We start from the raw sequence: 61,453 nt of genomic DNA on the forward strand, positions 1-61,453 counted from the left end.
ATAATGGTTTGAGTATCATCTCCGAGTGGTACAAGAAAACCCTGGAATATTCAAACTCACAATCGGTAGTGCGTTGGAAACAGATTCGGTAGAAATAGTGCTCAATAAAGTTGCGTATTATAATATATTTGGAAAACGTTTGGCACTTAAGCGTTAATCCTGAGTTGATAGATTATTAAAGGTCATATATATTGCCCGGACAACGTCATATCAATGGCAAGCTAATATTATGAGGCAATGAAAATGACTCCTTATTTGACAAAATAAGTCGTTTAAAATTTATATTCCTCAAAAACCAACTGTAAGCGGTGAGTTCCTTCAAACGAGACAGATTTGACCTTGTCATCAGTTTGCTGCATTGGAAATCAATTTCGCTTCGAACGCTGAAAAGGGCCGTACGAGCCAGCATTTTACCAACACATTTGGTCTTTTTTCAGGAGAAATACAAATAAAACTAGTGGCAAATGGTGGTCATAGACCACAAACCTAGCTGGGGCATGTTGGTGTTGTGGAGGTATCTGACCCCTGCAAAATGTTCCAAAAATGTTCCCCTGGTCATGAGGTTTGTTGTCACCGAATTTAGTGCCATACTCTTTACAGATGTCCAGAAAATGCAATTTTAAGATTTGACCCCAGATGACCTTTGACCTGACCCCTGCAAAATGTTCCCTTGGTTATCAAGTTTGTTGTCACAGAGTTTGAGCCCCGTACCCCTTACAGAAGTCCAGAAAATACATTTCGAAGATTTGACCTCTGCATGACCTTTGACCTGACCCCTGCAAAATGTTCCCCTGGTCATGAGATTTGTTGTCACTGAGTTTGAGTCCCATACCCTTTACAGATATCCAGAAAATAAAATTATAAGATTTGACCCCAGATGCCCTTTGACCTGACCCCTGCAAAGTGTTCCAAAATATTCCCTGATCATTTAGTTTGTTGTCACCTAGTTTGAGCCCTGTACCCCTTACATATGTCCAGGAAATGTATTTTAAAATTTGACCTCTGTATGACCTTTGACCTGACCCTGACAAAATGTTCCCTTGGTCATGAGATTTGTTGTCACCGAGTTTGAGCCCCATACCACTTACAGATGTCCAGATAATGCAATTGTAAGATTTACCCCTTTAATGACCTTTGACCCCAATTCTGTATGCAAGTTATAGGCGTATGGTATAGCCGATGCATATATGCAAATGACATCATTGTACTATATAATATGTGGCAGAAGAAGCATTATGAAGGTATTTGGTTAAATACCAGAAATGCCCCCTTAATGACCTTTGACCCCATTTCTGTTTACAACCTGTGGTCACTGGATATAGCCGATACACGTGTGCAAGTTGCGTAACTGTAGGGTGTAACATGTAGGAGGAGAAGCATTTTGAAGTTATTGCCAGAAAGAAGAAGCAGAAAGATCCGATAGCAAAACAGTACCTAGCTCGGGGGTTGTAAACCCCCAGCTAGGTAAAAATTGCAACGAGTGTCAACTTGTAATGTAATAATTAGTCTCTTCGAAGGGAATTAAAGTTGTTCTGTCACTAACATACGAGTTGACAGGGAGTTTTTCTTTACAAGTAAAGAAGCAACCAAACTCATAATTCTGTTTCATGTTGCACACATAGGTAATTTTCGATTGGATCGGCATTTGTTAGAGACAAAAGACAAGCATAAGTTGAGTCGATCACGTATTAAGAAGATATTAAATTGCATATTAGAGACCAGCGTAATTGTTTGACAGGTTTGTACACACATCTTTACCAAACCACTTCGAAATGTGGTCGTTGAAATCTCTGTAGCTAGTCAGAGATTTTTACAAAAATAACACTGTTTCATAGGTTCAATATAGCTCATATCATATCTAGATTCCTGTCATCTGATTGGTTAAAAGTGCGGTCATTGAATTAGCTATGCCTCTCCCCCTCCCTTGTTTTTTAAGAATTGCGTAAAAAAGACTATTGCCCGGGCAATGGGTTTTTTTTACTATTGACCGGGCAATAGTCATTTTCACATCTCAACTTCTCGATTGAATAATATCGCTGTTTACAATGCGTCATGGCAAGTATAACAGTACGATTTTTGAAGAGACTGGTTTTTGTTTCGGTGACGTCACCACGTCAACACCGATCGAGTCGACACTGCACCGAGCCTGTTATAACAAAACAAGCAAGCTAAGAAATTATGGACAAAAGTACTGAATCAGTAGAGAAGCGCACTTCCAATGTATTGATGATTCGGGTGAATATACATGTACCTTACAACAATGAGTATTATGCAGTGTAATGAAAACACGAATGCAAGCTTAAACTCACTAAAACTAGGACTAGCTTAGGCCTAACATCAAAAGCATCGACACAGTCTTTGTAAAAATCCTGCCCGTGATATTGATAATACATTAATGTGATGAAAAGAGTTAGTAAGACTAATCATCCCAGTGACAAGAATCTATTTTTTTCGGTGTATAAAACAAAACCATGACTATTCCCCGCCTCTTCGCCTGGGGGGGCATAGTCATGGTTTTGAGATCACCTTGGGCCTATGATTTTAACCATGCCCCTCATAGCGGTCAATATTTGTATACTATCTATGACCAGGTTTGCGTAAGAATAAGAATATTTTGTCTCCCAAGCTGTGGCCAAAAAAACAACAGCACCACTATAGGATCATACAGGGGAAAACTAAACATGTTCAAAATTCACTAAGGGGCTGTGCAATAAGTACGAGCCCGGGGAATGTTCAAATTGCTCGCCAAAAATCGCCCCCGCCCCTCAAAAAAATCTTTGCCCCCCCCCCCATGGATATACATTTTTTTTTAAATCCTGGTGTTAAAATTCAAGCATCATATTTTGTCTTTTAGTGTGATATTTTTGATTTTTATAGGCCTTTAGTTCGCCCGCGAGCTTTTTACGGAATTCATTTTTAGCGTCTCAAACTAATATAGTTTGCTAAAGAAAGATATTTCCCACCTCTGTAAAGCACATCGTGTGGGTCTATATATTATAGTTTTGTCAGAATTTCCGTTTTATTTCACCCTTTTCCCTTCATGCTCCGAAAATGTCAAACTCAGTACTTTATCTCCAGAGCAACCAGCAGAAATAATCGATATTTCAATTGTTGTCAACCAGGTCCCTTTTCCATTGAAAACCAGGATTGCCTGACCAGCGATTTGGTAGCCCAAATCCCCAATTCTGGTAAATGAGGTGAATTTTGGAAATTTGCTCCCGTGATAGCCTGCAATTTCAATTTATAGGGCTATGGATTCCATGATTATGAAAACCATTTTGTCTGTTTGTTTGTTTGTTTATTTACCTAGGATGAGGTCCATGGGAAAATCCACTGTCCAAACCTAGAAAAATTCGCGTGTTATTATAGGGGATTTTAATTTTCTGTCCCTCCTATCTCCAGGTGAATTTTGAATGACCCCCCCCCCCCATCGCGGGTTGGCATTTTCATTACACCCTTCAGACTTGCGTTCGGGTTTGTGTAGGCCTATTTGTCATAATTTAGCGCTATAGGACCTACTTTCTAAATGTATAGCTATAGCAGTGCTATATAAATATTATTAGGTACCGGTATGTAATATTATCTAGGCCTATGGGGGTGGGGTGGGTACTCAACACATTTTAACCATGACTTACAATGCAAGGCTCATTGTAAATGATTTTTCCTTTAGGTCATTATAATAGGTTGTTATAAACTTCCATGTTTAACCTTGTATTGTTTTGGTTGCTTCATTATGACTTTCGGTGGGTTTAAGCAATATCAAACAAACACAAACAAAAGGCACTATACCCAGTCACCTTCATGACAATTGAATATTGAAGTTCTGGCAACACTGTAGCCAGGCCGGGCACCCAGAGGTATCGATCCACAATGCTAGTATTAGCCTAGATTTCACGCGTGGATTTGAAAAATTTTCAGCTGGTAGTCAAAAATTATGGAATCAAAACGGACATTCTGACAAAACTATGATATATCGCTCACGGTGATGTGCGTTAGAAAGTTGGGAAAAATCCTTCTTTAGCGAACTATATTACTTTGAAAAGCTAAAAAAAAAAAAAAAAAAAAGGCTCGCGGGCAGAGTTGAAGCCTATCAAAATCGAAAATCTTACACTAAATGACTGAATTTCACGCCTAAGTTTAACACTAGGATTTGGAAAAAAATACAGTATCAAGCATTAGAGTTTTTCCTGACATTTACTGAAAAAATTACAATTATTGCTTTTCATTTGGCCGAGAAAATTAATTTTACATTGAAAAGGTGTAACTCAAACTTTTGCTCATTTCAACACCAAATTCGATCGTTTGTATTGCCTCATTAACTGACTGAGTGAGCTTTGCATAACAAAAGAATTGGTTGTCCTGCGTAGAGACTGTGAGCTGCCATTTTGGAGAGCCACTATTATTCGTGTTGGCGGTTCATTAGCACATTGATAATGCATCACTGAGTATAGATAGTAGAAATCCATAACCTTAATTGCAACACCCGGCTCATAATTATTGCACATCCCCTAAAATCATATCAAATTATTTGCTGGGCCTTGGGATTACGAAAATGTAAGGTATAATGTGTTTTTACTATCTGTGACGTAAAATTCAGATGATAAATATATACAGAGGCCATTGAATCCTTCAGGTATTTTAACTTTTTGCTGTGTAACATATCAACCAGACATCATAGTGCAAACTATTCCTTTTCTGAAATCTCTAAGCTAGACTAACAATTTGCATCAATTTTTACGAAAATTTGAGAAACTTTGACTTTTGACCCTTGAACAATAAGGGGCTGTGCAAGCCAAGAGGGGGGCAAGCGATTTTTGGCGGGCCGAGAGGGGGGGGGCAAGCGATTTTTGGCGAGCCGTTTGGAAATTTTACCCCCCCCGGGGGGGAAAATAATTATTGCACAGCCCCTAAGCAAATCGGTCTAACATCGTCAGCCAGGCCAACCCAGGTTTGTGCAGTAACTAAATACCAGCAAAAATTTTGCTAATTGTTTATACTAGGATTTGGGCAGATAACTTGACCTGACATATTATCTCATATAACAATGTTCTTTTATACTGGTCATGACATTAACGAGTTATACACTTTTATTATCATGGATTATGTTTTGCCAATTACATAAAGCTCACATCTGGCATCCAGGGAGATGGTTTGTGTCAAGAGGAGGCTAGTACTGTAGGAACTCAGGAATGGCCCTCTACTGTTGGTACGGAAGGACAAATCAAAAGAAAACGAGGGTATCTGAAGTGCGACCCGCAGGCCGGAAGATACGTCAATGGCTATTGGGGAAGAGAGAGATGCTGCTCAGAGTACACCTGTTGGTGATGACAGATCAGGATTAAAGCCTGCTACAAGTAGTAAGTATGCCTTTAGGGACGTCTACTTCCGGGTCATGGGTCAAAGGTCAACCGAAAGTGCCGCCATTTTGAAATGATCCTCACGGGGGTGTTTTTGTTCTAGAAACACCGAATTTTTAAAATAAAATTTTTTTTGCCTAATTTGAAACGTCGTATCGGCCGTTCTATGTTTCGTATCGGCGTCAAGGGTTCATACCACTAAATCCGCCTGTGAAGCGGTTTCCGGTAAAAGTTTATCACGACTATAGTCCCAACTTTGCATAAAAAATGTGCAAAATCGGTACAATATTAACAATTTTAGTGTTGCAAATCGTGTTTTGCTAGAACTTGTGAATGTGATCTCTACTACTTTGAACAGAAAACGCAAAAATTTGAGTGATGTTTACGATGATGAGCGCATGAACACACGGGGTCAAAACGCGGTTAGCAGTCGGACGTAAACACGGAAAAATCGGGTCTTTTTATATAGCGCTATTTTTCTCAAAAAGTAGACCTAAAATATGGTGTCATTTTCAGATATGTTATGCAGAATTTTTTTCTGATTAAGATGATATCAAATATATATTTCAAAGTAAGACATAACTCGACTTATAGCCTAAAACGTGACCCCTATTTTGCACGTAAAGTCTATGGAAAGCTATTTTGTGGCATGTACCCTCAAATTCGGTATACAGCCGCCATTTTGAAAGGTCAACCGGAAATGCCGCCATTTTGAAAGGTCAACCGGAAATGCCGCCATTTTGAAAGGTCAACCGGAAGCGATCAAAGGTCAACCGGAAATACCGCCATTTTGAAAAATTATAAAAAATTCCAAAAAATTTCCCAAAAAAATTTTTTTTCAAAGAGACCTTTGACCCGAAATGATCCTCATGGGGGTGTTTTTGTTCTAGAAACACCGAATTTTTAAAATAAGATAATTTTTTTTTTTTGCCTTATTGACCTTTTCGGTAAATCCCATAACCCATTGCGAGTACACCTGAGAACTCGTCATTTTACGTCACGCCGACTTGCAATGCGCAGTAACGATGTTCGATAAACGATGTGCGCATCGGCGCAGATCGGCGTGACGCAAAATGACGAGTTCTTAGGTGTACTCGCAAAGGGTTATGGGATTTACCGAAAAGGTCAATTTGAAACGTCGTATCGGTCGTTCTATGGAACGTTTCGGCGTCAAATTCGGTATACAGGGTGAGGGTCGAATTACAAACTACCCGCAGGGGCCGAGAGGTCGAAAGATCGATGGGCTTAAAAAAATATTTTGTCTAGGGAAATATCATATTTTTCGTTCTATACCCCGTATGAAAAATGCTAAGTCACCTGGCATTGATAATGTATCTTCTGAGTTGTGGAAGGCAACTGGGGAAAAAGGGACAGACCTAATGTGGCGTCTATGTGGTATCATCTGCAAAAAGAAGAAATGGCCGAGAGACTGGTGCAGAGCAGTATTTATTCCACTGTCAAAGAAAGGGAAATTTGAAAGAGTGTGCCAATCACCGGACCATCAGCCTGATTTGTCATGCAAGTAAAGTGCTTCTGAAGGTCATCATCAAGAGTATGAAGAACAAAATCGAGCAAGAAAGCAGTTTCTTGGGTATGATATTTTGTCTTTTTGGTTTCCCAGTTTCAACAGGATATACTGACCCACAAATTTATATAGAACTTTGGGTGTCATAGTAGTGATTATTGGTTTTGGCCATTAAAATCTGACCACCGATACCACGTCTGTCGCATAATTCATTGAAAATCAATCAATAGTGTGAAATTTACACGAACGCGAGCAGAAGATGACACCACCCTGAGTCAAAATCTTTCCCCTGTACCCCAAGTGATTCGGTATATTCTGCAAAGAGAGTCCAGCTCTCACCCCTACCCAACCCGGATACACTTTAGCCCGGACCACCTGCTCTATCGAAGTCCGGTAACGTCATAAAATTTGCAGCTTCCCACACATCATGTACTGTCAATGGTATCAATTTAGCAACTAACGACGTCACATGTTAATCCAGTGCAACATCTGTAATCCTTGTAAAGGTAAGTGGTACAATGATCTTCGGTATCCCCACACCAACCACCTATAGAACAACAATTTCCTGGGCATTTTGCCACTTGTCCATTCTCAGCAGGAAAGGAAGGTCCACACCGACCGCCTGGTAGACACCAGTCACCTATGGATTATTAATTCAACATAATTAACTATTTATAGTCATCCACTGTGCTCTTTCTACGCAGAAAGCTACAACATTTGGACATGAAGACGGGCACTCTCGGTTCAATGATATTGGTTTCAAAGTTTACTGTTTTTTAAACAAACTTTAATGTTCTTTAAAATGTTAAACGTTTTCAAATGAAGAATAATTATTGCTTTTGTATAGCAAAGAGGCGTGATCGCTTATCAAAATTACATGAATTACAGTCTGTCAAATTATGAAGCTCCTGTAGACAAATGGGTGAGACACAGCCTTGCAAACCTGAGGTCCTGGGTTCGATTCCATATTTTCCTGTTTCCTCTTTTAATAATGTTAATATGATATGCTACGCGCAACCATTGAAATCTCTTCTCCTATATGTTGATTTCAACTGAAAATTTTGTTCATTTTGAACAATTCCTATAAAAAACGAAGTTTTTAACTCACGTTTCAGTGACGTTACACAACTAGTGGCTTCTCCAGACTAGCAGCTCATCACATCTGACTGTTTCCTTTTACGGGTAACAGGAGACACCGTAGAGGGCGTGATGAGTTGGTCAAAGATGATGTTGAGTGCGTAGGCACCCTTTTCTGCGGATCCAAATGGCTTTGAGCCACCTGGTATTCTTATCAGCTTTACGATCAATGACTTTGGATTCCTCCCAATTGATCGAGTGATTTGTAGAGGCAACATGATCAGTGGTGAAACGTCACTAAAACGTGAGTTAATTGTTCAAAATGAACAAAATTTACACTCTTCTCCTATATTTCGTTTTGTCTAAAACTTAAATTGATACACCATATTGAACTCATCTCCCGTTTTATAATTTATTTGCAAAAGAAAACGTTATTTTATGAATTACTTGGCATGTGTTATGATTCACTATGTTTCACTTACGTTTGATGCAGGTCGAACTTTCGGTGGCATTTCCAGAACACGAATCAGAAAGACAAATTCTCGATCGAGTCTTACTTCCTGTTCCACATTTTTTATTACATGTACTCCATGCATTCCATTCAGCCCATTCCCCTGGACATAAGAAACGGAAGGTGTATTAGTTGTGGTAGATAAAGAGTCTTTAAGCAATTGACAACTTTTTATCTGTTTAAATGTGCGTCAACAAATCCCATCTTACTTTATAGATGCTTGGCTAGAGGAGCTTATGTATAACTGATAGCAAGTTTTTAAAAAGTGGGATCATGTGGGTGCAGTAATTCAATCGAGGTCAAAGTTCATACTGCGATACAACAGTTGAACAGTGGAACTTTGACCCACAATAAAAAAAAATGTGCGCCAACAAGTATTTTGGATGATTGGCTAAAGGGCGCATGTATAACTGATAGCAAGTAAAAAGGTGGGATCATGTGAGCGCACTAATCCAATAGAGGTCAAAGTTTATACTTTCTGAAATATTCTAATTATTTTGCCCATCATGTGCAGTCTATATTTAAGTGAGACCTATTGGATTTGTGCACCCACATGATTCCACTTTTCTTTTTACTTGCTATCAGTTATACATAAGCCCCTTTAACTAATCATCAAAAATGTAAGATGGGATTGTTGGCGCATATTTTTATTGCCGGTCAAAGTTCCACTTTTGTGCTACACACAGGCAAAATATGAATTTTGACCTCTATTGAATTAGTGCGGCCACGTGGTCCCATTTTTTGGACTTGCTATCAGTTATACATAATTATTTTAGCCAATCTTCCAAAATACAAGATGGGATCTTGTTGGCGCACATTTTTATTGTGGGTCAAAGTTCCACTTTGTGCTGCACAAGGCAAAATAATGCCAATTTGGCACAAAGTATTGATTTAGTACGCCCACACATGTTCTCACTTTGTTTTTACTTGATATCGGTTATACATAAGCCACTCTAGCTAATTATCCAAAAAGTAAGATGGGATCATTTTGCGCACATTGTTATTGCCGGTCAAACTTTTGTGCTGCACATAGGCAAAATATGAATTCGGCACAAAGTATGAACTTTGGTCTCTATTATATTGTTACATATGAGTTACTGGTGTTAAATATTGAACCAATATATTTTTTGGAGAAATTTAAAGGTTTTTTTGTATCGCAGTTGGGTACACAATAAGGAAGACTGGTTCTTAAGGTTGGTCTGAACCCTGGAATTATGAAAACTTTCGGGCCTCATAACTGCTAAATTATTAGTCTAAAGAATATAAAAGTATACATTTTTAGAATGGAAATGACTTGATGAATTCATCTGTGAGGTCAATTTGGGCCAAAATGCTCATTTTGGAGAAAATCCCAAAAACAGGTTTTTGGCCCAAATTTTTCGTGCAATGTAACAAAAAAAATTGTTTGGCCAAAAAAAATTTTTTATTAATTTTTAAAAACTAGATAAAAATATCTAGGGACCGTTTTTCATTTTTTTTTTAAATTTTGACCAACTTCACCAAAAATATTTGAAATTTGGGCGAAAATCAGGCTTTTTATGATTTTTTTGAAAATTTTGCATTTTTGACCATTTTGGTGCAAATTTCTCAAAGTTGGTCAAAATTCAAAAAATTAAAAAACGGTCCCTAGATATTTTTATCTAGTTTTTAAAATTAATAAAAAAATTTTTTGGCCAAACAATTTTTTTTGTTACGTTGCACGAAAAATTTGGGCCAAAAAACCAGTTTTTAGGATTTTCTCCAAAATGAGCATTTTGGCCCAAATTGACCTCACAGATGAATTCAGCAAGTCATTTCCAGTCTAAAATGTATACTTTTATATTCTTTAGACTAATAATTTAGCAGTTATGAAGCCCGAAAGTTTCTATAATTCCAGGGTTAAGACCACCCTTAACACAGTGATGGGCTTACAGTGATATAGATTCATATCTTTTGGACTTTTGGTAGACATACGTAATTTAGAATTTTAACCTGTAATCACTACACGACCATGATGGTGCCAACGCTGTCACTTTGTGGACAGTCATTTAACGCGAAATTAACATAATTCAAATTTGAATTCATAATTAAAAACCTGAACAATATAACAAGCTTTTGGAAGAAAATATTACAAAGTCATATAAGAAATCAAATGCAGTTACCAAACATAACATCATCATGAAGGACAAAAAGATCGCTACTGAATTAGACCTTGACAACCGCATCGATGTTACGGCACAAAACCAAGCTTTTATATCTTTAAAAGACCATAAGCCAAACTTCTCTAATAAACCAACATGCAGACTTATCAATCCCACTAAATCGGAACTTGGAAAGATAAGTAAACAAATCCTGGAAGGAATCAACCAGAAAGTTCTAAGTAAGTGCCCACTAAACCAATGGAAGAATACCAACGAGGTGACTGAATGGTTCAATAACATAGATGATAAGAACAACAAATCATTTATATGCTTTGACATTTGCGAATTCTACCCTTCCATCACCAAAGACTTATTATTGAAAGCCATCGAATTTGCCTCTACCTACGTTAGCATTACACAACAGGATAAGAATATCATCCTTCATGCTAAAGAATCACTACTGTATGACGACAAAATCCCTTGGTGCAAACGAAGTAACACTAAATTCGATGTTACAATGGGTAGCTTTGATGGGGCAGAAACATGTGAGCTAGTAGGATTATACATTTTATCCAAACTTCAACATCTAGATATCGAAGTCGGACTATATAGAGACGATGGCCTAGCAACCTGCTCAAAAACATCCCGACAGGTTGAACTTATCAAGAAAAAGATATGCAAAATCTTTGCAAACAATGGCCTTAAAATCACCATCGAAGCCAACAAGAAATCCGTTGACTTTTAGATATCACAATGGACCTAAGAACAAGTACCTACAAACCTTATATGAAACCTAACAACACCATCTTATACGTCCACAAAGAAAGTAATCATCCACCTTCTGTAATAAGGAATATCCCCGAAAGCATCAGCAAAAGATTGTCAAATATATCGTCCACCGAAGATATCTTTAACGCCGCAACTCCACCATACCAGGAAGCCTTAAAGAAGAGTGGATACAATTACGAACTGAAATACAACCCTGCTGGCCAAAATAGCAATCAGCAAACAAATAAACGCAGACGTAAACGGAACATTACATGGTTCAATCCGCCGTACAGCGATACCGTTTCTACCAATGTTGGAAAGAAATTTCTCAGCCTACTAGATAAATGTTTCCTCCAGATCACCAGCTCAGCAAGATTCTAAATAGAAACACCGTAAAGATAAGTTATAGTTGCATGCCCAACATGCAGCAACTTATATCAGGACACAACAAATATGTGATGCAATCTGCGAAAACATCTTTGGCTCCGACACAAAACACCACTAATTGCAACTGCAAAAACAAATTGTGCCCTCTTGATGGAAATTGCCTGATATCGGGAGTAATATATCAAGCGACGGTTACAAGGGCAGACAACCGCAAGGAAGAGACATATGTTGGACTTACAGAAGGCCCATTTAAAACAAGATTCAATGTCCATAACAGTACCTTCAAAATGTAAATCAAAGATACGCCACCGCTCTGAGCAACTACATCTGGAACCTTAATGATAAGAAAGTAGCATATTCCATCAAATGGAGAATTATTGCTCGAAGTAAATCGTACTCTACCAGCAGCAAAAAATGCAATCTATGCATTACTGAGAAATACTTTATTATAACTAAACCACAAATGTCAACCTTGAACCACAGAAACGAACTAGCAAGTGGCTGCAGGCATAGAAAAAAACATTTACTGTGTAACTATAAATAAGTCGCTCTTCTTTTTAGCATGTTTAGCAATAAGTAGGCCCAGACATGGATACGCACTTAAGACGCGTATTGTGTTGCGCAACTTTAAGATACGCGGTTGCGTTAATTCCTCTTGCGCGCGCATCAAAACTCAAGACATATTCTTTGTCATTTTACACATTGCAACTGACGAGTGTGGATGGGTGAAACCATCCATACGAAACAAATTTGTATTACGATGTGGTAATTTCACTAATAATAATATAATTCAAATCTATATAAGTTAGCGGTAATGGAAATTGGATATTTCAAACTTAAAAACCAATAATAACTAATTAGCTTAGTTTAGGCGAGGTTGTCAAGGGGTCTAAAGCGCTGTAAGCTATCACTGTTCGGTCGAAGGCATCAGTTTTAACAAAAGGTTTGTGTGTTTGAGCCCAACTTTCACAAAAGTTGTTCTTCGGATTCCTTCGCAATGTTCCCACCAGGTCAGGAAAATCAAAATATTCAAAAATCAAGAGAACATTGTGCACCTTTTGTTGTAGTAATAATAGTACTGTCCATTTCAGGTGATGTCTTAATTGATGATGTGGTACCAACACTATCACTTCGTGGACGGTCAGTTGACACTAAATAAAAATAATTCAAATCCACATCAGTTTACGGTAATGAAACTTGGATATTTCAAACTTAAAAAGCAATATAATATAACAGGATTTCAACTGGATTTGAACCTTAGGCGAGGTGGCCAAAAAGTCTATATAATATCACTGGTCGCTCGAATTTGTGGATTTGAGCCCAACCTGATGCATGGTAAGCTTTCCCAAAAATGGTTCTTGAGATTCCTGCAAAATGTACCAATCAGGATCGAAAACCAAAATATTCAAAGCATCAATAGAACATTATGTATCTTTTGTTGTAGTAATACTAACCGCTGTAGTCGATGTCGTAATTGAAGATGTGGTACCAACGCTGTCACTTTGTGGACGGTCAGTTGACGCTAAAGGAACATAATTCAAATCCACATCAGCTGGCGGTAATAAAACTTGGAAATTTCAAACTTTAAAAACCAATGTAACTAATGAGCTTAGCTTGGTCGAGGGGTCTAAAGCGCTGTAATCTATCACCGCTCGGTCGAAGTCATTAGTTTTAAGGGATTGGGCTGGAATGGCAGGTGGGTCAGGTGTCAATAAAAAGATTGTTACCTTTTTGACCACAACACATGTGTATCAAGCATCAGGCACAATACGCATAATTACTTCTTCCAAAAAAAAATTAAATATGGCAGATTCCTTTCATTTTTCCTTATATTTCTTCAAAATGACCAAAATGACCAGACCCCCTTACACAGTGTCATCGCCCCGATATCTTCATGGCAGAAATCGCCACGGTAGGTTGAATCCACCGCCACCCATGGCTATTTTGTTCCGACCTGTTTAATAGTTTTGAGACGCATAATGGGCCGAAGGACATCTGACTAAGGCTACTGACAATAGCCCGGTGACTGACCTCGCTGTGTGTTGGTGAGCATGGTACGCCATAGGTCACTGCTTTTTGACTACCTCCACGATTGGCCTATACACTGCGCTATATAGTTCGGCACATATAAAATCAGAATTATTTTCAGTTTTCGAGTTCAAGACGCAAGCTTCTTTCTCAAGACGCAAGCTAACTACTATCATATCTGTTCAACACTTATATTCAACTGATATGAACCACATCTGGCTTCTTTAGACGAAATCATTTACGGAGATATTCATCATTTTCTACCCCGGTATCCAAAGATTTTCGTCTGAATATCAAAATCGTGCATAGCACATACTCGTGTATCGATCCCGGTATTTATTTTAGTATCTCTGCTGTTATTATTAGCCAGGCGATGTCGGTGTGCCTTAACAACAAAGAATCAAGAGAACATTGTGTACCTTTTGTTGTAGTAATAATAGTACTGGCTACTTTAGTCGTTGTCTTAATTGATGATGTGGTACCGACGCTGTCACTTTGTGGACGATCAGTTGGTGCTAAATAAAAAATAATTCAAATCCACTTCAGTTAGCGGTAATGAAACTTGGATATTTCAAACTTAAAAAGTAATATAATATAACTAATTTAAATTAAGACCTAGCTTTGTCGAGGTGGCCGAGAGGTCTAAGGAGCTATAATATCACTGCTTGCACGAGTAAGTCATAACTTACTGCTTCACAAATAACTTGCAATCTTTTATTCTTATGAATTGTTATTCATGGGGTAAATTCCGACTGACTTCCCGTTGTATTAGGGGTGCCCCAAGGATCAATATTGCCAGATTATAACAATCAACAGACGTAGGAATGCAATTCATCATGATTATAAAATGAATGGTGCTGTGTTACCGTGGTGACCGTGTTAGTTCCATTAAAGATCTTGGTCTTGATATTTCCTCATCTTCCACTTGGGATGATCACATCAAGTTGGTTAAATAGTATACTAAAAAACCTAGGTATGATAAAAATTTGTTCTTGAGATTCCTGCAAATTGTTCCCATCAGAAGCGAAAACCGAAATATTCAAAGAATCAATAGAACATCACCACCCTGCAAAAGCTCACGGGAAATCCAAAAATGTTACAAAATACAAAATGTTCGTAAATGCTCTTTGCTCTATGAAAAGGGTATACCGTATAATAAAGTAATAGTAGACCTATACAAGGTCGAAGAATTCAGTAGCAATTTAGTTACTAAGTATAAATTGGACTTACCTGCATGCCGACAATATTCATTTAGGTATCCAGGTATGGGTTTAATTTCAATTCCTTCTGATTTGAAAGTATCATTACACATGCATGGAGTTAATTTAGACAATGACCATCGCCAGCGAAGGCCCGTGGGTCCTGATGTCGTTCCTTGGTCATAGCAGACATCAGATATTGCTGAAGTTTTCAAAAGAAAGATAATGGGTAGGAAGCTGTAGGATGAAGACAATCCACCAAGCCCGTCAAGATAATCGCACGCGACCATGCGTTTGCGCACGCAGGCTTCGGGACCAAAGGTATACACAAACTCATGGTCAAGTGCGCATATCGTGGCATATGCAATATGCCACGGAAACTAGCCGTCATACACGTTGTAGAAACTATTGATTAACAATTGAATATATGAATACAAAAGCCACCTAAGTCCATACTTAAACCAAATTGAGTTAAGCATGGGAAAGTGTTCCTTTACATAGGCCTGTCATATGTATGAAAGAACAACTCAAATTCATCCTCTGTGTCTATTGAGCATGTGAAAAATAGCATGTATGAAAGAATCACCCAATTCCATGATTTGAGTCTTGTAACACATTGATTAAAATCCAGTATGTATAAAAGTCCACTTGTAACACATTCATTGCTAGAGAGTGACTTTTGAAAAAAAAAATGGGTTTAATAAAGGAAAGTGTGTGGTTTATATTACATGGCAGAATGCTTATCAACATTATACATACCTGTGCGCTTTATTTTGTATTATCTTACAAGTGGTAATCTCATTCTAACATTGTTGTCTTTGTATATGATTCAAAAAAACACCTAAGTCCAAAATTTAAAATGAACCCCACGAAGTCCCTGAAATGCTAATCGTCATACCTAATACAGGTTAATCCACTCATTTGCACGTAAAACTTACCATATTGACCAGGTAAATCTAACTGAAGGAATTAAAATGATACACAGGTTTTTCTCTCAAAATCACTTCCCATGGACTTAGGTGGCTTTTGTATTCATGTATTCAATTAATAATTGATTTTTGACTATTTCACAGCAAACCACCAAGAATTTAGGCTTGTGTTTCAGACATTAGTATTTCATTACCAATTGTCTGGCTTCTTTATTTATTACATATCATAAAAGAAATGTTTATATGAAATATTGATATCATATACAAATTAGACCATGATTGCCCAGCTAGCATCGAGGAGAATTATTTGAATGTTTGATTAATTTTAAACCCGATTCATATTTTGTATTCAACGTCGAAGTATTCGTTATAAGTATGAATCAGGCTTTAGATAAAACATTAAGAAAATTCTACAAAATGACCACATTGACACGATGGAATATTCATAGTAAATTGAGGATATGTAATACAAGGGGCGCCATACTTAAGATTGAAAGATGGCAAAAAAATAATTATTATATTTAAAACCAACCCGCTTTGAAATGATTGATTGATTGATTGATTGATTGATTGATTGATTGATTGATTGATTGATTGATTGATTGATTGATTGATTGAGTGAGTGAGTGATTTTATATGGTTCCATACAATACAGATCATTTTAAAAATAGGAAATACATAAATATACATTATTACAAGTTTAAAATACATTACATAATGACACTAGACAAATAAAAAGGAAACGATAATATAAAGTTAAAAAGTTAGAAATCATTTGCAAGCATGTTCTAATCCCGTATTGCACTGTAATAGAAATTAGTGTCAGCTGACTTTTGATAAGCCTTAATATATGCCTTAATGAGCTAAAACTCACAACACCGTGTCTAATCACAATGAGAAAATTCAAAACCAATAAATAACACGCCAATATAAAGCATGATAACAGTCATTACCTATTATAAAGGCACTTTAATTAAAACAATATGCGATCCTAAAGTGGAAAGAAAACATACATTTTCCTTTATTACAATCCCACGGTTTAACCCTATGAGAACTACCTGCCGATTGGCCAAAATGAATATTGTGTCCTATTTTGAACCAATCAAGGAGGGTATTAATAAAATCATCTGCCATTGCAAATTTGACTGTATATAGTTTAAAGCCTTGTCATAATTGGCAATTGAAATGAGCATTTCAAGTTACCAACCAATCAGAAATGCTGTTAGATGCAAGATAGTAAGTGTTTTTTCTTCTATTTACCTAAATATTTCGCTTTTCAATGGATATAAAACCTTCCTGACAATAATCATCACTAATATTATTTTATCCTTTTTGCGAAATTTCGAAACAATGACCAAATTAAAAATTGACAAGTCTTTTATTACGCCTATGGCTGTCAGGAAGAACTATCTGCCAACCTATAATATATGCAGACAGGTATCCCAAAACTCAAATTCTCAAGTACTAGAAAATACAATTTTACTATGCATTGTATCATTTCTTTTGTATTTTATTTATTTTCTAGCATACAAAAAATCATTCAAAGCTTAATTGTGAGCAAAATAGTAAAACATTTATGAAATTGTTTTGACCCAAACATAAAAAGTCATAATAATACGAAATTTGTCAATATGAATAATTGATAAATATAACGGTCAGCAAGGTTTGCCGATTACCGAGGTTAAATTTAAGGAAAAAATAATCAGTCTTTTGAACCGTGGAGTTATATGGGCATTACGATGATACTAAAATTGCTATGTTTTCGTACAAATACAACAATTTGGCTCAATGCTTCCAGTTAGGTTTATTTGAAGATTATTTAATTTGGTTTAATCTTTTTCAGCAATGTGAAAAGAATTTCCTTTGAGAAACGTCGTAGTTCGTCAGTGTTTATCATTGGAAAAAATGTGTACCTGGGCCTCAACGATCCCCTTGAAATGGGAAGGTCTACACTACCTCACAGGTAGGGTGGTAGGGGTGGTAGATTAAAACAGGTTTGGAGCCTTTTGGCGGCTTGTTTGAACGTTTTGTGGTGAAAGGAAAAATTCAGATGGGGTAGCATCACTCCACCCTCCTCCTCGTCGGACAAACAAAATGTAAATGAGTAAAATTATTGAATGAACCCTATAATTGAATTTGTAGCACATTTCATTTCATTTTTGCATCGAGCGCGTTTATTACCTTTTTGTGTGCATTAAAAATACGCAGCTCCATCGGATATCATAGCTAAACTAGTAAAAAGCTTTACTCAAAACCTTTGACAAATTAATTAAATTGCTTTGATACTTACCCACAGGATTCGTTGTAATAATGATGCAAAATATGAGTTGATAAAAGTCCATTTTATCCGATTCCACTATGAATTCAATAATATGATTTCATCACAAAAATGGTCATTTACGAACAATGCTCAGCAAATAAGGGAGACAGTGTAAGATCGTGCTTAGCAGCCTATATCGAGAAAATTACAGATTTTACATATTTATTATTCTATCAATTATATATGATCATTATGAGAATACAGGGTGTATCAAAATAATTGGTATCCATCAATTTTCTTCTTCTTCTTCTTCTTCTTCTTCTTTCTTATGCTGCTAACGAGGGAGATTCAGATCTCAAGTTTGCTGTTGAACAACCAGTCTCGTATGGAAACATCAACTTCAGATATCAAATAATTTTTATTTTTTTGAAATTCACGATATAATACAAATTTTATCACAAATTATTAAAATTTGATATTTTTTTCAAATTTTTGATATATTACAGTCCTCGAAATAAATTTTATAAATCTAATGATATATTCTTAAAGTGTATGTAGCTGGGAGGAAAATCCGACGATCAATTGAAAATTTTGACCTTTTATATTGAAGATATGGATTTTTTTCCCAAAAAGACCTATTTTTTTTTGGTGTTTTGAAAAAAAAAATCCATATCTTCAATACGAAAGGTCAACATTTTCAATTGATCGTCGGCTTTTCATCCCACCTACATACACTTTAAGTATAAATCATCAGATTTATAAAGTTTACTTCAAGTACTGTTAAATATCAAAATATCAATTTTAATGATTTGCCATAAAATGTGTATTACATTGCGAATTTCAAAAAATCAAAATTATTTGATATCAGAAGGACATTCTTCGTATTCAGAATTCAATTCGATATGTCTGATGTGCTCTAATGTCCCACAATAAATACTGTCCAAACGTTCATACCCCTTCCCTTAACACAGTTTGGAAAAAGTTTTTCCATTTTTTAGCTCCCTATCAGGCAGTCAGAACTCCATATTTGGGAGGGCTCGACAACAATCTTCCCAAAATCGCATTTTAATCATGTTTAGATGACCATAGAGGGAAAGAATTGAAGTTTATTTACAGCTTCTATGGCGAAAATTGATCAAACCGATCACACGATGGTGCTCGTTCGAAGTTGGAGCTATCGCGAGTCAGCTGTTGAGCACAATTTGCCATTGAAATTACATGTCCGACTGTTATGAAATTTTGGAAGACTCTCTTCGGAAAAACAGCTCGACCACAGCTTTCCCGTGACATTTTTTACTTCAAATTGTAGTATGTTAAGGATGAACAATATAATTCACATGTGAGATTCTATGGCTATTATTGGATGAAGGGTTTTGCCCACTAACTAGTCCATTGCCTATGCCTACAGTACAGTGAGTGAGCTAGAGGTCAATCATCAATTGGAGCGCTGTGTGTGCACTGAATAGGAAAAACGGACAGTAACTGCATAATGAACTGCCATCTTTGCTGCCATTCATTGCCAGTCCAGTGATGTTTTAATTTTGATGTTTTTTGAAAATCCTGCCTCTTCCAAATACAACATTAGATCAGTACTCTTGAAATGTCCAAAATGTATAGTTTATGACTTGTTTTACAATTAATCTACAAATTATTTTGATCTTATGATGAATTCTGATGTATCAGACTCATCCGCTATCAACGATCAACGTTATCACTGATGGGTACCAATCATTTTGTTCAAGCTTGTGCTTATATGCCCTTAAACACCCGATTACAGTCCCACTGTTTTTGTTAGTTTCAGAAATATGAAAAAGGGGCGGGATTATTTTCATGGTTTTTATCCCTAAACATAATGCCTCACTTGCGATTGATCTGTTTGCCTAGATCTTCCACTGCCAAACATGACTGGGGAAAGGAATCGAAGGATGCGTTTCGAATCTGCGTTAATTGCCTACCACAAGGACAAAATAAGGATAATTATTAGAATGCAAAAACAGAAAAGGGTAAAAAGAGAAAGAGGAAAGAGGTGGAAAGCGGAGGGAGTTAAGGAGAAAAAAGAGCGAAGGAAGAAGGAAAATGGAAAAAGATAAGAGAATAAAATTTATAGGCCATTCTCATTCTTTTGTCCTCCGGAGCACGCGATGAGGCTGACTACGCCCCGGGACTAATAACTACAGTGTCCAGTTGTCATACGAATCCAATGTGCTACCTTCATGTACAGATCACTGGTGGGCATCTAGTCAGGGGCGTAGGAATTGTCAGCTTCATTGTTTATCTCTTAGGTTGTTTATTTAGTACATCTACAGCTCTACTATTTTTTGTAAAACAATAGCCCAAACATCTTCACCAACTGTAGACTCCAAAATTGTACATAAACCCATCGAAAAAAAATCCCATTGTTTTTAGTGTGTTATGCCCGCTCTGTAGAAATTATGTTATGTATAATATGTGATACGGAAATTGTCAGTTTCTTATAGAATAGTAATAAACATTTACAAAGCTGCATTTAGCAGAAAACCCTGAACAACCAGCTCCAAAGATTATGAGCAATTAAAGAGTTTCCAAAACAATAGGAAACACACGGAAATATTTCCTTTGTTTGGCTATATCTCAAAATCAATATTTCCGAGTTCCGACTGATTTAGCTTGATCGCATCACATATATTGGAAACACGTTTGGCACTTCAAAACGTTAAACCCGAGTTGATAAATTATTAAGAAAACGTATGTCACTAATATATGAGTTGACAGCGAGGTTTTTGTTTTCTTTTTAAACATGTTAAAGAAGTAATCAAACTCATAAATCTGTTTTATGTTGCACACATAGAGCTGATTTTGATGGGCGTTTGTTAGAGACAAAAGACAAGCATAAGTTGAGTCACGTATTGTGAAGAAATTAAACTGCATATTAGAGACCAGCGTAATTGTTTGACAGGTTTGTACACACATCTTTACCAAACCACTTCGAAATGTGGTTGTTAAATATTGAAACCTCTGTAGCTAGCTATTAAGAAATTTTTTTACCAAAATAACACCATATTGTAGGTTTTAAAATTTGACTGGTTTTAGACAAAAACCGGAACATGAATATTACAATAGCATGGATATGTGTAATGATACCATCGACTTTCGCAACTCGACATCTTATTTATACCAGTTCATTTACTTGCCAAACGAATGGATAATTTTTGGAATTATTTGGCCATCATTCCTTTTGATTGGAATCACAGGAAACATTTCGTTCATTTTTACCGTGACGCGAATGCCTTCTCTTCATACATCTACATATATATACCTGCTGAGTTTGGCCTACACTGATCTCTTTACCATTATTGGATTCTCGATATACAACATTCCGGGTTATTTCACGAGTTACCTTCGACAGAATGGATTCACAAATAACGTGATATTTCTAACATTAGTTCCTCTGATTTATGTTGCTTCTTTTATAGCTTCAAGCTCCTTCATCACCTTAGTTACTTTTGAAAGATATTTAGCGATATGTTATCCTATCAAGCATCATCTATTAAAAAGTATTAAACGTACTTACAAATTGATCGCTTGTGTTTTTGCTCTAAGTATTGGAATGTCTTTAACGGCTATACCATTTTTTCGGACTGAAAGTATCACACTTTGCTTCGTTTGGCCTATGGGTGAGCATTACTCTAGCTTCCCCAAACAAGTCACCTATTTTATTGTGCCAGCACACTCGATTTCTTATCAATTGTATTTGCAATTCTTCAGCATTTGCTATGACATATACTACATAACATTAGTTACAGTCAATAGCATCATGTTTGCAAAGATTCTATCAGCTTTGAAAAAACGACGCAGGGATGTTACTTTAAAGATATCCGCAGAATTTGACCACAATCTTCACCAGGTTGGTGTAATGGTTGTCACCAATGGTACTGTTTATTTAATATTCTCATTTTGCATAATATTACATCAGGTAGTGGACCTTTTAACTTATTTTGATTTCATCTTATTTGAAGGTATTGAATATTATGCATTAATCTGGGGTCATTTCGAGTCCTTGAGCTTTGCTACCAATGCAATAATCAATCCTATAATATATGCTGTTATAAACCAACATTATCGATACTTTCTGAAAACATTTGTACGAAAATTCTTTTGCGTCAGAAGAGAGTGAAGACGTATTGTCTTTTGAATCAATTCGATAATGCAGTGTAATAATTTTTCTTAAGGGTCGTCCATTTTGCATAGAATGAATAATAATATGGATAAATGTGATGCCAGCATAGACGAATCCATTTTCACGCATTCTTACACCTCAATGGCAGCCATAGCTGCGCCCCCTCTCCCCCCTTAGGTTTATCTCACCTAAAATGTGAAATGATGTGGCTTTTGGCGGGGATATTAAACTGCATTCCATCACCCGTGTTACACGTAGACAACAAAAGAATGATGAAAGTGTACAGCACAATACAATTCAACATCCATTTTTAAGCGGATTTAATCCACCCAATTGGGCAGTAACATCACCAGTTTGGTGCAGACGGGACCCATGGCCGACTGAATTCTGACCATTACTTGGCTCGTTGGATTCGTCTATATCTATTTTCACGAATGGATAATGAGCAGCATTGATAAATGTAATGATCATGATGGTACCATCGCACTTCAGCAAGCTGATGCCAGCACGTGTACTTGCACGAATAATTTTTGGAATTATTAATTTGTGACCGAGTTTGACTTTCTTTGGTTTTGGTTGTACTTGTAGGAAACACTTCGTGTATTTGTTGTGCAAAGAATACCATCTCTTCATACATCTGCATAACCTTCTAAGCCGTAAGCGTATCCTACGCTGATCGCTTCACCATTATTGGCCTCACAATATACACAATTCTAGGATATTTTACAACTTACCTTCGACAAGGAATCTAGGAATTCTTCTTATGGCCTGCAGATGAACCCCGGGAGATGAACATTACTCAGCTTCCCCCAAACAAGTCAGTTATTATAGTGTGCCATCACACTCGCCTTCTTATCAATTGTATTTGAAATTCTTCAGCATTTGCTATGACGTATACTACATAACATTACTTATATGCAAAGATACTAACAGCTTTGAAAAAACGACGCAGGGATATCACCTTAAAGATACCCATAGAATTTGCCCACAATCTTCACCAGGTTGGTGTAATGGTTGTCACCAATGGTACTTTTTATTCAATATTTTAATCTCTCTTAATATTACATCGGGTACTGGACGTTTTTACTGATTTTGATTACAATTTATTTGACATTGCATAGTATGCATTCATGTGGGGTCATTTCGTTTTCATTGAGCTATGGTACTAATGGAATAATCAATCCCATAATTTATGCGAATACAAACCGATATCGATATTTTCCGAAAACATTAAATACGAAACTTGTTTTTCGTCAGAAGAGAGTGAATACGTATTGCTTCAAATCTTTTGAAACCGTTCAATATTTGCAGTTTATCATTTTTCTAAGCTAGGGTCGTCTATTTTGTGCAGGCATATACAATAGCACTGTTGAAACCTAACTTTCGCAAGCCCACACCCAATTTATGTAAGTGTATCTACTTACCAAACGAATGTATAATGTTTGAAATTATTTGACCTTACTTGGCTTTGAAACTAGCTTTTGGCACCAAAAGTGTTGTTTTTGTTTGCTGAACCGTAAATGTGACACGACCTGGTCCAAAGGCGGCAAATATGAAATTAAGATAAACGCAAAAATATGTAGTAAAAACAATAAAATACATAAGAAAATACACATCACAAACCTTCATAACTTAGTATGCTAGATCCTTGGTGTTTTCAGTCTAATGTTTGTACATGTATAAGGTAATAATCATAGTAACTTAATTTTCAAAAATGCCTTCTTTGGCCCCCATGGAGCAGATCATGTCACATACTAACTAGACATTGTGCTCACGGAGCACGGCCCTTAGCCAGTGAAGTTGATATTTTCATGACCATTGACCAAGAGTTATGTGAAATTTGTACCACCAGCCTATGGTTCATAGTGCACGGCCCTGCAGGGTGCTAGCACTTCAAAGTGTTCATAGTTCTGGACGCTTGGGTTCAACTCCCCACACAGGCATGGAATCCTACGTAATATGTGTCATGTTCGCTTCCATAAAGCGATCAATAACCTGAGTAATCCAATTCAATCACAAGCTCATACCATCGAAATAAATTTATCTCGATGCTCATACCCATGTGGTTCTTTGATGTCAACTGCAAACAATAGAAACCTTGATCAATAATGAACGTTACTCAAAAGTCGAGCTTACTGTGAGAAGTGAAAAATTATGTACATGCAGAATCATCATTTATGCATATTGCCTTGAAAATCATAAAAAGCGATGAATTCAAATGATTTTATTAGCGTTATTTATAAACCATATTTCAATATTTCAAAATGTTTTATATGCTTTTTGACCCAGAAATGTATGAATTTGATGCGAAATCGTGATGAAAAATAATATTTTACCAGTCAGATTCAGAAAGAGAGAATCTCATTACACACGTTAATTACATCACTAATCCAAAAAAATAGATGGTCGAGTTCATGGAGAATGTTACAAACTGTTATTTTTGCTATTTCATTTTTTTCAGTAGGGAATATGTTTTATCATTAAAATCGGATATGGAAAACTGTCAAAAATACAGCACAAACGGACATCACTATTTGTATTCATAATACAAATTATAAGAATTATACAGAAGTGACATAACACTTAGAAAAGCTGTATCTTGAAAAGGAGATGATGCTAGAAATTCGGCAAGGAAACTCAGGTGAAATAAAGAAATGTTTCAAAATTTCAACATGAACAAAATGCGAGTAACTATGATGTCATCAACATGGCAGTAATATTTTTGAGGAGTAATAATTGCTCCCTCAAGAAATAAATGATTAACAAATGGTTGGATTAGCATCGCACGACCTTCTAGTAATTGTATTGACAACTTTGTGAACGTTACTTGTAAATGTTTACCGAAGACAAGCTTATTCAGTGGTTACTGACCAGCTCATTAGCGCAGTTCATCAGACATTGGGACATTCTTTACCATGGGATTACTGCCCTCTGTTGTTGACAGGGCTTCGAACTCTTATCAAGGCGATATGAGAAGTGTAGGGCCGCGAGTGATGACGACAATATACTATATAATTTGCGGGAGCAGCAGCATTTTGAAGGTAAGGTAGAAAGTGCAATGGTTATGATGGCTGATTATACGATTGATAGAAGAAAGAGCCTGACAGAAAGAGGCCCTAGCTAAATGCTATTTGTATGGCAAGCCAAGGGGTCCAAAAGCGTGGAACTGCTGCGCGTAGCTTCTTTCTCGTTACGAGCAGCTGTTTGACCAATCAAAATAGTCAAATTTAATCACGTGGTTGGGTCGATAGCTGCGCGTAGTATAGTGCTAGGAATCCTCTGCACGTGTCAAGAGAACATGTTGCTAATGCCTGGCTAAAATGACACAAAGCATATTTATTTAGTGTTCCCAAGTTTACACCGTGTTTAATAGCAAGTAACTTTATACTCGGGCTGTATTAGCGGTGCAGGGGATATGAAGGTCAAACAACAACTACTACTGATGTAAAGCGCTGTGTAAAGATATTGCAGGGAAAACGATATCACATGCCACTGTGTAAATATGGAGAGAGTAAAATGGGTCATCAGGGGGGGGGGGGTTCCTAAATTTACAAAAAGTCGGCGTCAATAAAATTGCGGCCCTCACTATTTCGGCATCAAAAAAGTTCACCCCCGACTCCCACCACCGATACACCTTACCCCCTAGACAGGCTAAAATTGTATTGCAATCAGTCTTTTTAAATACAATAAACACACTCTCTGTAGTCATCTTCCCTACATTTTTGTCATAATCAATTTAATCATAACCCCTTATTTTTCTTTCCAAAAAAGTATGACCCCCTATATTTGGGATCCCCTTCCGAAGAAAATGATAGCCCCCTAAATATAGAACAATCATCATTCTGTTCAGATATTACTTTAATAACACCTATACCATTTTTTGCTGATATACTACAGATATTTTCACAAAAATTAAAAACGTAATATTTGTGAGAGAGGATGTTTACATCAGCTCCACGTGTTTAAAACCGCGAATCTGATTGGTTCATAAGCTGCACGTAACGAGAAAGAAGCTACGCGTAGCAGTACCACGCTTTTGGACCCCTTGGCTTGCCATATATTTGGCTAGGGTAAATACACAGATTTGTCCTTGAAAGGCTTTGTTTTTGTAATTATTACAGGTTTTATGGTTTTAAAAAGTGAATTTTGCCAAAGATTTATACAGAAATATTTTGGTATTAGTTCCAATTAAGCACGTTCGTCCTATGATATATTACTGAATTCCATCATGCGTGAAAATTACATAGTGAGGGCAGGGAATGACCTCGCCCCTACCCTATCCCTACCCCCATTCACTTTGCCACAAATGAGCTGGTAGACCTTGTAAAGTCCGCAAGTCCAGATTACGCCTCCTCCGAAAACACTCCCACACCTGCCCCTTCGAGGTTTAGTATAACGTTGTTGAGTTCGCAGCCTTCCATTTGTCGTGCACTGTAAATGGTATCAATTCAGCAACTTTCGACGTCACATGTTAATCGAGTGCAACATCTGTAATCCTTGTAAACGGAATTGATACAATGCTCATCGGTATCCTTACACCAACCACCTGTAGAGCAACATTGTCCAAGGCATTTTGCCTCTTGTCCATTCTCAGCCGGATAGGAAGGTCCACAACGCCAGTCTGCTCGACACCAGTTACCTATGGATTATTCATTCAACATCTATATTTATTCGGTTCAATGATATTGGCAGGGGGATGACACTCACCTCATTTGCATGGCAAAATTACCCGTCTCCTCTGCAGCCAATTTGTTTTCGCTCCATCGAAATCAAGCTGGTCACGGAGGAGACTACCTTCCTTTGTGTTTGTTCATTTGTGTATGGAGAGCCCTTCTTGGAGTCCGTTTGGACTTAGGCTACGCTCTCAGCTAGAGTCCGACGCTGTATTGTACTAGAAACACCTTCTCTGTGAATTCGCTAGAGCAAGGAAAATAAAAACTGGTTTCATTACTATCTGTTTTTGAGCTTTTTTGCATGTCTGCGACCATGGTGTTACCACAACTGAACAAGTTGGAAGTAGGCCTATCTTTTCAATTTTTTTAGTCCAAAAGTGGTAGCCTACATTTGTTGCATTTTTACTAGGCAAAAACTCTTTAGGAGGTAAATTCTAGGCCTAGGCCTATAGGCCTATCACTACTGAGAGGAAGTTTTGGATTAGAAAACGGACATTTCGATGAGAAACGGCCACTGATGAGAATTTAATTTTCTCATTCTTCTTTTGGATGACAAAATAATAATGTTTATTTTGAGCTCAGCGGGGATTACCAATTTTCACCATTTTTAATAAGACAATAATGATTGACACACACACCAGGAAGTTTCTCATCCAAAAGAATGAGAAAATTTAAATTCTCACCATTTTGGCCGTTTCTCATCAAAATGTCCGTTTTCTCATCCAAAACTTCCTTTAGTGTATTAAGTTAGCTTAGGCCTATTGATCCTAAATTTGCTGGTAGGGTAAAACTCGTTTTAGGGGTGTTTAAAAAGTCATGCGTTTAGGCCTACACTATCATACTTGAGTGCCCCCCCACCCCCGGTGAAATTTGGGACTCATTTGGTCACCGTCCTAAGCGTCCTTGCCCACACGAGTCGCCCAGGAGTAGGCCCTACCCGGCATTATTAATTATTAGTGCTTAGCCCCTAAATACAGTCGCGTATCGTGTTGTCAATTATCGTTACTTGTGTCCATGGATATGACCCTATAAGTAGTCTTCATAGAATTCACACAGTCTATGCCATGTCATTTACGGATACAAAGAGGATAATAATGTTGAGGGCGCCCACAAAATCTTACACCGTCTTACACAATGTTCCAAGGCAAAGTTCAGTTTAATATTTACTCATCGTACAAATACAGACGTTTTATTATGTTATGATGTTGTCTGGATGGGTGGACAGTTGTCACACTGTGGAAAAACAACAACCGGGAATCCGCATTCATTTACAAATAGCATTAAATTAGTATCACATAGTGGCCTCCGTGCAGTGGAAAACCTTAATTCTTTCATCAAAAAGAAATGAAAATGACCAAAAAACCGGATCCACCTGTACGCCTATAAAATGGGCACAGAAATTTGTCTCAAATATGAATGAATTTTAAGAAACATACGGGATATGATGAACCAATGACCTGACGCCATGATAGCAGGATCTATTAGTTGTTTTATATACAATGCATATACCGTGTTGTCATAATACCAATATTTGGCATAATATATAACGACTAATATTTAGTATTGTAAATATGCAGTTCATATGCACAAACGAACACTGATCTTTATGATATTCAGGTTGTTGTACATCTCATATAACATGTCATATAGGAGGTCATATGTGTTGACCTTCTCCTATTGTATTTGTTCATCTGTGTATGGAGAGGATTAGCGCCATTAAACGCCATTAAAACTCCATCAGTATTAGGGCGTAGTTCAGTGAACTCACCAGATTGCTATTCCAAGTACTTTGATAAATACAGATAATATGTATTGATGGGTCGAGGCGATTGCATTGAAAACCTAATACATTATTCATAACAGTTACGTAATCAATCGATAGTGTGGACACTTTTCATTTGCAAACCACCAAAATTCGTGATCTTTTAGCGTTGGAAAAGAAACCACGTGAATAGAGTGCCCTCTCAAGAATATCAACTCTCTGATATTGGTTTCAAAGATTACCGTTTAAAACAAACTTTAGTATTCTTTAATGTTAACCCGTTTTCCAATTAAGAATAACCGCTTATCGAAATTACAGTCTGTCTAATCATGAAGGTCCCCCTCTAAATGGGTGAAGCACAGGCTCGGGTTCGATTCTCCATATGCGGGATCAATTTTCCTGTTTCCTTCTTTGATAATGTTTATAAAATATGTTATGACGGTACAACCATTGAAACCTTATGATATATAGTTTGTTTTCTCCCAGTGCTTTCTCCTATTTTCCAATACTTTACTTTTATTGATATATATTGAACTCATCTTCCGTTATATACATTATTGCCAAAAGGAAACGCTATTTTATGAATTACTTGAGATGCATTATAATTCACTATTATATGTCACCTACGTTTGAGGCAGATCGAACTTTCGGTGGCATTTCCAGAACACGAATCGGAAGGACAAATCCTCGATCGAGTCTTACTTCCTGTACCACATTCTTTATTACATGCTCCTGGCTCACATTCTTTATTACATCCACTCCATACACTCCATTCAGCCCATTCCCCTGAACAGAAACAGTAGCAACATAAGGTATTTTAGTTGTGGTAGACTAAGAGTCTTTGATATTGTTTTAACACATCAATGAAAGGTTTAATGATAGGTTCATTTGTGTTGGACTTTTGACATGATAATCATCATAATTTAGTATTTTTTATTAGTATAATCATCATAATTTAGTATTTTTTTAAATAAAGAGGTTAAAACCTGTAATCTGTACACGACCACGATTTGACGATAGATAAAAAGAATTCAAATCCACATCAGAGCTATCAGTTCGAACAAAAAGTGATGTGTGTATAAAGGATAATTCACATGTTTCCTCACACTGCTATGCTAGGTGCATGGTTAACCCAGTGGGGTGTTGGGTAGTACTTAAATCATCCTCTGTCATCCCGCCTTCCGCAGGAGACTAGCAACTCATATTTCGGGTAAATAAACCTCGTCGCGTTGCTGAATTTCACTTTTTCATTAGCTAACCGTTATTTATTTTTTAAACTTTGGGGAAATTCGACCGAGTTTTTTAATAACATGTAACTAATATTAGTAGGTCATAGGTGTTGGCCTTGTCGTATTAAATATTTATGTATAGAGCGTCTGTTTTTGGTGATGCACTCATGCCGATTTTTATCCTCCATTGAAGAATTTTAATATCAGAAAATGTAGATGCATGGTCTAATAACTGCATTCAACCTGATTAATGCTTTTATCAGTAGGGAAGTTTATTACGATCAGAAGGGCTGCATCCCATGGTAACGTTGAACAATAATTGTAGACAATTTTACATTGATTACCAATAAAAATAGTGGTACAGATCAGGTACCATAAAGCTCTCATCTTTTCTTTAAAAAAAATAGAATATTTAAGAGGGATTACGTTGAGCAAAAATAATCAACCAAAGAGGATACAATTTATAATTGCCAATAATTAAAATGTTTTGAGGAGAACCGCTGGTAACAGGATTTAGAAATCTGAATTTGGCACCGTATCCATGATAACATTTCGAATTGGATTTTCAAACGACCAATATACATGTATGAGTTCATCCCAGTTACGTCACAACAACTTTATGTCCTCCATAAGGTACCACGGGAAAATTCGCATGATAATACAATAAAACGTGTGATAGGTATGAATGGTTGTGGAATCGATCTAGAGACATGTCCCTCTGTCATCTTAAGTTATCTTAGAACTGTCTACCAGCTTGACTGCCATTTCAATTGTTATACCGTTCCGGTTGGTTTATTGCATACACTCTATTGTGTATTTTCATCTTACTTTACGCTATATAAATGTGTGTTAATTTTATTTTCGAAGAGAGAATTGTTTTTCACTGACGGATTCATTTCCCAGCATGCTGCAGCATGTTTGTATGTCATTTATTCTGCGTTCGTGTACGATAAGAAGATGCTAAACTTCCTGGACGCATCCTGATAAATGCTAATACCATGCCCTTTAATTTCTCAACAAATAATGTCATTGTAGAGCATTGTATATCTTAATATCGCGATAATCTAACACCCCCCTCCACTAAAAGAAGTATTGTCAGCGGCAGCATCAACCTCAAATAACATAAATTTAATAACCATTTGGTTTGCAAGCTCCAAAAACTGGAAAAATATTTAATATAAATCATGATAATGACTTTTCAATACAGTTATGAAATACAAAGATAGGAACTTGGTCATTTTGACTGGCCGCGTATGGCACAGGTGGTAGCCCCTCCCTAAAATGAGTTGGGGACCTTTACGTTTACCAATTATTGTAATGCTGACAAAACCAGTGCCATCGCTGAAGACCGAATACCGATTATTTTAAATTTAGTTGAAAAGAAAACAGGAAATAAACATCTACCAAATGTAATTATCCCCTTAAATAATGGTCAGTATTCCCAAACGGTTGATTGTGTGACAAATTTGGAATATGCAATAGAAGCACGGAAGCAGATGTTATTTCTGCACATTATGACACCCCATTTGTGGCAATGGTTCCAATATTGATGTGGCAGCGTACATTTAATTGAAAGTAACCCAAGATTTGAAAGTTGCAGCAAAGCCTTATTGCCTTGTATTCAGTATCCACGGAAGAAAATGAACGGGTACGTTCATTGGATTCTTCTTCTAGTTTCGTGTCATTATTCATATCAGTGGCCATTGTTTACTTAGGGGTTGTGCAATAATTATGTGTACCCACGGGGTGGTGAATTCTCAAAGTGGTCTGACAAAAATCGTCGCCCCCTTTGACCGTGCCAAAAATTCTGTGACCCTCCTTTTGATGTGCCAAAAACATTTGCCCCACCCCTTTTGATGTGCCAAAAAGCTTTGCCCCCGCTACACACTAAGATTTTGGGGAACCCTAATTTAAAACCTTAAATTGTCTTATCATAATAATGCGAGCGTAGCGAGCAGGAAATTTTGCATATTTTAACGTGTTCCTAATGTTTTCCTATACCTTTTTAGGGCGTAATATAGAAACGGTGCACAAAATATATGTGCCGCTTGCACCCTTTCGGCCTGTCAAAAATCGCTTGACCCCCCTCCTTTCGACCTGCCAAAATGCTTGCTGTCCCCTTTTGGCCTGCCAAAAATCTTTGCCCCCCCATAATTAACCACCCCGGGGTACACATAATTATTGCACCACCCCTTACTACCATATCAAAACATTGAATGTTTTCTGTGACCAAGAAGGTCGCAATATGTTGTGAACACCTCCCAATCAGTAAACTTTAAATCTAACTTTACCATTAAAAAGGACAACTTGCATTTGTAGACAATTTAAGACATTGTTAGTCAGAAAACAATTTTGAAATCTTCATTTTTCAATTTGAAATTACGTGATCACTGTTGTGAATAATGACAATATTATTGCTTATCACATGTTTTGATGCCCTTCAAATACATGAAACAACACAAATAATCCAGTAAGAGCTGAACAGATTTCCTTCAATAGATACTGAATACAAGGCAATAAGGGTTTGCTGTAACTTTTAAATCTTGTGTTGCTTTTATTAAAATGTACGCTGCGACATCAATATTAGGAGCATTGCAACAAATGGGTTGTCATAATGCGCAGAAATAAATACTGCTTCGTCCACATATCCTAAATTTTCCAAACAATTAACCGTTTAGAAATAATGGCCAATATTTAAAGGTAGTATTACTTTTTGGTAGATGCATTTGTAGGATTGTAGATAAAAGATAATTCAAACATTTTTGCCGTCTGGACTGACGGCATGATCGACTTGATCCCACTGCTTTTTCCGTGAAACTGCTTAGTTTAAAATTTTCTGTTTGCTCTCATTTTATGTAATTAATGGATATAAATACCTTTCGAATCTGCGTCTGTACATCCTAGTTTCTCACGTAACTCCAAGACATTTTCATTGTTGACCAGCGTTAACGGATCACCCTGGTAATATAAGACCTCTGATCCGGTGAGAGGTGTCGGGTTCATTCCGCCGAACATAAACCCATTTCAGGATGATCTGGGTCAGGCTGCTGTCCCAAGAAGCAAACATTGGTTCCACAGGCACATGCAATAGCTGTGATATAAACAAAGTCCAAATTCACATTTTAACAGCAATATCCTTAACAACAGAAACTAACAGAAACAAACCAACAGCGGTGTAGATGGGACATGGGGACATGATTCGTCAGTCAGATCCATTGTATTGCTGCATGACCTGTCATCTAGCCCAACAATGGGCTAGTACTCTATAAAGGTAGGTGGCCTGTGTTCCTGGGGCAGTCCGAGAAAAATAAAGTAATAATAATAATAACAACAATTACAATAAAAAAACATCCAAAAAGCCTAACTCGGTTTAACTCTATAATTATATATTTACATGTATACATGTATGTTGCGTGGATTTTGAAATGATCTGTCAATAGATTTCAGTTGTTCTTGGCATCCCAGTATTTAAAATTATGAAAACGGTATAAACAATGCAAACATTAAAAATTATAATGTACATTAAAAGAAAAACGGTTTTACTGCCTAATATGCCTTCAATAATCGTATTATCCTTTTGTTTGTTTGTATGTTTGTTTGTTTGATGCTTGCTGTTGTGTATGTATGTATGTATGTATGTATGTATGTATGTTTATGTGTTTGTTTGATTGTCTGATTATTTATCTGTTGTTCAAATCAAGGCTGCTTACCTGTCAAAGCCGCTATGGCGACTTTAATCGCGTTAGACATGTTGAAGAAAATTTAGCAGCTCTAAGTCTTCTTCCCAGTATGTCCCATCATATACGGTATATTTTAATTATAATGATTATACTCAGCCTCCTCGCTGGTAGACAATGCGGAAACTAATACTCCTAACAAAGACACCACTATAACGATGCTGTCTGTTACTATAGTGACACATAAAAATGGAACGGTAATTAGGGCAATTTCAATCGTAGCGGAATGATAAAAAAAATGCCTTACGTATTAACAGCACAAGGTGAATAGCATAATGGCAAACTATTTTTGGTAAGTGAATGATTATGCTAGGAGAAACTTTTCCAAACCACCCTAATTTCCTAGTTTGCATATGCAAACTTCGCGTTATTTTTTTCACTAAAACATTTTTGGCAAATTGTGTGAGTTAAGTCATCTGAGATATTAATTGATCGTGCCGGAGAAAAGCAGGCAGTGGCAGGAACATCAAGGTTGACCGAAATTGCCCATATTTGGTGTAGTAGGGTGTTTGATGAAACATTCTCACTGAAACTTTTTCAGGATTCTGACCCCCCCTTGTTAAGGGTTTATAGCCCTTATTTGTTTTGGTACAATCTACCCCCTTAAAAATGGATGAATTTTTCCTGAATTTAGGACAATTTTGTATTCTCATTTTTTCACAAGTGGTTGAAGTTATTTAAGTAAATTAAGTATGTGTAGGAAACACCTACCCCGGGCATTACAGGGAACAATTGACATTCAACCAACCCCTATCATTTGGCTCTGGGGGGTGTTTAAACATACCCCCCTCAAAATGTCTTAAAAAATTGAAATTTTAGTCGATGAATTCAAATGCAAATATAAAAAATATACATCAAAATTTTGAATTTTTTTTTGTGTCATTAGAGTGACCCAACATGTGGATGTGGGAAACAAATTAGAATATCTTGGGGCGGTGTTGCATTTTTCAGAAAATACAGTGTTTCTATATGGTATTTAAGCAATATTACAAAGCTGAAAATATTGTAATATTAATGAAATACGTGATTATTTCAACTACATACTTTATTTAGAGCTGGTTATTAAGTTGAGTAAGGTTTTAAACTTTAATAACATAGATAACAAAAGCAAAATGTTACTAAAATTTAAGTGTTTCTAGATTTTATTCGACCTAAAATGAGAAAAACCTAAAATACTTGGTCAAACACTCAGGAATTTTAAAGTTTTTAAAGAACAGGTTGATTGAACAAACCGTTTATGAACAGATTCAAACAAAAGTAATAAATCAACAATTATTTGGTAAGCAGCACTCCCTTAGGATTTAAATCATGATCATACAACATTATTTAGCATTAACATATAAATATGAGTTATTATAGACCTAGCAATTCAGTTTTTTATTAGTGCATAATCATGATGACACTTTGCATCTTACCGTTCTTTTCGACGCACAGTGTCGACTTCCTATTCGATAAATATAAATTTAATACTCCGTTGGTGAGCGACGGGCGACTGGTATTTCACCGAACGCAAGAAAAGGAGTTCTATCTGATTGGCTAGCAATCGATCGCTTAGGTCGCTTAGTAGTCAACTACAAACTCAAAACTGAGCATCGTATTCAATTCGATTGAAATCGATATTCTATTATTGCCGTAGATAAAGAGAGTGATAGTGTGTCAATAATGTACATTGTATTGCAGCTGGCTTTTACATGCATTCTTTTATATAAATTGTTTCTCAAAGAGTTGAATATGATCAAAATTTTTACTCAGGATTTCAAATTTTTTACCCGCAAATTGCAGTTAAACATATCCACAGCAAAATACCGGTCCTCACTAATTAGTGTATTTAATTTCCAGTTAGTGTATTTAAGTACAAATAAAATTTTCTTGCAATAGAAATATCATATGGGACACTGATATGGTAGGCCGCAACCGCCACAACGTGGAGCTGCTACGCGTAGCTGACTTTTTGCTCCGTGGAGCCAAATTGACCAATCATGATCATGTTAGCGCGGACTGCACATGCGAGATTTCTTTCTCTCTGTCTAATGGGTCCGTAACTGCGAAATCCGCCCGGTGGAACAAGGTCCTGATTACGCTCAACTTATGCTCTAGCGGATGGTGGCTGTCAAAATTGAGGTACTGGTCGGTGTGTGTGTAGGTTTACGATACACACTGACCCGTAATGAACCGTCCTCGGAGCGCTTGACCAAAGTATCTAAGAAAGGAAGCTGTCCATCCGCCTCCACTTCACTTGTGAACTTTATGTGATCACTTTGCGAGTTGATATGCTCTGTGAATTCGCTGAAATGGTCCCGCTTAATAACTACGAACGTGTCGTCCACGTAGCGAAGCCACACTCTGGGTGGATGTGGTGCAGATTCAAGGGCTAAGCTTTCAAACTGTTCCATAAAAAGATTGCATGTCGTTGGTGAAACAGGACCACCCATGGCGGCGCCATGTTTTTGTTTGAAGAATTGTCCGCGGAAAACAAAATAAGTTGTATTTAGACAAAACTTTAACAGTCGAAGCACTTGCTCGGCGTTAAGATATGTCCTGGTTTTCCACGAAGTATCCTCCTCTAGGCGTGCGCGAATTGCTTCAATAGCGTTGTCTACAGGTACACTGGTAAACAATGCAGTGACATCGTAAGAAACAATCAATTCATCCGGGGCAATATTGAGGTCGCTCACAAAATCCACAAATTGCTTAGTGTCTTTAATGTGGTGAGGTGTTTTTCCAACCACCGAACTAAGAACATTTGATTAAACCATAAAAAAGCTGAAATATATCGTGTGTCTTTCATGCATAATGCCATGTTGCACGTATACTAAAATCAAATGAGCATGTATGCCAGAATCTCATGTATGCAAGAATAGTATCATAAGAATAAATATTCTTATGTAGATTTTGAGGTTCATTTGCTTCAGCAACAAGTGTCAACATTATTTTCGAGTTGACTTGACATCTGAAGATCTTGTTTGGAGCTGAAAGTGTAAAGTTACATTCCTCTAAGCCATCTACAAATTGTCACAAAGTAGATTGGCTGTGCACTTACTTGCTTTGTTTTAAAATATCACAATCAGCCTATAGATAATATAGCAGGATAAAGCAGGATACTCGCAATATTTGGGTATCTCAAATGGAAATCTGTCACTTTTTCAAAAATCCGGACGTGAAACATGTTTTTTATTTTACTTGGCCTTACCTATGTAATGAACCCGACTATGTAAAGTACAGACAATAGTATGATAGGCAGAAATGCAGAGAATAACGGGCTTACTAACAAGAGATGTACCATGTGTCTTCCCGGGTCCGCATTCATTGGTATCAATTAAAAATAACAACAATTGAATAAAAATCCTGGTTTGAATTAGTGAATACTATTTATAAGGCAGTTGCAGTTCAAGCATGCAGTAGAGCATGAAATTGAAGAACATAATTAAAAGACCATATCTGCCCCAGCTATTAGCTAGGCCTATTGGAGCCACATCTTATGGCTAAGATTCTTGGGCACTTGCAGCATAGTGTTTCTAGAATAATTTATTTGTGAATGTAAACTGTGATCCAATTTATTTGTACTGATTAACTTACTCCTTTATAAAACTCTTGTGATTTATGTTAGTAATTAGCTAGTAGCCAACTAATATCCTAGTTTATTACCAGTGGCATGCACAAGGGGGGGCAGGGGCTACGGTCTCCCACTTTTGTTGGTCATTCGGGGAGAAATCAGTCATTTCCCCCGAAATGACTGATTTCGCCCGCACCTTACACTCCTAGTCCTAATCAGACTCCATTCGGGGGAACTGAACAACCTCCCCCCTCCATTTTCAATGTGCTGCGCACAGCACTGTTTCTTACTCATAACATTGAGGGCTTTTAGGCATAATTTTTATTAATATATGAAAACAATATATATGATATAATTTAAAAAATGCAGACACAATAGGCCTACATAATGGACTTACATTTATATTGATATTTTGTTCATCGTGGTTTATCACACTTTTACAAGGTAATCCTGTATTCAGTATTTCTGTTTTGCGTTTTACTCGGATAGCTAAATACGAATTATTTTGTGTTTAGAAACACTTCTGCAGACTTGACATGATTCTGTATAGAAAATTCTAAAACAATGTCACCATATGAAAACATTTTAGGCATTTTAAGACTAAAATAGAATCGTCACATTCAGTTGCCTCCAATTCTTATACTCACAATATCATTTTCAAGAAATTTATTAGGCGAAAATACTGTCTAGAAACACCAATTTTATGCAAATTTGTTACACCGCCCAAATCTACCATTTATTGTTTGGAGTAGACCAATATAGCCTCAAAATGTTGACATTAAAAAATCAATATTTAAGATGTATATTTTTATAAAAGGGCTTTAAAAATTGCCCTTTTTGTACAGTTTTTAAAAATGCTAAAGAGGGGTAACATTGATGACCCCCTCCTGAAAACCCAAGACCCCAATCATTGCAATTTCAAGTTCTATATTACAAATAAACTATGCTCTTGACAAATATTTCAAAATAAAATCCAATCGAGAAGTTGCTGATAGAAAAATAACTTCATAAACTTTGCCATTTTTCAACTGTTTTCACAGCAATTTTCCTGTGTCAAAAGCCCCAAATTAGGGGTACCCATATCTCCCTACCCAGGGGGTCAGGTGGGTCTAGTCTGGCATGTGAAAATATGTCATCCAGTACATCAATCTTACAAAGTATGAACCGATTTGGCCAACCTTCATGTTCCCAGATTTTGTCATATTGCCTGCATCTCTCTGGCATGGACAATTAAATTTGCCACTTAATGTAAAGCTTAAGGTGTAATATCAGTATCTATGCGAAAAAACAATCTTGGGCATTGTCTCTTTATGCCAAATTTTCTAACACTAGGTCACGTTGCGGAACTTAAGTGATGCAAGCAGCGTTGTAGACCTTCCCTCGGGTCCATGGATAACGGCTGGTAATGTAGGCTATATAACATTAAAAACCCAATATATGGACCCTTCGAATCTGAGGCAATTTGCCTTCCACATAGTACTTTACTTTGTGGGAGTTGACTTTTACCGATCCTGGGTCACGCGATTTTTCTGTATACCACGTCCGTGTTCTCACTGCATTAACGTTTGTGTAAGCGACTACAACAACTATATTGCATTCGACCAATCAACGCAGCTTGGCAGCGCGGTAATATTTGAAGAGGCTTCCCTAGATAAATAATGTGCAAACATTTGCAAACCGCACGCGACAATATACGCAATATGGACAATAGGACTAAGTCCAAGTCGAGTGGTTGCCTTTTATATTGCGCGTACCATGGATCTATCAGACGCGTGCCAGTAGAGCTCAATACTCTCAGTTGTTGACAAGTGTCCAATCACGATCTCCGTGGCAGTGCCTCAGATCCCGCGGCATAGCTTTGTGCTACCATATTTGAATTGAAACTGAGGTTTTCGTAATTGACATCGGAATCACCGGGCTTCGTTGAAAAACACATTCGTTCAGTCTCTGAATGGGAGCGCTCACTGGACTTCTGCGTTCACTAATACGAGTATAGTTTCTATATTGATTCATGGTTCGGCTGTAGCAGGGGCTTAGCAAGCGGGGGGACAGATTGGACGAAGTCCATAGGCCCCAAGCAAAAGTGAAAATGGAATAAGCGCTGATTAAAGAGATGTTAAAAGACAGGGCCGAAATTAGACGGAGATAAGCATTTTGTTCCGATCTTACTAGGACATTTGCGCGCAAAATAAATTTTCAATTTCAGACTCTTTTTGCCCAAAATGAAGTTGAATCTTGCTATATATGAAGCTCCCAAAAATGTGCAATTTTACCATATTTTGGCCCAAAACATGGTGTTGTTGGGCTAAAAGGAACATGCGCAGGGCAATTTGTGGGGCCTCTGGCCCAATGGTAAATCCGGCCCTGCCAAACGGGCCCCGCTCTGTTTCTTGTCCATGAGCCCCCGGGGCTCTTGCTACGCCCCTGGGCTGTAGATGCATATAATAGGCCTATGCTCCGAAAATAACCAATAATAATGTAAAAAATGTTGCACCAAATGCCTTCATTGAGGCTTTAATTGCGATTGAGCATGAGTGTTCATATAAAACTAAAATTCGCGGCTCAGTTGGAAATCTGAAGTATATGCTCCGAAAATAACCAATAAATATGTAAAAATGTTGCACCAAATGGCTCCATTGGAGCGTTCACTTTCAAGTATTTTCTCAAAGGTGAACATAACTGGTACCTTAATTTTGGGCTTACTGTACTACCACTCTCTCGTAGCTTCTTATTTTTATCTCTGACGGAATAACAAACAGCTATGCATTGTCCGTATCACATTATTCCTACATGCTTTTTAATATCAATTGAGTTCAAACAAAGGATTCGAACTAGCGCCTCTGATGACCCTATTGTACTGTATTCAAAAGTTTTGGATCAACCTATGGTGCACGCCTTGTATTATCTATGGAATAAACTATGTAAAACAACTGTTTTTATTTTTCTGTTTTATTTTCGGTTTCTTGGCTAAGATAATGATTTACAGGTTTTATAGTTTCAAAAAGTTAACTTCGCCACAGATTTATACAGAAACATTTTGATATTAGTTCCAATCAAGCACGTTCGTCGTATGATTACTGAATTCCATCATGTGTAAGACATGGGGAAGGCAGGGAATGACCTCGCCCCTACCCTACATTCTGTTAAAGCCATATTATAACATTTGCTGAGGAGAACGCCCTCTAAATGTTTTTAATTCTGGTTTTTACACGACTGAAATGAAAATCAAGACTTTAGGTGCTGTAGTTTTGTCAAAATCCGAGATTTTGAATAAAACTCTGGAACCGGCGTTTTATTATTACGATGGAAATATTAGTCGAACACGTATGCACAGTACGTACACGGCGTGCGGGATACACATACACACACACCCAGAGGATCGTACCGTATTACAACCGCGGGAGTAACATGGGCGCTAGTAGTAAATTCCAATTTTCTATGCTTTACCGCACTTGTTCGGCTCAAAATTAAAAGGGACATATCTGACAGTAAAAGCTAACATTTTATGGAAAATAAATACTAATCTATTTTTACAGAAATGTTATTATGGCTTTAAGTCCGCAAGTCCAAATTTCTCCTCCTCCAAACACACTCCCACACCTGCCCCTTCGAGGTTTAGTATAACGTCGTTGAGTTCGAAGCCTTCCATTCCATTTGTCGTGCACTGTAAATGGTATCAATTCAGCAACTTTCGACGTCACATGTTAATCCAGTGCAACATCTGTAATCCTTGTAAAGGTGAGTGATACAATGAGTTTCGGTATCCCACACCAACGTCCTGTAGAGCAACAATATCCACGGCATTTTGCCTCTTGTCCATTCTCAGCCAGATAGGAAGGTCCACACCTAGAGCCTGGTAGACACCAGTCACCTATGGATTATTAATTCAACATAATTTATAGCCATTCAAGGTGCTCTTTCTGCGCAGCATGAAGACGTATCAGTTCAATGATATTGGATTCAAAGTTTACCGTTTTCTATACAAAATTTAAATTTCTTTAAAATGTTAAACGTTTTCCAATAAAGAAAATTATCGCTTATGTATGGCAAAGAGACGTGACCGCTTATTGAAATTACGTGAATGGCAGTCTGCCAGAACATGAAGCTCCTGTAGACAAATGAGTCATAGACACATGCTTGCAAACCTGAGGTCCTAGGTTCGAATCCATATTTTCCTGTTTCTTCTTTTAATAATGTTAATTTGATATGTTACGATGGCGCAACCATTGAAACCTCTTCTCCAATATTTTGTTTTGTCTAAAACTTATATTGATATACCATATTGAACTCATTTCCCGTCTTATACTTTATTGCATTTATGAATTACTGAACATGTATATATTAGGATTCACTATATGTTTCACCTACGTTTGATGCAGTTCGAACTTTCGGTGGCCATTCCAGAACACGAATCAGAAGGACAATTCCTCGATCGAGTCCTACTTCCTATTCCACATTCCTGATTACATGCATTCCATGCACTCCATTCAGCCCATTCCCCTGTACAAAAGTAGCAGCAACGGAAGGTGTGTTAATTGTGGTAGATCATGAGTCTTTAATCTTGTTTTAACACAATGATAGGCTTACAGTGATTTGTATTGGACTTTTGGTAGACATGATAATTATCATCATTTAGCATTTGACGCTAAATGAACATAAGCTAACAAAATTCAAATCCACGTCAGTTAGCGGTAACGTGGATATTTCAAACTTTAAAAAAAAACCCAATGTAACTAATTAGCTTAGTTTAGGCGAGGTGGTCGAGGGGTCTAGCGCTGTAATCTATCACTGCTCGGTCAAAGGCATTAGTTTTAACGTTTGTAGGTTTGAGCCCATCTGTGGCACAGTAAACTTTCACAAAATTCTTCTTCAGATTCCTTCCCACCAGGTCGAAAATCGAAATATTCAAAGAATCCATAGAACATTGTGTACCTTTTGTTGTAGTAATAATACTGGCCGCCTTAGCTGATGTCGTAATTGATGATGTGCTACCAACGCTGTCACTTTGTGGATGGTCAGTTGACGCTGAATAAAAAATAATTCAAATCCATATCAGTTAGCGGTAATGGAACTTGGATATTTCAAACGTAAAAAAACAGTATAACTAATTAGCTTAGTTTAGGCGAGGTGGTCGAGGGTAAAGCTGGTTTCATACTACCCTGCCGCTTGCCGCCGAGCGGCGTGGCGCACGCGCATTGCAGACAAATGGACACAATCAAGGCTTGTCATTGGTTGAAACGCCCTGCCGCTTGCTGCAGCGGCAAGCGGCAGGAAAGTATGCTGGCGGCATTAGCGCTGTAATATATCACTACTCGTTCGGAGGCATTCGTTTTAACAAAATGTTTGTTGGTTTCAGCCCATGTGGAGGCATGGTAAACTTTCACAAAAAATAGTTCTTCAGATTCCTTCAAGCAGGTCGAAAATCGAAATATTCAAAGAATCAAGAGAACATTGTGTACCTTTTGTTGTAGTAATAATAGTACTAGCCGCCTTAGCTGATGTCGTAATTGATGATGTGGTACCAACGTTGTCACTTTGTGGATGGTCAGTTGACGCTGAATAACAAAAAATTCAAATCCACATCAGTGAGCGGTAATGGAACTTGGATATTTCAAACTTTAAAAAAACTAATTAGCTTAGCTTAGGCGAGGTGGTCGAGGGGTCTAGTGCTGTAATATATCACTGCTTGATCGAAGGCATTAGTTTTAACAACATGTTTGTTGTTGGTGGAGGCATGGTAAACTTTCACAAAAATTGTTCTTCTGATTCCTTCAAGCTGTTCCCATCGGGTCAAAAACCAATATATTCTAAGAATCAACATTGTACAGGGTGGTCCAAAAAAGAACTTTACCCAATTTGAAAGCTTAATTTCTCGGAGTTTAGACCAGCTATTCCCAACAGTGTTCATATTTTAAATATGAACCAATGTTAATCTTTACCCAGAGCAGCCAGCGCACATAAACGTATCTGGTCGGATTCGAATCGGCGACCTTCGTATTACTAGCACGATGCTCTAGCCAATCAGCCACAGAGGCACACTGGAGAAGAGCGGAAGATTAATCTATAGGTATTAGGTTCAAATGGTGTTCGTCGCAAGGCGGAAGGCATTGCATTACGTGTGGACAAAGTGATTCGACCCTCTGACGTAAAACTGCTGCCATTTTGTTACTTTAGGTTCTATTTCTCTAAATTTGTAACCACATATTCTAAGTAAGACATTTATTTATAATATGTAACACATTTGAGAAGAACTGCTCGAGAAATTACCTAATCTTTCAAATTGGGTAAAGTTCTTTTTGGACCACAATGTATACATTTTGATGTAGTTATAGTAGTACTAGCCGCTTTTAAAGTCGATGCCCCCGGAGTCAACGTCATAATTGATGATGTGATACCAGTGCTGTCACTTTGCGGACGGTCAGTTGACGTTAAATGAAGTTAAATGAACCGTTCTAATCTACATCATCTACATCTACATGAAGATTTCAAACTTAAAAACAGCAGCTGTTACAAGTACTGGATCTATCAATCTATCTATCTAGCCTATTTCGCTCCACTGCAGAAGGAAGGTCTCTGCGAGTCTCGGAGGAGTAAGATGTTCACCATCTACTACATTTCCGTTACACATTTAGTCAACTTCCTTCAACTTAGCATAGGCGAGGTGGTCGGGAGGTCCAAGGGACTATAATATATCACTACACGCACGAATACAGTAGTTTTAATAAAACGCCTGTGGATTCGAGCCCACCTAAGGGTGATGCAATAATTATGTGTACCCCCGGGTGGTGAATTCTCAAAATGGTCTGCCAAAAATCGCTTGCCCCCCCCTTTGGCCGTACCAAAACATCTTTGCCCCCCCCCCTTTCGACGTGCCAAAAACCTTTGCCCCCCCCTTACACATGCAAGATTTTGGGGAACCCGAATTTAAAACCTTAAATTGTCTGATCATATAATGCGAGCGCAGCGAGCAGGAAGTTTTGCATATTTGAACGTGTTCCTAACGTTTTCCTACGCCTTTTTAGGGCGTAATATAAAATGGTACCCAAAATATCTGTGCCAAAAATTGCTTGCTCCCCCTTTCGACCTGCCAAAATCGCTTGACCCCCTTTTGACCTGCCAAAAAATGCTTGGGTCCCCCCCTTTTGGCCTGCAAAAAAATCTTTGCCCCCCCCCCCCTATAATTCACCGCCCCGGGGGTACACATAATTATTGCATCAGGTCAAAAACCGAAATATTCAATCAAACCAAGAGAACATCGTGTACCTTTTGTTGTAGTAATAGTAGTAATAGCCGCTTTAGTCGATGCCCACGGAGTCGATGTCGTAATTGATGATGTGGTACCAACGCTGTCACTTTGTAGACGGTCAGTTGACGCTTAAAATAATAAAATATCAAATCCACATCAGTTAGTGGTAATGGAACTTGAATTATTAGCTTAGCTTAGGCGAGGTGGCCGAGTGGTCTATTATGGGGCTAAATATATCACTGCTCGATCGAAGGCATTACTTTTAATGAAACGTTTGGGGCATGGTAAACTTGCATAGAAATTATTCTTCAGATTCCTTCAAAAATCGAAATATTCAAGGAATCAACAGAACATGTGTACCTTTAGTTGTAGTAACACTAGTACTGGACGCTTTAGTCGATGTCGTAATTGATGATGTGGTAGCAATGCTGTCACTTTGTGGACGGTCAGTTGACGCTAAATTTTAAAAAAATCAAATCCACATCAGTTAGTGGTAATGACTTGAATATTTCTGACTACTCAGCTGTTCTATCGCCCACATCCACACCCACACACAACAACACAACAACACAATTTGACTTACCTGCACGCTCACGTCGCTCACAATATTCATTTAGGTATCCAGATATGGGTTTCATTTTGATTCCATCTGATTTGAAAGTATCATAACACTTGCATGGGTCTAATTTAGACAATGACCATCGCCAGCGAAGGCCCGTGGGTCCTGATGTCGTTCCTTGTTCATAGCAGACATCAGATATTGCTGAAGTTTTAAAAAGAAAGATAATGGGTAGGAAGCTGTAGGATAAAGACAATCCACCGAGCCCGTCAAGATAATCGCACGCGACCATGCGTTTGCGCACGCAGGCCTCGGGACCAAAGGTATACACAAACTCATGGTCAAGTGCGGATATCGTGGCATATCAGTTCGGAGGCACTCATAATTCACGGACGTCTCTGCTATCAAATACTCTTGAAACGTCATGTCACATAACAGTATCATATTTCAGAGACGTCTCATAAATCACACACTCCCTAGTTTCAAAACCCAGTCGCAAACGATATTAGTAGCCCTAATTTTGATGAACGTGCATCGCAGTGGGAATGATTTTGTGTGTTGGCCTTATCAGGTTTGTAGCTAGCCCAAGTTGAGTGCCTGCTAATTTTACTATCCAATTCATGAATTGGAGCGCAGGCTCGGGTACTCGTGGGATTTTTTTTTTACTTCAAAACATTTAATTTTGGCCATTGCAATCTAAGTGTGTTCTAGGACCATTTATCAGAATTTGCACAGATAGATATAATTTTTTGCACAGGTAAATGAAGTTTGCTAAACATAGGAAAGCTTATTCTAATACACTCAGCTTCGTTCCGATGTGAAATCACTGAACTGTCTTTGAAATCAGAGACGTCCGTGAATTACGAGTGCCCCCGAACTGATATGCAATAAGGCACGGAAATTAGCCGTCATACACGTCGTAGAAACTATTGATTAACAATTTTTTTTATTTCATAGCAAAAAAACCCCAAGAATTTGGGCTTGTGTTTCAGACATTAGTATTTCATTACCAAATGTCTGGCTTCTTTATTTATTGCATATCATAAAAGAAATGTTTATATGAAATATTGATAGCATATTAATATACAAATTAGACCATGATTGCCCGGACAACAGCATCGAGCAGAATATTTGAATGTGTGTTATGTTTATTATTATATGATTGTATCATTATTATTATTAGTGTTATTAGTGTTATTATTATTATTATTATTATTATTATTATTATTATTATTATTATTATAATTATAATTATTATTATTATTATTATTATTATTATTATTATTATTATTATTATTATTATAATTATTATTATTATTATTATTATTATTATTATTATTATTATTTATCATTATTATTATTTTTATTGTTGTTGTTGTTGTTGTTGTTGTTGTTGTTGTTGTTGTTGTTGTAGAAAAACACAAAACTTGACACGTTAATGAATGAAGAGACGTATTAAGAAACGATCAAAACAATGAAAATGGAAAGCACACCACTTTGACATGCTTTAACAGGTCTAAACCTGTGCCTTAATGAGCTACAGATCATAACAGCGTGTCTAATGCGCACACAAATTATTGAAAAACAAACACTTCTGCCAAATGTAATAAATTAATAACACCGCTATTGCGGCCATTTACTGACAACCATTTGGAAGCACTTTAATTAATTTAACAATGTATACGATCTTTTGAAACAAACTTTTTTTCCCAAACCTGATTTTGTGGCATATGTTTAGCCATGTTCCAAGTTACTTACAATTTGAATAAGCCTTATTGGTATTGTTTGTAGGAGAACAGAACAATTTTCATATAAGTCCGCGATCAAACGGTCAAGATAGTAAGTGTTTTTTCTTCTGTTTACCTCATTCTTTCGTTTTTCAATGGATTGTCACCTTCCTGACAATAACCATCACTAATATTATTTTATACCTTTTTGCGACATTTCGAAAAACTAACCAAATTCAAATTTGACAGAAGTCGTATATTACTATGAATAGTATTATTTCTTTCGTATTTTATTTATTTTCTAGCATGCAGCGGTATTTATGAACTTTCATGACAATAATTTACAGCTTAATTGTGTGCAAAATACTTATCAAATAGTTTTTGACCAATCATAAACGACATAATAATACGAAATTTGTCAATATAAAATTTGATAAACATAACGGTCAGCAATATATAAAATACTGAAAATTGCTCTGTTTTCGTACAAACTTTTGGCTCAATGCTTCCAATTAGGTTTATTTGATGATTATTTATTTTGGTTTAATCTTGTTCATCAATGTGAAAATTATCATTCCACTTTTGATGAAAACCCTCAGTGATTTGTGGAGAAACTTCGTAGTTCGGCAATATTTATCATTGGAAATGGAAGAAAACCACTATTATAACAAATATATGAAGCGTTATGTCCATGATATTAAAATGTCTCACAAAAAGGAGCTAAAATTGACAAAAATGTGTACCTGACCCTCAATGATCCCCCTTGAAATAGAAAGGTCTGCACTACCCTCCGGCTGGGTGGTAGGGGGTGGTAGATTAAAAAAAAGGGTTTCTCTAAATTAATGAACGCAAAGAATCGGTGGACAATTACATGCTTGGGGCCTTTTGGCGGCTTGTTTGAGCGTTTCAGTGTGATGACAGGAAAAATGTTGATCACTCCCTCCCCCTTCGTCAAACAAACAAAATGTCAGTATAATCGGGTAGTAAATGAGCAACATGATTGAATGAAAGCCTATAATTGAATTTGTAACACAAACACCTCATTTTAATTTTGCATCGAGCGCGTTTATTATCATGTTGTTTGCATTAAGAACACAGCTCCGTCGGCTATTATACCTAAACTAGAAAGCTTTACTCAAACCTTTTAGAAATTAATTAAATTCCTTTGATACTTACCGAAAGGAATCGCTGTAATAATGATACAAAATGTGAGTTGATAAAAGTCCATTTTATCCGATTCCACTAAGAATTCAATGATATGAATTATCACAATGGTAATTTACAAACAATACTCAGCACTCAGTAGATAGTGGAGACGGCGTAAGATCGTCGCTTAGCAGCCTAAATCGGGAAAATGACATCAGTGCTATTTTGCATATTCAATATTTTGATGGAACAACTGTGATCATGTGAGAATACTTATAGATGGAGATGGCAATAAATAATAAGTGCAATAAGTAGTGAAGGTGGTGCCCGTATGCACCCCATTTGTTAGTTAGATAAAATATGAAAAAAGGGCGGGATTATTTTGATGGTGTTAGGGAAAAGGAAGGGTAGATCATTGTTGTAGATGTCATGTTTGTTCCCAAACACAATTTACGTTTTTTATTTATTTATTTATAACAATGGGCTAGAAAGCCTGGACAAGCCCAATAGTGGAAACACATAAAATACATAAGGACAGGGACAGGTGGAATGAAGAAATAAAAGGAGACCAAACGAGATGGAAGAAAAATCAAAGGAGACAAGGCTACACGAGGTGAAGACAAACAACACATTTAAAGGCTGGTAGGGAGGTGCTTTTAACATCATCCTCAGGCAGGTATTTCCACAAGGTGGGAACATATGGGTAAAAAGCCCTTTGGCAGAGCGTGAGCCTTCGGAAAGGTGTATCAAGAGAGAGGCTATTGAGATTGCGGAGAGAGGTCTTGGGGTGAGGCTTGAATGGATTGGGAGAAGGGCAGAGGTGGTTGAGGATCTTTAAAAGATGGCTAAGGGCAGCAATGTCACAACGCTTAGACAGGCTTAGGAGATTGCATTTACAGAGGTCTGCATAAGAGAGATTCCAGGATTGGAGAATGACTCTGCAAGCAAATCTCTGAGTGGACTCAAGCCTGTTGGTTAAAGTGACATTTAATGGATGGAAGGTGATGCTGCCATATTCCAGAATTGGTTGGACAAGGGCTAAGTAGAGCAAACGCCGGATAGACGGTGAGGAACAATTATGAATATAGTCAATGGTTTTTCTGGCTTTCTTAGAGATGAAATCGACATGCTCATTCCAAGATAAGTTGTCAGAAATATGAATACCAGAGGAAAATCACCTGTTTATTCATATAAAGACTCATGTTGGGAAGGGGTCTTTCTTGCTAGCGTTGGTTGGCAGTGAGATGGTTTTCGGAGAACCAGTGTCAATGTCAATGTCAGCTTGAAAGCGGTTGATGTAACTGTCGTTGCTGATAGGTTTTTAGAGGGTGGTGTCATCGGCGTAAAGTACCAGAGAACTGTTTAGAGAAAACGTAGACAAACAAAGATCGTTAATGTAATTATGAAAGAGTAGAGGCCCCAGGACAGAGCCCTGGGGAACAGGAGTAGGGTCAGAAGAAACACCATGGATAGATACAGACTGGATTCTGCCGGAAAGGTACGACCTAAGCCAGCATAGATGAGGGCCAATGATGCCAACAGAACGAAGTTTGATCAACAATGGATTGTGGGGGACTTTGTCAAAAGCCTTACTAAGGTCGAATAATGCAACAGCCACACTCTCCCGATTTTCTAGATGCACATACCAATCATTAAGGGCCGTAAGTAGAGCATCCGCTGTGGAGGATTTGGGAAGAAACCCAAATTGCTGGTTGGTCAGGACTTTGTTGAGATTAAGATGAGAGAGTATATGCTTATGAATAACTCTCTTAAGAATCTTGCACACAATAGGGTGCAGAGAGATGGGACGGTAATTGGTAACAGAGTGACGATCACCAGAAAATGGGTATGACATGGGAAAGTTTCCATGCACTGGGTGTAACACCTGTGTAGATGGAGAGATTGAAAATCTTGCACAAGATGGGTGACACAGAAACAGCGGTCACTGCAGTTATGCCGTATACACCTGCAGCTGAATTATTGTTCAGTTTGCTAACGAGCTTCACAATTTTCCCAGGGCTGCACCTGAAATGAGATAAAGGATTATCAATGTTATAATGAGGAGCAGCAAAGTCTGAGGCAATATCCGTATTAAAGCACTCAGAAAAGATTTCCATGAACATTAGAAATTCTGCACGGAATTTCGACAGTGTGTGCCAAGCGTTCCAAGTACTTTTTCGAAGTGAACAGAATCACAACTAGTGTTAACAAGTGTCAGCTTCATTATTCATCTCTTAGGTTGTTGAGTCAGTACATCTTGAAAGTCTCTAACCTCCGATTTAAAAAAAACAATAGCCCAAACATCTGCGCCAATTGTAGATTCCAAAATTGTACTTAAATCCCATCAAAAATGCTATTGTTGCCCTGTGCTTTAGAGAATTATCTGAGAATGTCATGTTGCATAATGGTTTGAGTAGCTATTTAATGCCCAGGAATATTCAAACTTTTTACAATCGGTATTGAGTTGAAAATAGATTCGGTACAAATTGTGTTCAATAAAATTGCATATTATAATATATTGGGAACAGGTTTAGCACTGAGTTGACAGATTGTTAATAACACGTATGTCACTAACATACGAGTTGACAGGAATTTTTGTTTGTGTGTGTGATGAAGTAACCAAACTCATAATTCTGTTTTATGTTGCACACATAGAGGTGATTTTCGATTTGATCGGCGTTTGTTAGCAGGTCCGGATTGACCTTTTTGGGGGCCCTGGGCCAGACCAAAATGTGGAGGCCCCAAACGTACCATGGGTGAAGGCATGTGCACTCAAGTGGCAAAGTTTTTAGATTTGCACGCGAAGCGCGCGAAAAAAATCAATTTTCGATTAGCCCAAATGTAAGCTAAATTCGTCGTCTGTATTCCATAGTGGCGTATAGTGGGGCGCCGCGAATAAACAACTTTTCGAGAAAATCGGGTTTGAAGAAATGCCAATTTAAAATCGAGTTGTGTAAATCAGACATTCATTATATTTTGTAAATGATGTGAAATTTCTGTAGTAAACTAAATAGATTTTATTGTTATATATTTTTCAAAAGAAATAAATACATACTATTGCTGGCAAACTGAAAATAAAACTATACGTCACTATGGAAAACAAACAAAACGCAATACCCTAACCTAACGTTAACCTTACGCCACCTCGGTCGCCGTGTAATCCCTATGGCGTTACTTTTCGTCGTTCGTATTCCATAGTGGCGTATAGGTCCGATACGTGTACGCCACTATGACATACAATGTTGTTCATTTTTTCTGTTTTTTCATAATTATAAAATGTGTATAAAAAGTGGCGTATGGTCGATGCGCCACTATGGAATACAAAAATGTCACTTTGTAACTATACGCCACATTTAATTAATTAATTACTAATTAATTAGCTAATTATGACTGATGAGAACATCATTAAAAACATATGTGCCAATTTTCAAAAAAATGACCAAAAATCACCATACGCCACTATGGAATACAGCCGACGAATTTTGCTATATAATCGGCCAGTGCGCGCGAAGCGCGCAAAAGTTTGCAATTTTTGTACCATATTTTGGCCCAAACATGGAGTTTTTCGGCTAAAATGGAAGATGCACACTGCACAGGGCAATTATGGTAAATTCGGCCCTGTTTGTTAGAGACAAAAGACAAGCTAAGTTGAGTCACGTATTTAGCAGAACTAAAAACTGCATATTAGAGACCATCGTGAATTGTTTGACAGGTTTGTACACACATTTTTACCAAACCACTTCGAAAAATGGTCGTTGAACCTCTGTAGTCACAGACTTTTTACAAAAATAACACTACTTTATAGGTTTTAAACACTGACTGGATTTAGACCAAAACAGGGACAGGAATATTACAATAGCATGGATAAATGTAATGATACCATCGACTTTCGCAACTCGACATCGTATTTATACCTGTTCATTTACTTGCCAAATGAATGGATAATTTTTGGAATTATGTGGCCATCATTGCTTTTGATTGGGCTCGCAGGAAACATTTCGTTCATTTGTACCGAGACGCTAATGCCTTCTCTTCATACATCTACATGTATATATACCTGCGGAGTTTGGCCTACACTGATCTCTTTACCATTATTGGATGTTCGATATACAATATTCCGGGTTATTTCACGAGTCACCTTCGCCAGAATGGATTCACAAATAACTTGATATTTTTAAAAGATATTTAGCGATATGTTATCCTATCAAGCACCATCTATTAAAAAGTATTAAACAGATTGATCGCTTGTGTTTTTACTCTTAAAGTATTGGGATCCGGGATTGGGATGTCTTTAACGTTAGACCATTTTATCGGACTCAAGAAATCACACTTTGCTTTGTTTGGCCTATGGGTGAGCATTACTCTAACTTCCCAAAACAAGTCAGTTATTTTATTGTGCCAGCACACTCGCTTTCTTATACATTGTATTTGCAATTCTTCAGCATTTGCTATAACTTTTACTACATAACATTAGCTACAGTCAATAGCATCATGAAAAGTATGCAAAGATACTATCAGCTTTGAAAAACGACGACGCAGGGATGTTACCCGATGATCTGAGAGGCCGGCCAGGAACATATTGAGTGAAACAGTCAGATATTACATTGGAGCGAGAAGCTTGACAGTAATGCAGTTGGAGATGAACCAGTGTAATTTGACCAGCAGCGAGGCAGCGTCAACTCTCCGACCGACAGCAAAGATGGCTCTTGTGGCGGCATTTTAGAGACGCTGAAATCGACAAATGTATATGGCAGATAGATGAGTGAAGAAAGCATTACAGTAGTCAAGCCTTGATGTTATTAAGGCTCGTGCAACATGGTGACAGGTGTCAAAGTCGACGAAACTACGGATGTGCCATAGATTCTTTATCTGAAAATTGATAGTTTGGCGGAGGTGGTTTATGTGATTAGTGAATGTCATTGTCTGGTTATAAAATACGCCAAGATTGCGTATTACTTGAGATGGTATGATCTTGGATGTACCTATGGTGAGAGTAAGCTGTGGAAGAAGTTTGAGGCTGTAGACTGAGCCGGCAACAAAGAATTCCGTTTTGGAATCATTCAATTTGAGGTATATCGAATTTCATCAATGCATGATGTTGGATTGGCAAGAGTTAAATCGAGTTCACCAGGGATACGAGGACGTATAACTGGGTGTCATCAGCGTACAAGTGGTAGTGAATATACTATATTTACGTGCGATATCACCAACTGGTGAAGTATAGATGGTAAATTTCAAAGGACCGAGTACCGATCCTTGAGGAACTCCAAATTCAACAACAACGGGATCAGATAGATGGCCACCTATGTTGAATTGACTTGTCCATCCTTGCAAATAGGAACTGCACCACTCTAATGCCACACCACAAACTTTAAAGATATCCGCAGAATTTGACCACAATCTTCACCAGGTTGGCGTAATGGTTGTCACCAATGGTACTGTTTATTTAATTTTCTCATTTTGCATAATATTACATCAGGTAGTGGACCTTTTTACATTTGTTATGACGCTAAACTCCAAAAAGAGGAAACCGAGATCCAACACAAAATAAATAGTTGAAACCAATAAATTAATTTCTTTGCAATATATTTAATTCTTATTTCAAGTTACTACAAATCAAATTGATAATGTTTAAAATAAACTCACTAATTAAAGACGTGTTGACGACCGGCCAGCTTGCAATCAAGTGATCCAACAAAGGGTGGGGCAGTCTGGTTTAGTCGTCAATGCGCCGACTCATAAATGGTTAAAAAGGTTAGGTTAATGACGTCATGGAGCTACCATCCGATTATAATAAAATTGAGCACGGAGCTCCATAACACTTATTTTGATTACAACTTATTTGAAACTATTGAATATTATGCATTAATTTGGAGTCATTTCGAGTACTTGAGCTTTGCTACTAATCAATCCTATAATATACGCGATTACAAACCGACATTATCGGGATTTTTTGAAAATATTAGTCTGAAATTTCTTTTGCGTCAGAAGAGAGTGAAGACGTATTGCTTCAAATATTTCGAAGCCGTTCGATATTCGCAGTTTATTTTTCTAAGGGACAATAACATGGAAAAAAATGTAACTTTCGCAAGTCGGACATCAAATTTATACCAATACGTCTGAGCCATAATATTTGTTTTAAAATAATTAATTTGAGAATAAAATAGTATTTTATCATGAATAATTTTCTTATCAAATTTATATAACATATTCATTCGATATTCCCACCAGCTGCATGTAAGTGGAATGAATGGCTCCAAAGCATCTCAGTCAAGTCCAACTGGTACGTAGACATAAAGGTTAACTAGATAATAGTTCAGTCAACTTCAACTTCAACTTCAACTTCAACGTCGACTTTATTTCCATAATAAAAAACAAAAGCAATACTTCTTAAATACGTTACTACAAAGAAAGGTTATGAAGGAAATGATCAAAAGGCCAATAAGCCCAGGGAAAAGAAAGCAAAACGGGACACATACAACTTGCTCCAAGAATTAATTCTAAGATGAGAAAAGTTGCAATTTGTATTTTTTCCCCCAAAGTGTCCAATGATTTAGCTTCTTTTTGTTTAGGGAGTTCCATAGGATTGGGCCTGTGGTTCTGACTACTTGATCACTAAAAACCTTTTTATTTCTTATTTAATTATAACTTCTTATTATGATAGTTCAAGTCGAACTGGTAGGCATACACAAAATTGTAGGATAATAGTGTAATCAAATTATGAAATGACCCACCAATTATTGCAACAGATTCGGACGACACACTTTCGCCCGGCCCACTTGCTCCTCCGAGGTCTGCTAATGTCATTGAATCAGTTGAATCCACAGTTTTCCATTCGTGTTATCGTGTGCTGTAAAGGGTATCAATTCAGCAACTTCAGCATCTCTAATCCTTGTAAAGGTATTCATCATGATTAATAACATATTTTGTATTTTCTACGTTTACTGTAAATGGAATCAAGTCAGCAGCCAATGACGCCACAGTGGCGTACACAGACCGCTCCTACGGGGGTGGGGGTGGCTGGAGTAAAAGTGAATTTTGCCAACCTAATATTTTTGGATGGTTTGAAAACGTGAAGGGTAAAAAAAGGATAATAGACGCTAGCAACCTAAAAAAACATTTTTAAACGGGTTTTCACATTTTCCGCCCTTTTTTCTCTATTATTTTGGCTGCCCTTTTTCTTCTGGCGCCCTTTCTTTTTTGTCGCCCCTGCTTTTACCCCGTGGGGCTCGCGCCCCACGGAGTATACGCGCATGAGTCACATGTTAACCCAGTGCAACATCTGTAATCCTTGTGAAGGTACGTGATACAATGATCATAAGAATTCTCACACCAGCCCGGTGTAGAACAACATTTTCCAAGGCATTTTGCCTCTTGTCCATTCACAGCTGGATAATAAGGTCCACACCGACCGTCTGCACGGCACCAGTCACCTATGAATTATAAATGTTTAGATGATTAACAATAATTTATAGCCAACCACGGTGCGTTCTCTGCCCAGATAGCTAAAACATTTGGACATGAAGGCGTCTTGTTTCAATGATATTGGTTTCCAAAGTTTACCGTTTTCTAAATAATCTTTAACGTTCTTTCAAATGTTTAAAGCGTATTCCAATCAAGAGTAATTATCACTTGTGTGTGGCAAAGAGATTTGACCGCTAATCGAAATTACAGTATGTCTAATCATGAAGTTCGCCGTTAAAAACGGGTGAGGCACAGGCTCGCAAACCTGCTTTCTTGGCAGTTATATCGTTCGAGTCCGGACTCGGACTCGAGTCCACTTTTGGGATATCAAATCTGTTATCTGTCATATATTCTACATACCTACCAATCATATCATTGTTTCATTTTAATGAAGTAAATAGGTTTGATAATACATTTTGTTTTAAAATAAATATTTTGACCATTATATAAAAATATCTAAATTTAGTGCACACTGGACCGTGCACCTCAGCTCATCACACTGAGGAACTTAGTTGTCCTGCTTAAAGGCCCATTCAGTGTTCCCAGTGAAAGTGTAAACAAAAATAACATTTTGTATAATCACTTAAAAGTGAAGGATAAGTTATTAACATTGCCATAGTGTGATAATTCAAAGATTCTTGTAAACAAATTCAAAGTTTGGGTTGATGTTATGTACATCAATGACAGTTTCGTGCTAAGACTTTCTCAACTTGACTGAGCCAATTCTCAACCTCGACAGCTGCTTCCGGTTGGATCTGACGTAGGTGACGCTGTTAGGAGTTGGTCGTAGATATGCGTCTTAGCACGAAACTGTCATTGAGGTACCAGAGAAGATGAGAATAGACTCATCTTCTCTGGAGGTAGGTAGCATCAACCCAAATTTTGGATTTGTTTACAGGAATCTTTGAATAATTTGATTTATTGATGAACTTATTTGGGGATTGTCAAAGTGTATTTTTGAAATGAGAAAAATTTGGCAAAAAAAGAGGAAAACATCAGGTAAATAATTATTTTTGTACAAGCGTGAAACTAACTAATAGAAATACGCAGTATACGTCCTGCAGCGAATCACGTGGAATTGAAAATAAGCTGAATTTATACTGAGCCAGGAGCGATTGGTATTTGAGCAATAATGTAGCTCGCTTTTCACAACGCAACAGATTTTGAATTATGGTTCCCTAAAATCAACAATGTGTAAAGGTGGAGGAAGATTTTTGGCCGGGGGGAGATTTTTGGCCATGGGAGATTCTTTTGCGTACATGTCAGAAGGGAGGGGCCAAAGTTCATTGGGCATATCAAATGGGGGAAGCAATCGGCAGACCATCATGATTTGAGAATTCAAAACCCCTGTTGTACACATGATTATTGCACAGCCCCTAAATGAATATGAAAAGACACAATGAAACGCTGTATAGGCTTACGTTGTGGCAGTGTACATGTACACGTGTACTTTTTTTTAATCTTTGATATAAAATTCAATTTTAAACATGGATTCTGACCGAGTTCGGACTCGGGTCTTATTTCTTTTCCTGTTTTCTCCTTTAATAATGTTTTTACGACGGTACAACCATTGAAACTTCTGAAATATAGTTGTTTTTCTTCTTCTTTCCAATATTTCGTTTCGTCCAAAAATCTTATTGAATGATATATTGAACTCATTTACCTTTTTATACTTTATTTCCAAAAGAAAACGCTATTTTATGAATTAGTTGACATGTATAACGATTCACTATGTTTCACTTACGTGTAATGCAGGTCGAACTTTCGATGTCCATTCCAGAACACGAATCACCAAGACAAATCCTCGACCGAGTCTTGCGTCCTTTACCACATTGTGCATCACATGTACTCCATATATTCCATTCAGCCCATTTCCCTAAACAGAAACAGCAGCAACGTTAAGCTTAATACTGTGTATACTTTCAGTCATCTGGGAAAAGTTCAACTTGTGATTAAATAAATCATGTCAACCAGAAAAACTCACTTTTTGGTTAGATGTTATCACCAACGTTGCAGCCAAAACCTTTGGCCTTCAGCTGGGTGGATGATTTAGGAACAACCGAGGTCAATCGATGAGGAAGTGTGGTTACAAGGACTGGACATTAACAAAGCCCTTAATCGTGGTGACAAAGACAAAAAACCAGCTAAGCCAACCAATACCCTGTGGCAGTCGCTAGTCCACCCAAAGGACAAGCAGCCTAAGGGCCGCATTTACAAGTGGTATAGTTTATGGTGTCAAGTGCGCTGAAGATCAGGAGTTCCAAGAACTTTACATTGGCGAAACCGGTCAACCACTACAGAGTCGCATATCCCTACATAGACGCTCCAGTTCAAGTGGTAACGATTCAGCGGTATATATAAACAGCTTGAGGGCAGTGGTCAGTTTTGACATTGACGACGTTGGGAGTCAAAGAAGCAGTGTGGGTACGAGCCCAACAACCGTCCGTCAACATGAGCGCGGGCGTTAGAGTGAATCTGTCACATTGTTGGGATCGGGTCATCAAGCAACTTCCTCATCGATTGACCCTGGATGACCCTAAATCATCCACCCAGCTGAAGGCCAAAGGTTTTGGCCGCAACGTCAGTGATTAAACATCTAACCACAGAGTGAGGTTTTCTGGTTGACATGATTTATTTAATCACAAACGTTAAGGTTAGTTGTCATTGGAAATCAAATGCGGGTGTGGGTTATCCTGTCAATATAGTTGTGTTACCGGGTTTTGGTAGATCAAAATGTGAGGCATCCATTATTATAGACACACCTTTTTTCAAAGGTGCTCTACGTAAAATTACATCATTTTAGCATTTGATGCATTCCTATACCTTAATGGCTGCCAAAGTTGGGTCCCCGTCGGCTCAATCTCACCTAAAATGTGAAATAATTTGGCCTTGGAGGGTATTTTAAACTGCATTATATCACCCGTGTTACACGTAGACAAAAGAATGATGACAGTAATTTACAACACAAAAAAATCTAACATCGATTTTTAAGCGGCTTTTTGGTGTTGCGGGGACCCAAAGATGGCCGACCAAATCCTGACCATGACTTGGCTCGTTGGATTCTTCTATACTGTCTACTACACTGGTCAACTGGAATGACAAAAAAACTGGAATGACAAGTTTATCTGTGTTGGTAGACGTAGTATTTGTAACCTGTGCTCTCAGTACAAACTAAAGACGTGCCTACAACGTACCTTGAATTTTCGGTCACAAGTTGGACCTTCATCCCGTCTTCATAAGAAGACTAGCAACTCATAATAGTCGTGGTAGTTTCGTGCAAGGCCTACTAGTTTTGAATATTATACAGACGAAGTAGTTTATAAAAGTTTAATGCTTGTCCGATTCCAAACACTAACGCTTCGGAAGACAACATCGTAACGAGGCGAGGCTCAATAATCATGATAATGATTTAATTGCGCATACGCGACACGCCATTTATCTTTGAATGTACATTGTACAATACTACAGCGCGCAGCGTAGCTAGTACATGTATTAATTATCATTCCATTCACCATTTGCTACTGCAATTTGATAAAAAGATTACTCTACAGTCAGAATACTTATATAGTTCGACATATTACATGCGTTTTGCTTTGCAAGGAACAAACGCAGTTGCAAATTTGTCGCAGACCCCCCCCCCCCCCCCCCGGTGAGCCCCAAACAACCGAAATCAACAACGGACTAGAACCGAAACGCAGCGTTTGTTGGAACTCGGAACCGAAAGTCACACAGAAAAACGTTGGACTATAATATACTGTTTGTTCTTTAGATTTCTTAAGGGCTTTGTTCTTCCCGTTCGACGTTGTCCGGCATGAGCTGTCATGTGGAATTTGCAGCGTTAATATTTTCAGTACCAACGACAAACGCTACTGCGGCAAAATTGCCGCTGATTGCAACAAAACTGTTACCTAAGTTGCATATTTACCTTCTGTTGTTTGCTGCCCAGTATCAGAAGTATTTCCACGATTCGTGTTGACTTCGCCTGTGGATGATTCAACCCCCGGGGATTCAACGGCAGCTAAAACAAACAAACAAAATACTGTCATCTCAGGTGTTGGTGTTCATGTACACATTGAATGAATCATATCTTGATCATATCATATCTATCACATACATAACGAACATTATCTGACAGAAATAAGTTTTCACATTTACCTTCAGTTGTTTGCTGCTCAGAAGTACTTCCGTGATTCGAAGTGACTTCCTTTGGGTTCGATTCAACGGCAGCTAAAACAAATAAATAACAAACAAAACACCCGACTGTTATGAGGTGTTTGGCATGGTATTCACATGTACATTGGCTTCATCATATCTTGCGTATTGCACAACAATCATGGGGTGCTTCACATGAGGTGTGCTTAATAAGGGGACGCACACCGACATCGCCTGGCTAATAATTACTTGGTACAGCAGAGATACTAAAATGAATACCCGGAGCAAAGAAGCCAGATTTTGTCCCTTGCACTTGAATATACGTGTTCAACGGATGTGATAGTCGTTAGCTTGCGTCTTAAAAAAGAACCATTGCGTCTTGAACTCAAAAACTGACAAAAATATTCTGATTTTATATGTGCCGAACTATAGTGCAGCGTAGGCTAGCTGCACTCACTCGTGCAAGCAGTCTAAAAGCATATGACCATTGACCTCATCAATGGCGTATACATGCTTACTCACACAGAGAGAGGTCAATTACCAAGCTATTAGTCGAATGTCCCTCGGCTCATTATGCGTCTCAACGGTCGGAACAAAATGGGCATGCGTGGCTGTGGATTCAACCTACCATGGCGATTTCTGCCATGAAGATATCGGGATACTGTGGGACGTGGACCTTACAAAATTTGGCTTGAAATTTGAGGGGTCTGCCATGTTAATGGGGTTTTGCCTGTAGAGATATTTTATCAAAGGCGCAAAAAGTATGATTTACATGAAAGAATAAAGTCTACTAGACGAGTCAATGTACGTTTGAGCTAGACTAAATTTCAAAATCAATGTTTTTTGCTGTAAGTATCTCTAAAAGACATCCCAACAACATATCAAAAAAGAGAAAAAGGGAAATATTGGGAAAACGCTAATGTGCATAAAAATATGGCTGCTTATGCAGGGCTCATAATTGGCCGGTTATGTGTAAAACCCATACCAATGAATTCCTTTTATTATTAGGATTCATAAAAAGTATTGTTTGACTTACCTCCGAAGTACGGTTCTTGAGTTATAGGCATAAATGTCAAATGACAATTATTGGTCTCCATAGGGATAAAAAATCACAAATCGTTCGATTTTGATCAAAGTGGTCTCAAGAACAACATTTTAAAATTTAGAATAGTTTGTCATATCTCAGTTGTTTGTTACCATGGTTACCTGGGTAACATCACCAAAATATGTCAAGGTCATTTGACGTTAACAATCGGCTTTGACTTTTTTGCCCTGTTACGTACTTAGGTAACGAAATACATGAGATATGGCAAATTTCTTCGATCACAATGTTTTCCAAGCTGAACAATTTGAGACCAATGTAATCATAATCGGAGCATTTTCATTTTTTTTGCCCGTGTGAAGACCAAAAGTTGATGCTGAAATAGAATATTTTGTCTTGACTCAAAAGTAGCGTCCGCACAATGTTGTTTGGTGTTTTCTATATCTCTGAGCCCTACTGGTTCAGAATCTGGCAGATGTCACCCAGACACCCTTGAGCATTTTGAAATAAATGACCCCCAAAACGACCCCATAGTGTTATACAGGGGTCAAAAATTGAAAGTGTTCAAATATCACTTCAAGGTATAGCAAATTATTCGTCTAGGCCCAAGGATCACAAATATATAATTTTTTTTCTCAATACGACCTTTGTTTGGTTCAGAAGTTATGTGCCGCAACAGGTCAAGGGCCAACTTACAGTTTGCATAGGGTCAAAAATTAAAGTTGCTCCGATTTCGTGAAAGTTGTAGCAAATTGTTCGTCTACCAAAAGTAATTCAGAAACATAGTAACACACTTTAAGTTTTGACCCCTATGCAAACTGGAAATGTGCAGTCCGAAGAGCCTAT

At 37.5% G+C, this 61,453-nt stretch overlaps 2 protein-coding genes and 1 long non-coding RNA gene across 3 annotated transcripts; all 3 read right to left on the reverse strand.

Moving 5' to 3' along the window:
• Nucleotides 1-7,025: 7,025 nt before the first annotated feature.
• LOC140156260 (uncharacterized) lies at nucleotides 7,026-14,283 on the reverse strand. Its single transcript, XR_011859503.1, has 4 exons — nucleotides 14,193-14,283; nucleotides 12,801-12,896; nucleotides 8,442-8,573; nucleotides 7,026-7,522 (listed from the first exon to the last, which is right to left on the reverse strand). It is a non-coding gene; the product is annotated as an uncharacterized lncRNA (long non-coding RNA).
• A 12,355-nt stretch (nucleotides 14,284-26,638) lies between these two features.
• LOC140156261 (uncharacterized) lies at nucleotides 26,639-32,990 on the reverse strand. The gene is made up of 3 exons (XM_072179251.1): nucleotides 32,858-32,990; nucleotides 29,380-29,538; nucleotides 26,639-26,956 (listed from the first exon to the last, which is right to left on the reverse strand). The coding sequence occupies exons 1-3, from the start codon at nucleotides 32,982-32,984 to the stop codon at nucleotides 26,766-26,768; spliced, it is 477 nt and encodes a 158-aa protein (XP_072035352.1). The 5' UTR covers nucleotides 32,985-32,990; the 3' UTR covers nucleotides 26,639-26,765.
• A 2,821-nt stretch (nucleotides 32,991-35,811) lies between these two features.
• Nucleotides 35,812-36,150, reverse strand: LOC140157620 (uncharacterized). Its single transcript, XM_072180859.1, has one exon. It carries the CDS (start codon nucleotides 36,148-36,150, stop codon nucleotides 35,812-35,814), a length of 339 nt encoding a protein of 112 aa, XP_072036960.1.
• Between the last annotated feature and the right edge of the window lie 25,303 nt (nucleotides 36,151-61,453).

Source organism: Amphiura filiformis, chromosome 7, assembly GCF_039555335.1.
Source record: "Amphiura filiformis chromosome 7, Afil_fr2py, whole genome shotgun sequence".
NCBI lineage: Eukaryota > Metazoa > Echinodermata > Ophiuroidea > Amphilepidida > Amphiuridae > Amphiura > Amphiura filiformis.

Bases quoted from the DNA above. Each gene is read 5' to 3' on its own strand.
- LOC140156261 (XM_072179251.1), bottom strand. From the start codon at position 32,984: ATGAACCCGACACCTCTCACCGGATCAGAGGTCTTATATTACCAGGGT. The intron at 29,539-32,857 runs GTATTTATATCC...GTTTCTGTTCAG, and splicing joins TACAGACGCAGATTCGAAAG to GGGAATGGGCTGAATGGAGT. The intron at 26,957-29,379 runs GTAGGTGACATA...AATAATCCATAG, and splicing joins AAGTTCGATCTGCCTCAAAC to GTAACTGGTGTCGAGCAGAC.
- LOC140157620 (XM_072180859.1), bottom strand. From the start codon at position 36,150: ATGGGTGGTCCTGTTTCACCAACGACATGCAATCTTTTTATGGAACAG.